General features: G+C 41.7%; 2 protein-coding genes across 2 annotated transcripts; both read right to left on the reverse strand.

The window, feature by feature from the left end:
• Window positions 1–19,763: 19,763 nt before the first annotated feature.
• cbx2 (chromobox homolog 2 (Drosophila Pc class)) lies at window positions 19,764–28,849 on the reverse strand. The gene is made up of 5 exons (XM_071528621.1): window positions 28,777–28,849; window positions 28,645–28,688; window positions 24,936–25,001; window positions 24,236–24,305; window positions 19,764–24,148 (listed from the first exon to the last, which is right to left on the reverse strand). The coding sequence occupies exons 1-5, from the start codon at window positions 28,846–28,848 to the stop codon at window positions 22,748–22,750; spliced, it is 1,653 nt and encodes a 550-aa protein (XP_071384722.1). The 5' UTR covers window position 28,849; the 3' UTR covers window positions 19,764–22,747.
• Window positions 28,850–31,267: 2,418 nt separating this feature from the next.
• On the reverse strand, window positions 31,268–36,207 carry LOC139651631 (ectonucleotide pyrophosphatase/phosphodiesterase family member 7-like). Its single transcript, XM_071528631.1, has 5 exons — window positions 35,973–36,207; window positions 35,386–35,531; window positions 34,365–34,994; window positions 32,324–32,558; window positions 31,268–31,392 (listed from the first exon to the last, which is right to left on the reverse strand). Exons 1-5 carry the CDS (start codon window positions 36,205–36,207, stop codon window positions 31,268–31,270), a joined length of 1,371 nt encoding a protein of 456 aa, XP_071384732.1.
• Between the last annotated feature and the right edge of the window lie 35,882 nt (window positions 36,208–72,089).

The raw sequence follows: 72,089 nt of genomic DNA on the forward strand, positions 1-72,089 counted from the left end.
TTAAACACACAAAGTAAATGGCCTTTGATGTGTGTGTTATTGCCCACCAGCAATGCACTTGGATCCTCAGTATTTGTCTGACGCTGATCCAGTTGTCTTTTCCGTGGCACTTTTTGTCCCGCGGTATAACGCTTGTGACTGTCAAGCTTTAGTTTACAAGCTCTGTGAATGTCCACCTATTTCAGGTTTTGTGTGTCATAGTCGGGTGTTAAAGCACCCAGAAGGATTACAGTGTCTAGTCGGTAACAGCTGGCGTGGAAACTATATTAGATAATAATAAACTCTAACTTCTGCTTTTAAAATATAAATCAGATGTGCTTCTTTATTCTATCACGTTTCAACCTGCTCTTGATAATGATTAGGCCACTATAATTTCAAGTAATAGCTGTCCTGTCAGCCATGGACAAACACATTAGTCTGATCACTATGTACAGTGTATTTCTATTTCCTTATGTATTCCACTCATCAGAGCCTTTCCAATGACATCTCAGCCCTTTTCCATGACTATTTTGCTCATAACACATTACAGAACATACTTTCCCAAATGTGACCATATTCACCCGTGTTCGCTTCATGTTATTCAGGGTATTCCAATTCAACCTCATATCTTTCTTTTCCCTCAATTTTTTTTGTGCTAGAGCACAGGGAAAGTGCTGACGCCGGTCAGATGATTTGTGTGTGGAGTAATAGGTGTTGACAGAGCGCTTGGTGCCTGCTAATACCAGCTGCAGACTGGAGGATGCAGGGCTGCTAATGCCCCTCGTCACTTTGGAGCTGGCTTTTACTGCTCAGCGCCTTCACACAGCATGGCGCACCGCTGTGGACTCGGCCTTCACTATCCACAGATCTCTGAAGTCTGAGATACACAACAATGTAATGCTTTTAGCCACTAGCAATCCATTAACTTAATGATCTCTTTAGGTATGGGCTCTTTTTATTGCTTTTCTACTCCCTCCCCCTTTACTTAATCAACTTGCTTTTTTTTTCCTACACAGATATTTTGAAGCCAAAACCTTGTTGCTGATTAAATTCTCCTACAGGGTTCAGATACTTTCCTGATCAAAGCAAAGTCTCCTTGTTACTTATGCCAACAATAACAAACACACAAGTCATTCATTTTTCATTCATAGCTGATAAAATTAGTTTTACTAAATTGACTGGCTCATTAATAGGCCAAAGGTAGCCTTTGTGGCTCCTCCATTAATAATGTCATTAAAAGGATCGGCACAAAAAAATCCTCTGATATTATGATCAGTTTTGGGTATTGTCAGAAAGCTCCCGATACAATTTAATTCAATACTTGGACCACAACTCTCTAATATTATGATACACATTGTGATTTCACGCTGTGATGAAAGCTGAAACATATCCCTTGATGTTCTCAGTCCTGGTAGGGGTCCACTAGTGGCCCAAAAAGAGCTTTGAGTGGTAAAAAGCCAGAAATCGATCACCAGATGAAACCCAAGGCCTGTCAGACTTTTAGCGCTCAAGGACTAATTCAAAGACGGATTTTCATTTTCAAGAATTTCATTTGGAAAGTCTGACATTAAACTCTAACTACTTTCCCCCACACATAAATATGACTGTTTTGATGTTAAAGTATGTTTTTGCCTGCAATGACCTAGAGCCATAAGGTGAATTATTACATTGTTTTTGTTTCATTACCGCTTGTAAGAGAGTACTATATGTTTGCAATAATATAGTTTATTTGTCTAAAGAAAAATGATATATAAACTTAGACTAAATTACAGTGATTTAACTTGTAGGACTTTAATTATGGCTTCAAAGTTCAAAGCTGCAAAATAACCTTCTTTAGGGAAAGGAATTTTATTGCTTTGATTTCATGTAATTTGCCTATTCAAATAAGAGCCAGGATTTTCTTTACATACCCAATAAATGAATGTTTATCTCCTGCCGTGATAATATCAGATGAACAGTAGAAACGTTTCTCCACTTGGTCTAGAACGTTGTGGACTGAGGAGGAGAGTATGCAACTTTGTCAAAGGAAATCTTCAAAGGATTCATACATTTCTGAAATGTTTTGGCTGTGATCAAAGTCTACGCTAATGTGGAATACACAGACAGATTCGACCATTTATCAAAACCAGCGAAGGAAACTTTTGAAATCACATATTCTGTTGCTATGTTGAGATTGTGGAGAGAAGATCTGCGTCAGTCCAGCGTTCACACATTGGAAAAGTGTGTTGATTTACTTTTGACTCTTCATAAATCGCTCTTGATTTGACCTGTTTTGTCTGATGTGGGTCTTTCACAGCCTGTCAGTGAGGAGAAGCCGAGTTTTAATGACCTGAGCGATGCCTCTGCACACATCTGTCACTATGGTCAAATATTAAAGAGTTACTTTCATTGACTATTCAAATGTCCAGCTGTGACAGTAGCAGAGGCCTCTGGGAAAACCTCCCTAAATGAAGGCAGGTGTTCTCCCCCAGTGGAGCAGAACAGTTGTGTGCATGCTTGTTCAGGCAGCTCAGATATGACACTGTCTCTGCTGTTGGGTTTAAAGTCTTATAACTCAATTTTTTTCCTTCCGAGTTTTTCTTTTTTTCTTACTTGAATCGAAAGTTTACATGATCGTGTATCTGTTGAGAAAGTGTCATAGCCCTTGGCCGTATGAATCTGTTAAAAACCCACTGTATGATTTAAAAAATGCATTTTTTTTTTTATTTTATTAATTTCTCGATAACTTTTTGTGGTAAATATGCATTTTTTCATTTGACAACAGCTCTGTGTTCTTGTTCATTGTTTATTGTTTATTTGGATCCCAATTAGTTGTTACCAAGGTAACAGCTACTCTTCCTGGGATCCACATTAAGAACATAAATGTATACACATGCTTTCATTTACATGCATACATTAATGTAATTATGTATTTCAGAGCTTGTTTGTCATCCTCTCTTTCTATATTTGTTGAGCTCCGTGTTCAAGATGCCCGTTTCCAATCAAAAAATGTATGTAACCCTGGGTCAAGGGACAAATTTGATCAGAGATATGTTCATTCATATCTACTCTTTTGGCAGTTATAATAGCAGGTGATGCTTGAGCTTGGGAGTTGAGAACCCTGTCTGACCATTGCAGGATTGAAAAATAGGGAACAAAAAACAGACTCAGCAGGCCAGTAATAAACCAAGTACAGAAAATAGGAGTGTCCTTAAATATGATGCAAAAAATGTCAGACACGCAATGCGTTTCAACCACAGGGGCTTGTTTGTTCTGATTACTATTGAGTTTTCCCTCCCTGCTTTCTGCCTCATGTGAGATGTACCACACTTGGTAAAACTGCTGTGTTTCAGTGTGTATCTATACTCAAAGTAAAACATTTTTAAGGATGCTCCACTTTTCAAAAGTATCAACCATTTTCTCCAGCCTGGAAAATCCTTTTTGTTAGGCAGGTTTTGATTTAATTTCACTGTTCAGTGCCTTTGTGTAAGCCATTAAAACAACATAACTGCTTGAAACCATGTCAACAGTCCACTTATATGTCCACTGGCATCATTGTATGGGCTAGATTGACTGTTTTATTTCCCTGGTTCATGCTTGTCAAACTCTCCTCTCTTTATGTGAGCATTGTAAAGGCACAGGAATCAGTGAGCACTGAACGTCAGAAAGGTTTCCCGTTGCACCGATAAGCTGCATATTGGTGTGGAGTCTTCCGAAAGGCAGACATGTCCTGTCAAAAGTTTTATTTGTTTGGTAAAGGATGCTGTTTGGCGTAGGGCCCAGTTCATTGTACTCTCCCACACATCAGATAATTGGAGGCTTTTGAAATATCCTCTCTGGCTGCTTATCCCTGTCCTGGTCACGGTGTTCAAAATGAGATGCATGGCAAGGTTGATGTTGATTTTTTAGCATTTTTGTCCACTGTAAATTCCTCTGACTTAGGTTTGATGACTTGTGGGGGTGATGCAGTGGTTTGATGTCCAAAGCTCATTAATCCAAACCTCATCTGGTATGCAAGGTCAGCTCTACTTTGATGTGCATGGGGTAGCATTGCCAAGTCTGAGTCGAGAGGGCACTGTTCGTTTACGAAAGATCAGGCACCGTAGCAACCCTGACAGATTTTGGCTTTTGTCCATCAACTACTGTGAGGATGAGGTCTGGTTTGTTAAAGGGGCCCCCTAGCTCACCAGCAATTGAAAGCACACACATGAACATTTCCTGAGAACCTCTGAATCAAATACAAATCATTTCCCATAATCGCAGTGTAACCGGAGGAAAGTATGGAACATTCATGTTTTCCTTAGGGAGCCACCAATCCAATGTTTTAAGACGAAAGCTTCATGATAAGACAAAATATATAAACTAAATATGAGCGCCTATTAGCCTTTCACTTCCCCAGAAGTTTACCTTTTTGAAACATTTACCATATCTATCTCTATGATAATATTATTTCTAATGTGTCCGTATTTCTATCACCCTTTGAACCACATACAACACATAACACACAGTGATTAACAATTAGTTTATTTTAGCTTGAGGGTAGTGTAGGGCAGTGCACGATCAAGCTCTGTTGAATAGCTCAAATCCTTTTTTGCATCTTTGGTTCAAGTTCCTTGGAAGCAGAGAGGAGTGGTTAGAAACAGCGTGTTTGTTATGTAAAATAAAGCAACAACAGCCCCCACTTTGCACCCAGCACAGGAATTCACTGCAATTAACTCTTCAGCGTCGCATGTAAATATGAACGTTTGGGGCTCTGTGGGCAGGCCGGCGCTCACTCAAACACAGGGATCCTGGGCCTTTGTTCTTCCAGGCCTTTGGCTGGCCGCCACACTGCCTCAGTTGGCGGCACCTAGCTATAATTTTCTCACAATGGCTGGCGTGTGAGCCGTCCATCATTCCTCGCCTGTGTCTCCCTGTTTCCCCCAGAGCACCCCCTCTTTCCCCCCTCCCTGGCACCTCTTGAGCCCCAAGCATATTCAAGTTTACCCGCTCCTGCGTGCATGCCAAGTCTTTGCAGAGAGCTATCATTCTGCCATCTTGCACAACCAAACAAGGCGCCCAAAGATATTTATTGATTCACTCTCAAACTGTGCTTTTACACTTGGCTTTACTTTGATCAAATGTGAAGTATCTAAAGAGATCATTTCTGGAAGTTTGTCATAAGTTTCTCTGTTGTATTGAAGAATCTTTGTAAACCATTTCCAGATCCACCTCTTTTTGATTTGGCCTCAGTCCTTACTTCGGAGAGCAATAACAAGACTGCTGCTTTATGAAGCTGATAATATTTCTGGGTGTCAAAATATCATTCAGTATTCAGATACCAACAACAAGGTATCAGACAAACTCACTGTGCATTTTATATCTTGTGTCATTAACAATATAAAACCTGTAAGTTATCTTGCAGGGTAAAATATGCAGGTGTCCATGGGATGCTTGCATGGTGCCCTTTTGCCTTGTAGACGAGTGATGGAAACCTGCATAGACATAGCAATTTGCTTAACTTTCAATTTTTTGACTCATGATCAGCAAATTCTTTCTAGAGCTGTAAAATCTCTTGAGGAGATTGTTTCACCAAATTATATTCTTCTGATTGCTATGTAATAATGGCCAGAATTAATATTCACAATCACACAATTCACAAAAACGATCCCTCAGTCCTTGAGGAGATTTTGAATAGTGTTCACCTTATCATTAGGAGTCTACAACTACAAAGTTAATGCAGTCATTTCCTAAAAAATAAATTAAAATAGATCTGTAAACAATCTTCAGAACTCTTCATACAATATGTTGGCTCCTGGTTGTGTTATACTTGGAATGATGCACTGAGGTGGCACATTGTGTTACCTCCGCCAAGGAGGTTATGTTTTCGGTGCCGTTTGTTTGTTTGATCGTCTGTTTGTCTGTTAGCAGGATTATGGAAAAACTACTGGCCCGATTTTCATGAAACTTCGTGGAAGGGTGTAGCATGGGCCAAGGAAGAACCCATTACATTTTGGAGCGGATCCGGATCCAACTCACGAACAAGCAATAATAGCACGAACCTTGGCGGAGGTTTGTGCTCTCCGAGTGCCCTTCTAGTTCGCTGATATTTTCCTACAGTATAGGTCGAAAGAAGCTGATAAGGACTGTGCATTTTAGATGAGAGTAGGTGAACGTATAGTCAAGAGAAAGTGGGTAAGGTCACTTTCCAGAGCATCACAGAATGTTATGTTTATATAAGAAGCAAATAGAGGTTCTGCAGTTGCGTCAGAAATATCATACAAAGGCGGAGGTCTCATTGGAGAATTAGCTCACCCAGCTGGCTGTTGACTAATTTATTTATTTGTTTATTTGACCTTTATTTAACCAGTTTGAGATTAAAAATCTCTTTTTCAAGGGCTATCTGCCCAAAACAGCAGCAACACAGACACATGACAGCACATAATAATGATACAATATAACACATTAACAAAGTATTAAATACAATATTTAAAGTAGTGAACAGAAAAGAGAGAGAAAAAGAGAAAAGCAAGGAGAGAGAGTGTGTGTGGGTGTGGTGGGGTGTGTGTGTATATTTTTGTGGGTGTGTGTGTGTGCGTGCGTGTGTGTGTGTGTGTGTGTGTGTGTGTGTGTGTCTGTGGAACAATTACAAGGCATGGGTATCATCATACTAAAAGCATTAACAATTTCCAGTAGATTCATCTTCCCTAGATCTGACAATTGCTTTAAACCCATTGAGAATCCAGTCAGCCCAGCCAGTTCCTTTCATTTCTTTCTGCAAGGTATTCCATACAGTGGACTGCATGGAATAATGGCTATTACAGCGGCCCAGAACAAGATATCTGAACAAGATATAAGTCATGGGTTTAGCCACAAGTGAGTAGTCTGATAATGTAGATTTGTTTCAAAATTTTTACTGTGATGTACCAAAGTAGCCCCCACTCTTCTAATTGTAGCTTGAGGTGTCAACTCAGTCAACGGCTTTGTTAGCTAGCTAGCCAATAAGCTAACTCCACAAAGCAATTAATGTTAACATTAATAATGTAACTTCTTCCACCTAATGTTAACTACTGTGCAAAATAGATGTTTAAACAACAAGCAATGGCAGTAAGCTGACCCGATACAATCGTTATTAATTATTTAAGCACAAAATGTATCAGATGTATCAGTGATAACATTAGTCAGAAACTGAACAGAAGGGTTGTCCGGCTTTCAAAACTCACTTTCTGACTGGTAGCCTACTCTGTGTCGTCCCACCACCTATCCACATTTCTAACTGCTCAACGATGGAGAACGGTGCTATGAGCGAGCGACCAGCGTTGCACAACATTTCGTTCTGAAGCCAAAAAAGCTAAAAGCAGTATTGCTATTACATTATTATGTATTGTGATATATTACCTCTTCAGCAGACATTTCTCTTGGATCTGCTCTAATTAGCTAGCTTACTCATCCCAGTAAATGTGACTTTTGACTTGTGAAATTGTTTGCGTCAATTACAGACCAGTGTACCTGAAGGGAATGAAAGGGGAGTTGGGTGGGGATTGAAGGATGATTTGTCAATTTTGCTATAATTCCTACTAGTTGCTGATAGAAATTGATAGGTGTCATAGAATACTTAATGCCTCTTTAAATCAAAACTGTCTTGGATTCTTGGAACACAGTTTATCCCCAATCCTCTTTGCTACCACAAAGAAATAGCTATACAGTCAAGCCTGTGCATTGTTATAGTTGGAACTGTTCTCAGCCTGCTTTTTCAATAGGGACCACATTTTTTCTTCTTGCATTGTAGATGTGAAGATGCTATTGAAACGTGGAGGGAACATGAATTGCAAACTGTACTCCACAGTTTACATGTTCCACCATTTTGGAGCCTGTCAAATTATTCTTCCCAGTGCTGTGATCAATAGCCAAGGACTGCACTCTGTGAGAGGAGAGAATGATGTTCTTTATATGACGAAGAGGGATTATGTTTGTTTATAGCTATTGGACCTTCTGATGTTCTGTCAAACAGACATGAAGCATGATTTACTGCACCAACAATCTTTATTTGGCAACCAAGCTTCACGGTCAGCTTTTTTGTTTGAGAGATGAGTCAACTGAGGTGTGACAGGGAGGTCTAATTTGAATCTTTGTGACAGATGTCTAAAACAGCAGGATGAAAATCTGTCATCATGGTCCTTCAGCATGATAGAGTCTTGACAGGCTCTGAATGTGTTTGAGGAACAGTCACAGAGAGGACAGAGGGTGGAGGTGTTTTTCTTCCGGGTTTTGGCCACCAATAAATATGAGTCTTTAACAAGTCTGGAGTTAACTCTTGGCATCCAGCTACATGCAGAGCCACTGCAGTTAATGGGTCCCAATCCAAGGTTTCCTAGAATGTCCTAAACTGGTGATTAACTGCCTTTCTCCTTGGTGAAGGGGCCTGAGATTAACCATTGGGTCTTAGGTGTCCACTCTGGTCTTTGGTTCTTGCTAGGTGGAAGCTGGACTTTTTTTGGACTTGGACTTGTTTGGCCAGAGGTCTGCCCATGACTTATGTCTTAATCTGTATCACTGAGTTCCTCATGTTAGGCCAGAGGCCCTGGGTAGGGTGGTTCAGGTAAGCTGCTGCTGTTCGGGCTGGCTGCTGATAAGTTGGCCTCTTTGCAGCCCGGAGATGAGAGGGAGTATGGCTTCTGGTTTGGGAATTGGAAGTACGTTTGACAGCTCCTGGGCAGGCTCAGCTGGACGGTCTCTTCTTTCTTCCTCTGAACATCGAACATCGCCTAGATAGACTCCAGTGCTTGTCCTAACAGGGTTCAACTGGTTTGACTTCTGGGAGCTTGTCAACCACAGGTGACCCACTCCCACTACCATCTCTACCACCCCTTTGTGGCGGCCAGCTTTCAGAAGTACAGGTTGATGTCAGCACCTCTGTACACCTTGTTGAGCTGGGAGGAAACTCAGCTAACTGCTACTTTGCTGGAGGAGCAGAGGGCAATGCTGCAACAGAGGGAGAAGATGGAAAAGAGGACGGTTGAAAGAGAAGAGTCTTAGGTTTCCATAAATTTCCACAGGGCATGCTAGGGCCTTGTCATGCTAAAACATCTCTTCCAAGGATATAGGGGCTGGGCAGAAAGTACAAGTATAGCTGTCGCTTTCACATGTGGTCGCAGAATGAGAAAAAGAAGATATTTGCAACAGCTTGCTTAACATGAACCACACCAAGACAAACTGAACAGACGTTATTTGTGTACACTGTGTGGAGGTTGTGGCTGCATTCACACTGGGCACTTAAGTCTGCTATTATTTGAAGATACCAGTGGTTTGCCAGTGTTGCTCTTTCAAGGCTACATAATGACTTGCAACTAAAAGATTAGCAAGAGAAAAAGTACTCCAGTACCAAAGACAGAGACAAAACCAACTTGATCATGATCCTAGGACAGGTGAGTTGCTGAGAACATTTTGTTCCATCACGGTGCTGCACAGGGGAGGGGAAGTAAGAATTGAGGGGGGGATAAGTATGTATATGTGACATAAGTATGTTTTCATTAGGGGACATGTGAAGCACTTATTAGCACTATGGACATGATTTTTAGGAGAAGTTTAGGAATCATACTAGCAAATTTACCATCTGCAAAGGCAAATTTCCCCTACTCCCCTACTAAATGAACTGATATGGGTCTCTCATATTTGGCATGCAGGATCTGCTACCAATCATTGTCCATAGATTCAGTTTCACTGTTTACAGGAAATTCCATAGTTATTGAGTTTTTTGCTCATCTCTATCATTTCTCTGCTGCTTCAGACCCACCTATAGGCTGTTTTTTAATGCATACCGTATGTCCCATATGTCTTCAAAGATGCATCATTTTCCACTGCTTCTAGGATCCCATTCAAATATTCCATTGACAGGCATGATCATCAATCCAATGCCATTTTCTATCAATATAAACTGAACAGTGTCTGTTTTATTTCCTTATTGAAAAAGCTTCCTTGATCTTTCAGGCAATAACTTTGATAACCAGCAGTGTTTGAATCCATGTGCTCAGCAGGAAAAAAAGTTTGTTTTGGAATTCATAACTGTAGACTTTCATTTGGCACATATTGTGAATCAGCCTAAAACCGCTTAACTAACCAGGATTTCCTGGGTGCAAAGACCAAGAATCACATAACCTTCCATTAAAGGGACCCTGTCCCGAATTATACATTGTGATGTAATGCAACGAGAAGTAGTCTATAGATAATGTAAAATAGAGGTTTGATGAAGTAAAAGTCAAAACCTGATCCTGACCTATTTTAAATTTATATGTGTCATGATGGACCTATTCATGATGCACTAATTCATTAGGCCCATACTTTTAATGCATTATTGAACAACAACATTCATTTTATTAGGCAGAATACAATGTGGATCCTATTTGTCATGTAGAGCAGTGCAAGTGGGAAAACCCTGTTAGCACTCACACTGGATAAAGATAACTCATAGGAGGAGGAACATTAAAAATGCCACAAAACAAAGTGACCTTCATGGCTCAAAACAATTTATTAGGGGAAGGTTTGTAGAGCACATATTTTCTTTTTCAGCTACGCTCTGCTTCACATGCATACACATTCACATCTGGGAGCTGTCCAGTGCAACCACAATGTTCTGCTCTTGGCCACTAAGCAACTCCACTGGAACCGTGCCTTGCTCAAGGACATCTCAATAGGAGTTGTGAGAAAGCGAAGAGAGCGCATATTTCCCTGCCCAGATTTTCCCCAATAGGTGTTGGGGATTCAAACTGACAACCTTCTGGTCACAAGTCCGCTTCCCCACCCTCTGGGTTAGCGCTGCAACTTACTGCAGCCTGACCAGGCGGAGAAGAAGAACGCTTATAAAAGAGAAGAGCAAGGGAAGTGGGGGGCAGGGGGTGGAAGGCTACAGATTTATCACCCAGCGCTGGAGTGGAAAGAAGTACCACTCTGAGTTTGAAGAGTGGGTTTTCACTTCAGTTTAATTCAGTGTGAAGTGTTTAAGACACAGCAGCGCGGGTTGGAGAGATAAATGGGAAATCCAGCCTTTTTCCCTCAAGACTGATATCTCTCTGTGTTTTGATCTATAATTAAGTTTCTCAGACATTGGCTACCAGGATATACCATAGTTAGTTGAGAGTTGTTGATAGCCTTCAGTAGTTTTTTGCTGTATATACAGCATGTGAGGTATTTCAGATTTCAGCAGATTGTTTTAGAAGGTTTTCGACCTCAAATATATGTCCAGATGTATATTTTATCCAGTAAAGCGTACTGTTCTCTTTTTGACATGACTGGAAATCATCGGCTTTGCATTTTCATTGAAGGAATTGACCCAATACTCAGCTGCATTTAAGAGGTCAATATTTCAGGGGATATGTGCCATCTAGTGGTACAAATCTGTGCAGATGTTTTCCACAGCTGCACTTGATATGCATCTCATTCACATCTCCCTCTGCCTGTCTCAGCGGTGATGGCTTCAGGATGCAAACAGCACACACTGGTGCGCTCTGTGTGTGAAAAGCACACATGCCAAAGTGTTTGGCGTGTGAACTAGGACTAATATTAGCATTGGACATTAGCTTAGCTATTATCTGATATATTTAGATGTTAGACAACTAACTCTGTAGAAACTATCTAACAAGTTCAAGATGGTTTGACAAGTGCAGAGGATGATATTTCCTCCAAATATTATATTAACCAGACATGAGGTTTTCTAGACACCTCACACTTACACATTGTTTTACTAATACTGTGTGTATTTGTGTGTGTGTGTGTGTGTGTGTGTGTGTATCATAGAACATTCCCTCGTTCTGGAGACTGATTTGCCAGTTGTTAGTCTTCTGTTAGCTCATATTTTTAAGAAACTTCGACTGAGACTGAGCATGTTTGATGAAAGCTGAATGACTTGGCCCTCACACTCTGAGGTCAGTGTGTCTGGTGTATTTGCAGATTAATGGCTGCTTTATTACGTTAGTATGTTAACATAAAGCGCTGCTTGCAGTCTGAGAATGAAAAGATGAGCTGCCGGAAAATGATTACACTGCAATTATATCAGCCACTTCCTTGCGACTCCTTACTGTCTAGCTGCCTGCCACCTGCTGCCAAGAAATGGATTGGTTTCACTGCTGCTCTAACAAGACTGTTAGACCAACAGCAGGAGGCCAAATAAACGAATGAAGACTGCATATAGGGGGATAGAAATAGATAAATGTTGTCAAACTACAGTATGTCTGCGAGAGGATATTCTCTTCACCCAATTATAGCTGGAAACCTGGCAGGAGTTTGGGGAAATTCTCATTATCCCAGCCCAGGTAGAAAGACAGGCAGTGAGCAGCCAGTTGACTCTCACCAGTCCCACCATCAGAAACTGTCAAAAGTTCTCACACATGACAGGACACCGTCAAACAGAGAATGTTCTGTAGCCCCGGAGGGCAGAAGTAAAACCCAGGGGGTAATAAAAGCAGGGCAGACCATGTTGGTCCTGTAAACGTAATCTGCAAAGTGTTAATTACAACCTGGCGCCTCTGTGAAGCTGTGTGTGCTGGAAGTCAGCGAAGTCGTCAGTGGCGTCCTGATCTCCCTTCCTAAACAACGCGGCTCGAGCCATGGCGACAGCCTTGGAAACGAGATTTTCTCTCCGCTGGGGATCCTGTTTGAATAGCCCGCTTTAAACAAATTCAGACCGAGTCAGATGCTGTGTTTGTGTTACCCTTTCTCCTCTGGGGCGGGGGTGCAGCCGGAGACCCTGTGTTGTTTACTGTCATTCATGGCGGGGGAATGGTTTTAGTGTGTTTACCGCACGCAAACTTCTCGTGGACGACACTCAAAGAAAATGCTCTAAAGTTGCATTATGGCCCACCCAGCAATGAGAAGCCATGGTCGTCTTCTTCCTAGTCTGTTACTGATCATTTTCATACATCAGCTATCAGCTCAACCATCTAATCTTCCAGAGTATTTTAAGCAGTGTTAATGTGCTCATTAGGGCTTTGAGAAAATGAATCCCCTCTGTTTGGTCAGTGGTAGTTCACTGTTCACCAGGACATCTTTCTCTGTTTCTGTTTCTGTCTCTCTAGCCCCAGAGGACAGGGTTCAGTCAATGGGCCCCTCTTTTAGATTTTGTTATTTTGTTATTTTGTAGTGGCCTCCAAAGGTTGATGGATGGCTCCTCTACAGGTCTCCCTAAGGAGCAAACCCTCTATCTACACATTAATCTACCGCTGTGAGACAGACACGCTTGTTTAGCCAGCACAAAGCCCAGTAAGCTGTTGTCTCTGAGAAAAAGCTGGCCGTCTCCAGAGCCACTGGAGGCTGCGATGGCTGGAGCCAGAGTAATGACCTGTGAAATTCACCGATAGAGATGTCCTGTTGCACACAGGTCCGCCGGCACCGGCCCTTGTTCCCGGCCCACCGCTGATTTATCGGTGCAGGCCTCTCCCGGTGCCATTGGCTTTGTGGGGTTTTATGTGCGTTGGCCAAAGGATCCCAGTTTGAGGAGAAATAATTCAGAATTTTGTCTCTGTCCGAGCATGAAAAGTTCAGCAGAAATAGCAGTTGCTAGCTTTACCTGTGTTTTGTAGTTCCACCTCAGCACCTTGACGTTGAATTGTTGAAGATGATCCAACTCATCAACTTGACATTAAATTAAGCAGTTTGAACTGCTTATCAGTTTGAAATCATTAAAAAGCTGTTTTAGATTGTTTTTGCTGAATTATTTGATTAATTTATCTACCACTGTTTATCCCCATTCCTTGGGGTGTATCATAGCAATGCCTTCAAATATTTAGACTGCTGTGTCCTGTGAAATTGTCAATATTTCCTCTCCTTCTCAATCTGATTAGGATGTGAGGCTGAGATTCAAAGGAGAGGAGGCTTTGAAGCTGGTAAGGAGAGTAGCTATGTCTTCCCCAGAGCAGATTATAGACAGATCTGAAGGGCAAACTTCCCACTGGCACCTTCTGTCTGTGCTTTAATTAGATACAGTTTAACTTTGTCAACTCGGTTTCACAGCGGAGGGAGATCCCTCCCTGTGGCTGTTAAGAAACTCCTCATTGTGAAAGAAAGGGGTTTCCATGTCAAAACTGCTCTAGTGGAGTAAGATAAAATTTCAGCCTCTTTGTCTTACTCCCTTATTGTGACATCACATCATTTTACCTCTGTTTTACTTTCTCCTACTTTCTCTTTCTGCCAGTTAATCAATCAAAGTAGGCCTATTATATCTGCTTTATTATCTATCTATAAACACGTTTCCATTGATTTCAAGATTGGGCAAAAACATGTTAGATATCCCAACTCTTATGTAAAACTGCAGAAACTTTGTAAAAAAAAAAAACTTGATTTGCAAAATAATATCTCTAAATCTTTAACTGGGAATGTAAACCAAGTTAATTTTATGATTATAGGTGATTACAGGGGACAGCCCCAGGGTTCAATTCCCAGGTTCTACCAAGGAGATTTCTATTATTAGCAAAAGTTTGTTCTTATTTAACCATGGCCAAAGCCTTTCCCGAACCTTAACCAAGTAGTTGCCTAAACCTAACTGTAACCTTAACCCACACCTTAAATACAGTTTTGGTTTCCTGACCTTAACCTTAACCAAAGTTATTTTACTTATCTAAACTTTGCCACAAAATCCAATTTGGAACGTAATCTTCACATATTTTGTGTCCACAACGACAGACAGTGGTCTGCAGCTACAAAGTTTTGAGCATGCAAATCATGTATTTTTGCTGCTTTGATATAGCCTTTTATAACATTATGTCATTTAAAAAGTTAACATCACTAGCTGGCAAGCGCAAATTAGGTAGCATTAATCGAAATTAAACAGAAAAAAACTCATGAAATTAATTTCAAGCTTACCATCCACCTCAATTATGGATGCAACTGTTCTCCAAGCATCATTTTTGAGACATTTAGTCTTTCAAATAAACATTGTAGAGAGCTGCGAAGCTTTAAACCTCTGTCATCAACTTATCATCCATTTCGCACTTGCCCAACAGAACTATTGCCCATGAAACAATATCATTAGGGAAACAAGGAAGTGCGGAAATTTGATTGGCTGTTGAGGGTTGATAAACGTGAAGGCCAGCTTTTCTCAGCCGACAAGCTTGTTGACCGTCCACACATCAACCGAGTTTCCCCGGTCGCTCAGCTCTACAGGAAACAAATGGATTTCCAGTGACTTGCTGATCATGTTGCTCGAGGTTTGAACGCACGGTTAGGGCGTGCCAAGAAAACATTCCCCAAGCCATTACACCGCCAAGCGCAAATCATGCCTTGGCCATTTTAACATTTAGTCGAACAGTAACCGAACCTTTCGACCCTGTCTGCCTGCTTTATTTATACGTGACTCACTGTCTGGAGGAGCGAACTGTTTGTGTAAACAGGGAAGTGTACCTAATGAAGTGGCTCTGGGGTGAGGCATTGACTGACAAAGGAATTTTAAAACGCCAAAATGTACTTTTCTGCATCTTGTTACTGTTATAGTTTTTACTTGAAGGTGGCACCTTGAGAACTCACATTCAACTCACATAGATGGAAATGGGGATACATAATTGTAACCTGAGGATTGTATTTGCAGAATTTACACATCTAATTTTGGATTGGTGATTCATCCCTTTATTTATCCCTTTATGTTAGTAATTTTGCAGTGTTTTGTCATTGATTTAACTCCATATGCTATGTGTGTGACTTTAAGCTACAAATGACTTCTTGTTTTACTGGTAGCGTGGCTCATACATTTCTCTCTCACATGTCTTACAGGTAGCTGAGCGGCAATTGAAAAAGTGTTTATGGAGCCAAGATGACATCAGATACCGTGACTAATCAATATGTTTTCTCTCTGCCTGCTTGCCCTTCAGGTGTCCGTGAATGCCGAGGAGGGAGGGGGGCTCATCTGGTGTAATAAAAGTAAGCTTGGAGGAAAATGTGACAGATGTGGAGGCCTGTGCCAGCTAGAAAAGCGAGAGTGGGACTGTCAGACATGTCGACTCCGGCATAGTGATGGATGGAGAGTGAGGTAAGACGGATGACATCGTCTGTCTGAGGCTGTGTTGTCATAGCGGAGGACTGCCGCTTGTCTTAACCTCTCAATATCAGAGAGCAAACTGAAGTTTGTTTACACTGCTCCAGTGGAGTGATTTAGAAAGAGGCCGAGGGAGATGTGGGTGAAGAAGGTATGCTTGCTGGAGGGTCGGATCGAGTTTCTAAACAATCCCTTTGAAATCGAGTAGCAACCATCCCAGGCGTTTTAAACTCAACCAGCCCTGTTTGGTTGTAATCCTCAAGGTAAAGGCGAGTCCAAACAAAACAAAAATACAAACATACAATGCAAAGTATCTCTTAAAAATAAAATATTTGTCTAAAATATCATGGTATTGGCCTTCAAAAACCCATATCGGTCGACCCCTAGCCTGGATTATGGCCAATGATGGAGTGGTAAATAAAAAGGTGGGTAAACTAAGACCTCCAGCTGGCAATCATAAGGCAAACATCCACAAATATAAACAAAAAATAATTCTATTTTCTGAAATGTATGTTTTTTCTCTTAAAATACCCTATTCTCATATAACTTACATCAGTTTGATACGACTTACTAGAACTTTACGTCATGAAGATTTATGTTTGCCTAAAAAGCTGGGAAAACTCTTTTCCGCAAATAAAAAGGCGGGTAAACCGAGTTTAGGTGGAGTTTACCCTCCACTGTTACATCATATCCAGTGTATTTTTAACGTCGCATCTTGCAAAAGTATATTTCTGGCTTTAAAACAAAGGCCAGGGTTCAGCAAAGAGATGGATGATTTACTGTATCTTGTGTTACTGAAACAATAACCTGCCGTGGACAAAGGAAAAAAAAAAAAACGTCCCTGGAGATTAACTTGCTGTAGAGTCTCCAAAACAACATGATTTGGGAAGGGTGTTATTGCGATGTAAGATGGATTGGAGTCTGGCTTATTTTGCCCGGAGTCAGGTGTGGGGCGGGAGGGTTGGGGTTTGGGGTTGGTGGGCATTGGGGGGGTGGAGGGCTGGGATAGGGGGGTTGGTAGACTCATTTCCAACCCGGCCTGAAGTCAGGGGTGGGTGGGGGTGTGGTGTGTGTGTGTGTGTGTGTGTTGGGGGGTAGGGGGGGGGGATTACACTGTCACACTGTTCATACTGTTTATGCATACCAGGCCACTGTGAGTGCCTCTTTGTCGCGTAAGTGTTTACTTGAATTTATTTTGGGAGAATTCCACATGACTGGGACGGGGATCTCTATAAATTATGGAATCGAGTGCTTTGTGTAATGATAACTTCTGTCAGTTAGTCATTCTCTGTGACAGTGTTTTTAAGAGTGTGTAAATACAGGGGTGGTGAGAGAAAGGGGCGTCTGTGTTGAAAGGTGCTGGGGACAGAGGGGCTGGGGGGCGTTGGAGACGGCCTAGTGCATAGTCTCCTCGACAGAAAAATAACAATGCTTTAAAATCAACTTCTTACGCCACTTTCCTTACTTTCACACATTTTCTAAATACTGGATGAACAAAATATGTGTTGAATTGAGACTTGCCTATTTATGGCCAGTAGGGATGGGAAAATATGCTTCTCTCACAATACGATTCAATACGCGATATGGGGTTCACCATTCAATACACCCACAATAAGATGTAATAAATAAAAGTTCAGTGACGACAAAGTCTGACTGTGCAGAATTATGTTTATATCTGAGCCACAAATCTTTCTAGCGATGGCATTGGCTTGCTAGAATGTAAACAGCAATTAAAAAATGTCATTAAAAAGTGCAAATAGTATAATTTCAATGAAGAGCTTGTGAAATTGTGATGGACAAGCCATCTGATTTGTGATTACTCTACTACCAGTCAAATGTTTGGACACACTATTTTCCACATTTTTTAATAATCGTAAAGACAAAAACTGTAATAACACAAATAGAATTATGCAGTGACCAAAAAAGTGTTAAACAAATCAAAACTATCTTATATTTTAGATTCTTTAAAGCAGCCGCCCTTTGCCTTGATGGAAAGGCAAAGGCTTTGGAAAGAAATTCATACATAGGCATCAACATCGAGAAATTTCAAGCATTTAAGCATAAGCCTTTAGATCGAAATGGCTTTAAGAGAATGAAAAACATAGTAGATTCAATCAGATGTGTCCAAACTTTTGACTGGTAGAATAAAATAGTAGTAGTAGTAGTAGTAAAAGCGAGTAAAATGTCCACGATATGCATTACCACATTTTTGTATTGTGATATATTGAATTTCGATATATTGTCCCATGCCTAATCGTCCGGTATGGCAAAAGAAAGTCCGGTCCCATGTGAAAGATGTGAAAGATAGCAGGGCAACTTAACTACCGGCCCTCTCAGCGGAGGCTGACCACCGCTGACGTCCCGCAGACTAAAACCCGAGCCACTTTTATGCATTCCCCCCATGATGTACGACCCATAAAGCCGCCATAACCCCTGATATACTGGCTTGTGTGTCGCCGTGGCCCCGTGTAAAGCAACTCTCCGAGAAGAGCGCCTCGATCTGACCTCTCCGTCCATATCTGCAGTGGAACAGAGAACACAGCACTTTGCTTATCAGTCACGGCTGCGGGTCGTACCACGCTGCCCGCGGGTCAAGTGTGACACTAGCCACCGAGGCGTAATACAACAGAATAGCCGGTGCCGGAGACTGGCTGGAAGTGAGTGGAAGTTGTCTTCACGGTGAAAGAGTCAGACAGGCCGGCTGTATTGTCTACTGTCCTGTCAGAGGGCCATTCTGTTGTTATTGAAAGATTATTCGATTAGAGCGGCTAAGTGCCAAATCAAAAGCTAAATTATTCTGTGGTCGCCTCCAGTTCAGAGCTGCACTGTTGTCTCAGTGGAAATACTCAGCGATACCACGAGTTTGTGGGTTAGAAAAATAAGTTAGTGCTGAGCCAACAATACCCAAACACATCTTACGGATCCGAGAGGCCCCGAGGCAAATCAAACTGAACAAATGGCTGAAATTCAGTCAGTGGCCGTATACTGAAATAATGTTGGCATGTCAAGAGAGGCATATATAGGTTTTTCCAGTGTTATCAAGATCATCAGATGAGAGTGTGGTGGACGTTGGCGCTATTGTGAAAGTGGAAACAGGAGACATGCAAATTCCTCTTGGCAAGTGCCTGAAATTAGAAACTGGGGTCACAGGTAACACAAATGTTTGAGCCATGGGTGAAAGAAAGATCAAGCGAATGTGCAATCACTTACTCTTTATAGATTTCATTCATTCAAGATTTTTGTTTTTCCATTATGTAGGGAATACTCTTGCACTGGCAATTCTTCCTGTGTGAGAAAGTCAGGAAATTGTCACTGTGTGTTTTCTGCATATTATAAGATACAGCATTGATTTTCAGGATTTCTCTCCTAAGTGTATAAACAGACAGAAAATGCACCTACAGGGAATTAAAAATTAAGGAGGCACTCTGAGTGTGTTTATCTTCAAATACAACACTACCATCTAGTGGCTCATGAGTACATGTATTAATGAGATCTAGTTATGGGCCTTGGGGCAGATGTACCTAACAGATAGCCTCATTGATTGGGCTGCTTATGTCCAATTTCTCCCTTAATTGGACTTGTAAGAATTGCCAGTGAGGTTAAACATTGATTAGCAATGAAACTGAATGAATACTCAGGCCAGAAACTGCATCAGAGAAAATGACTGGTCAAATCCAGAGGCAAAATCTCATTAAGCGTTGCTGATTTTCTGATAGCGATAATAAAAACTGTGCATCTGTCATCTGCGTGAGCTATCACCGAGTTTACTGCCAACATGCTCAATGCAACAACAAAAAAAACGACACCAAGACTAAAGGAAGTACTATTTATTACAGTTAATTTTATGAGAAGTGGCACAATACAGGGATTGATGACACTACCCGACCCTGAAAGGCTCTTCATTTGAAATAAATAGATTGTAAAGAGAACAACATTCCATCGAGATGGTTAGTATATCAAAAGAGAAATATAAGACCACAAGTGATAACACATGTTTATGCCATTACCCATTTCTTTCTTTACACCGACTGAGAAATGCAGTTACAATAAAAATAAAAAAAAAACTTTCATATCAACACGTTGCATTACCCCATAGCCTTTTACATGGTGGTGAGAAATGACATTTTGATTGAGCTGGAAATAAAACCTTTTACCATTGCCAGATGCATTCCTTTGACCTATGAAGACAAATATATTCAGGAGCGCCATTGACAGGAGGGAGCCAAATGCTTCACACTGACATTTTTCACCTGTTCAACGTAATAAAAGCCCTTGTACTCCTTTCTTCAACATCTGGTCCTGAATGTAAACCACTTCCATGACCTGAATCTAAATCAGTCTTATTCTTTCAATACGTCTCAATCAAACATTTGCCAGTTCTATTGCATTTGTAATAAGTCTTCACAGCAGGGTTTTGGCTTTCAAAACAATATTGAGAAGAAAAATTAAAAATGTTACCATCTCCATGCTATGCTCTAGTGTCGTCCTTTACCGAACAACTTGAAATCCTAGCTTTCTTTGGGGTAATGCCTTTGTGTTTAGTCTTTGAGAGAAAGAAAGGCACAGTCTGCAGAGCAGGATTAGACAGAAGAGTTCAGTTGAAGTGCTTTGTTGCTGAACTCCTCTCGAGGGAGTAGAAAGTAGCACACATTGTTGTGGTTTCTTTTCCGTTACATCAGATAAAGACTTTTTTTTCTGGGGAGTGGGTGGGGTGGGGTGTGGGGTGGGGGTGCAGCTGAACCGATGCAGGCAAGTGAAATGAGATGTCTACAGCTGCAACTGACAATGAAAAAACAAAAAAGTCCTGGCATTTCAATACTATGTACTTTGAACACCAGTAGCTACAGTCAGAATGAAATCTGGTGTTTTGCGGTCAGGGACAAACAATGCAGAGCAGTTCATTGTCGGGGCTTCCTCCCAACCCTTCTCATGCTGGTGAAATTCAAAGCAGTCGTCCTCAGCGCTCACAAAGACACAAAGAGGTCCGGTCATGGGAAGCTCTGGCAGAGGGAGGGAGGAGCCACGTCAGGTATACTGTCCATCATCATCCTGCCATGTCAACACTGGCACTTATTCACTGGTTTTGTCCGTAATAATTACGAATACGAGAGGAATACAGTTGCCGGTGAATACCCTGTTGAGGGGGGGTGGGGTGGGGAAGTACAGAACTGATGGGATGGCAGAAGAGCAAACCTCGGCCAGAACCAAGTGTTATCTGAGCGCTGGGGAAGAACAGAGATACTGTATCTCACTCCCCCACGCTTCAGCCTGTTTGGGAAAACGGCACTGATAGACTGGCTGCACAGAGGAATGAAACTTCTTTTCGAGCGATGAGATAACAGTGTGCACAATTCAACACCGCGTGAAGCTCAGAGCCCGTTGTAATGCTGTAATTACAGTTTTACCATTACAAAAAAAACAAAAAAAAAACATAAAGCTGTTGTCTGCTGCTTGAGCTGTTTGCTGGTACGAGCAAAAGTTGATATAGCAAAAGAGTCCGATACATTTAGAGCTATATAAAAATCAACTGTATGGACACAGTGATGGTATACCCTGGAGGAACCATCACCTAACCTATTCTTTAAAAGAAATGAATATAAAATGTGCAGCAAAGGGTGGATACAACAGAGAGGTAGCTAATTTATAAAAACGTTTAAAAAATAAACATTACTATTGCCTGAATAAAACTAAAAATTACAAATGACCAATAACTGGTTTACATTAGCTATTGATTGATATGCATTTACAACATTGACTCGTTAATAATAAAACAAAATCTGCTACCCATAAAAGCTACCACTCTTGCTCATGCCTACCCTTTAATAATTTCTTACTTATGACATTCCTCATCCATTTCATCTGCCTATTTTGAGTGTTACTATATAACAAAGCAGATAAGTCTCATCAATAGAGCAACACAGAAGAGAATTTGAATGTTAACATTTAACAGATTCAGCAAACCTACATCCAGTGGCAGTAGAATTGGGGCAGCGGAGTCAGATTATTTCTCTGCTATAAGATAGTGAAATTTGCATTTCTGATTAAAAGATGAATATGAGGCAGAAGTACTGCCAGCGACTGATTCAAAACATTTGAGAAGAGTAGTTGTGTCGGCCAATACAACCCCATTTAATTCACTACCTAAAGTATTTTTTTTCCCCCCAGGACACTTGCACACAAAAACTACTTAGTTATTGAGCCATTACCACCACAAGACTCTTGATATCTTCCTTTGAGATTCTCTGGTAAGTCCTAAACACAGCCTCTTGCAGCCTCTGGGATTTCAACTCTAAGATTTACAAATGCCTGACTCACTGACAGACTTAATGTGGAGGCCATCCACCAACCAAAAAAAACACTGGCCATCCTTCACTATTGCTCAGGGAATACAAAGTCATGTCAGCATTGGAACTATTCCAATGCTATTCCTGGTATTGCTATTTAACTTAATAGGAAATTCCAAATGAGGAACCACACTGCTGAAGTGATCGATAGTTGGGAAATTCTTACTTAATATATGGGGGAAAGACCACAACTGCCATTTCTCTAACATTTTCTAAACATAAGCAAATAAATAATCAGAATCAATAACTGACAGTTTGTACTTTGTCTCATTTATCACATTTTTAATCTAAAAAAATATTTTTACAGAAAAAGAGCAAATTCACCTTGTCCTGATACTTTTTCCAGTAATTCACCAGCCACTGGCTTATCTATGTAGTTCCTTCAGTATCCAAATCAATGCCCCCTCTCTTGACTTCAGAGCCCATTTGGTGGGCAGTGTGTTGCGTCCAGTCAATAGTTGCGGATGCTGAAGAAGCCCACACTGGTTGGCGACTCCTTGACTGTGACAGTAACCAGGTTAGCAGTGACGTCTGTGACAAACACGTGTTCAATCAGACTGCGTGTGGGCTTCCAGTCCTGGTTGGTCTGGACTGAGATGGAAAGGTCCTGACCGTTGCCTGGGTAGGAAGAATCCTGGTCAGAGTCTGAGCTGCTCTCCTCTTCACCCGTGCTCATCTCATTCATTTTGGCTTGCTTGCCATCTTTGGAGGCAGATCTCTCCCGCTTGCCCTGGACCTCTGTGGCAGATTTCTGCACAGCACTCTTCTCGAGCCTGCCTTGGGCCCTGGTGGTCTGCCTGTCCCCGGTGGCACCCGTTTCAGTTGTCTCTTTGACCTTGTCTGCTCCAGGCTGGCTCTTTCTGGGCTGCTGTCCTCCAGGGGCAGCTAGACTCTGAGCGGGATTATACTCTTGACACTGCCCAACAGTCGTTTTCCGCGCTGGGTTTGTGGCACTTCGCAGGCCCGACGCTGGAACGGTGCCATTTCCCGGAGCATCTTTGCTCTGCGCCGACTTGTTCCCACTCTGAAGGTTGAGAGGCTGAAGACCAGAGGCTGGTTTTGTGGGGCCGTTCTGAGTGGGAAAGGAGGCAGCTGCTTTAGTATTGGGTATCCGCTGTAGTGATGTTGACACAGGGGCCTCTGGTTTCTTTTGTCCACTGGGAGAGCTTAGTGTATGCTGAGTGGTTCCTTGATGGGGGTGTTTGGAAGTATTCAAATTCAACGCTGCTACCCCTTTTGATTTACTAGCAGTTGCTTTCAAATCCAGACCTGTCCCACTGCTGATATTGGAGATGGACAATTTACCCTCAGTGGCACTCCTGCTTTGGCTGGATTTGTTCAGGGAGGGAGAGGCAGGCGGAACTGACCTTCCAGATCCCGCAGAGCTCATGGAGTTTTTAACAGCCCCACCTTGGGCAAGAGAGCTCCTGTTCTGGCCACCCACCGAATCTCTGGCTGAACCCCGATGGAACCCCATGAAGGTAAAGCTGGCTGGGTGAACAGGTTTCTTGATCGCTCCTTGAAGATCTGCAGAGTTATCTTTGGCGACAGTCTTTAGGATCTTCCGAGGGCCCTTGTTCTGTTGAAGTTCCTTTACCTCGGGGAGCAGGGGTTTCCTGGTCCGTTTCTTCGGGGGCTCTTGTTTGGCCACAACTATCTGTGCCTTCTTCTGAGGGACCGGGTGAAGCTCTCGTGTTCGGACACTTGGATTTGCCTGTTTAACGCGGTCGTCATGGTCGTCATCGTCATCAGATGAGGATGAAGAGGAGGAACATGAAGATGATGAATCGGATGATGACGATGACGAGCCAGAGGAAGAGCTGCTTGACTTCGAAGCTTCAGGCACATTCTCCTAAATTAAGACAAAGAAAGTATTAAATATTGTCAACAAAAAATGAAAACCCACAGAGGATGACATTTCCTTTTGAATATTACTTACTACTACTTTCCGTGGTCTTCCTCTTGGCCTTTTCCCCCTCTTACGCATCAGAAGCTCCTTTTCTTGCTCTCTAAAAAAAGAAAAAAGAAAAAACGTTCAGCTGAGGAATGGTGTTTAGGAATTGTGAAATAGTAATATTCACTAGCTGATGGAGTAGTACCAATTTATATGGGAAAAAGAATGAGGCAATGATTTAAGATTAAGGTTATGCATGGTTCCGCATTTTCCCATTTCAAAATATCATACTAGGCCTTAATTTCTTGAATGAATTAAGATTTTGGTGTTCAATGTGATTTATACTTAAAAGTGTCCGGGCCAACTATGACTGCGAACTACTCTTAGTAAATACAACTATATCGTAATATGTGAAATATCTCTAGGTTCACAACTACATCTAATGTGTAGTCATGTGTTTCAGGACTGCAAAAATAGTATTTTTCCAGATCTTCCTGGCATATTCTGACATCTGATCTTCCTAGCCATAACCCTGGTTTTAGCTAGAAAAGTTTAGCTTGAGTAAGTCCACAAATCCTGGGAACATGCTGAGTTTAGCACAAGAATGCATAGGTCACATGCATACATTCTTTAACAGGCTGGATGATATTCAGTTTACATCTGCTGGAGTGTTACATTGGGGATTTTTAAGTTACAGGATAGGTTACTCAGTGGGGTGTGAATGTCTCAACAAAGAGAAACTCACTTCTTGTGGAAAGCAGCCAACAGTCTTGGGTCAAGGATGTTTTCTTGGGGCTCCCAGCTATTGTGTCTGAAATAAATTGACATTAGAAGAGTCACAAATTACAATATTCATCAAAATAAATAAATAAGGTGCATGGCAAGATGAAAGTTGCCCTGCAGCCCAAACAGTAAGCCCAAATTTAGAACCTCTCAACACAGAGTTCATACATCAACTGCTTTGGGAACAGAGGACCTCTTGTCCTACAAGCCATGAACATACTGTAGGTAGCCTATACCCACTCTATACCCTTTTCCTGAGGGAAGGGCCTTAGTAGATTGGCTGAGAAAGATCATCCAAGTTAGCGGAGGCTTTCTCAAAACATGGCAAACACTCAAATCTGTTATATAACACTATTAATTTAGAGGATATATTCTTGTAATTACCCTTTGCTTTTCACAAGCACAATACAGCAACTCGATATGAAGGATCAGTAAAGAAACAGTGAAATCTCTTGTCACTACTGTCAGTGATATCTTGACGATGAGTTCAATTTCCTTAGCAAGACAATTGATTGATCTTCAAGAAAAGACATTCACACCATGAAAGGCGCTAACCCCAAACCTCTCACAGTATATTTTCACTTCCCATTTGCCAACACTTAAGTACTACTTCACATTCAAGGCCACTTATTTATCAGTAATGAAGTTACATCTTCAGTGATAGCCTTGTTTTGTATTCCCCTCGTCACTGTCCTCCACAGACGCTCTATGGAAACATCAGTCAAATGTGACAGAGGCAGCATTGGCAAAAGTCACAGAACAGTGTAGCACTGTTTCTATTTTTAAGTTATGTTATCTTTGACACAAAGTACTTTAGATATATACAGGTTAGTTATTTGTTTGACAAATGGAACTATTTAAAATGGAGTACATTAGATAATTTTTCAGCCATCCAGGTAATGGGATCCTTTGATATTAGCCTATTGACAATAGGCACACCCACACACCCACATAATTGAATAATATAATAATCACAATTTGAGACTAACAGAATGAAAGGTGGGGCATTCAAAGAAGTTTATTTTCCTACACCACAGTTGAGCAGTTCAGTGAATACATTTTTGTATCACATGTTTATGGGCATAGAAAAATCAAGTCGTCTGCTACGGTCTGGCCCTACGTCTCAAATCTTTTAACTCCCGGTGAGCCAGAGTACAGCCTGAGATCCTCAGACAGCGCACTGCTGGTCTGGTCTTTCTGAAGTCTAGAGTTAATATTAGAGAGAGAGAAAAAAATAAAAGAAAGACTGGGGTTTTGCTGTCCACAACTGCAGGCTTTGGAAAAAACTGTCTGAGGAGCTTATGCTGGCAAAAATGTCTTCTTTTGAATTACTTCTAAAACACACTATTTGTTTTTATCTATTTTACTTTTTTTTTATTTGATTTGAACTCAAGTCCCCTATGCTTTAAGGAGGCTAGTATATTATTCCATAACTGCATCTTTACGCATCCCTGATAAGTGCCAACAAATTTTTTTTATACCCTCTTTTCAGAAGCTGTCTGATTTCAGCAGTGGTCCATTATGAGACAAATGTCAACTATTACATGTTAAATGATTAAGCCATACATGCCTGATCTGTTCATGTAAAGTCTTTCATTTTTCCAATATGGAATGTAGAGAAATGTCACCAGGCAATCAATCAAGTACAGAATTCCTGAAATTTTGTTTTGACACCGATGAAGCCAAAAGAAACATTGCTGTTAGACTGTCGCTTTGAAATGGAACTAGTCAAATCTTTCAGGGCAAGAGTCAGAGGTGACATTCGTACAGTGATATTTGTAGTGGTATGGTTAACAGCATGCAGCTCAATAATTCTGTCTGCTTAACCATTTCAGACATTTCTTAATATTAGGTCCACCACTTCTACACATGACTACATGTTGTACTCCACCATACTGAATAGTCGTTTTGAAGGAAAAGCCAGATGGCCTTGCAACGTTACAGCTTTGGTGTGTTCATCACATCAGTTTACACAGATTAAACCCATAGGTTTTGGACAGGGAATGTTTTGTAAGTCATTTGCAAAGAGCTTATTTCTGCAGTGATGTACTGATTGGGGCAGTGGGAGAGGGAGGTGGGTAAAAAAGTGTTTATCATACTGGGAAATCGATTGAAAAAAACAAAACAGTTTAATTGGGGTTCCTCCTGGTCATAGAGTTAATGAAATATCAGGGAATTTTGAGATGTGTACTCCGAACAGGGGGAGTCGGGGTATTTTACAAATGTGTCACTTTACAGGAATATAGCAGAGTGTATTTTACAACTTGCTTCACACATTCGTTGTGATAGATGGTTTTCAGCCCATCTGTAGTGGAAACCAGACTGTTCACTCCTTTAGAAAAAACAACATTAACAAACCAGGAAGGAAGAACATGTTTAGATCATGGAAGTGCTCGGGTTTATTTATGGGAAGTCGTGGAAAAAATTATGGGATGTTATATCAGGGCCACAGTGGGAACCTTGTTAATTGGCAAAAAAGAAAATTGGTGAGCTACTGATAGCGTAGTATTAGTTAGAATTGTCTTTATGATAGTAAAAAAAAATAACTTGGTTTTACTGTTGCTTCTGTTTGGCACCTGTGCAGTGGGACAAAGTCTGATGTGATTATATCAGATATTGCTGAATTACTGTTGTATCCCATTTCATTTATGTGGCTGGATGCATAAACCAGATCTGAAAACATATCTTTCTAGATTAGTAAACTTGCTTGCTGTCTTCTCTGCACTCTTATAAAAAAAAAAATGTCAAAAACACACAATAAAAAATTTGGAAGATAACAGAAACTTTTGTTTCAGCGCAGAAAAAAAGAAAAGAAAACCATACTGTTTTGGTTTGTTTTGTTGCGAGAGTTGAACAGACCTGTATTTATACCTATGTACAATGACCTTTCTCCTCACCACTTGTTGTTGAATAGCCTATTCTGATCACCAATCACCAGTGAAATATCAACCCCCACCCCTTCCCTTCCCTTCCCTACACACACACACACACACATACATACAAAGGATGTGGTCCTAACAGAAAGCCATAGGGCTGGCCCATACAACTGTGAGGCTGGCAGGCAACTGTGTGCATTGATGGAGGATTATAGCAACAATGTAGAATGAATAGAAAGGGCAAGTGACAAGAAAACGTTGAAGGCTGAGGCGAGTCTAATAGTGAACAGCCTAAATACAGAATGAGACTGGTTGGATGCTAATAATTTTAAGTTATTGAAAATCACTTAGTATAGAGTATAAATCAACGGTTAAATGGTCCTCGCAGATTTAACTGAATAAGCTGTTTTCTCCGTCTCCTTAATTTTTCACACACAGCCAGACTGCAAGTATTCAAATTTGTTCCACATCGTAGTTAGTTTAATTAGCAGAGGTGTGGAAAGCCAGAGGGATCGCGCTAACGGAAATACACATGGATTCATCTGATTTGGCTTTCGGCTAACTTCCAAAATTTGAGGTGTAATGAACAAAAGAAAGCCAACGTAAGGGCAGAATATGTTTAACTGTATTCAAATAAATTGGCGTACAAAAGCGAAACGTGTTTAAATTGTGTGATTGTTGGAGGACTCGCTGCTTTTTGTAGACAAAACGAAACGCTAGCCGTTTTATTAGAAGCAACAAGCGACACGTTGTTGTTGTTTTCATTGTTTGAGGCTCAGCACCACTTGTACTTACTTGGATGACCATCCCCTCCACTTCACAAGAAACTCCAACTTTCCCTAAAAGAACATTAAAAGAGGGAAACGTTTGTAAACGGCGGCCAGAAAAATGTCGATACAAATCAGAAAAATGTTTTACAACTCTGACCTTTCTTAATCGTTTGTTTAGGATGCATTCAGCATCAAAAACCTGCTCTCCTACGGCGCTCAGTTCCTCCATGTCTGCCTTCGCCCGGACTAAAAAGCCTTTTATGAGAAGAATAGAGCTGCGTCGAGCTACTCAGAGTTAGCTAGGAGGAGACCGGAAGTACATTATTTTGCCTTCAAAATAAAATCATTTTCTTTGCAGCGGGATCACTGGTCTCCCAGCATCTCCGTTGAGAACTGGCTGTGTACAAATAATTGATAAATATATAATCACATACTATGGAGGAATATTCAAGACACATTGAAATAATAATTAATGATATAATGAAATAATTACACGTATACACAAATATTTGTATTGTTATAATACATAATTAAATATATAAATAAACAATTAAAAAAGCCTTTCTTTATCTATTCCAATAATTAATTTATTTAAGTGTCATGATGTGGTATGTACAATGAAATATATAGGCCTGTACATATATGCAACTTCATCCTCTTTTGACATTCCTACTGATTCAACTGAGCACTCTGTGCTGTGTGGCATGAAAATTCATGAAACAGCCTCTTGTATTAAGCTAGTTGCTTCCCAGAGTAACTCGGGGCAAAGTTTGGAAGCCATCACTTTACAGTTAGCTATTAGCTTTTATTCCAACCAATTCAACCAATCATTCAGCTGTCTAACTTTGATGGATGAAGTTATTTCATTGTAAGTGCCACACTTCCAACACTGAAATAAATAGATGAGTGGATGAATAATTAAATAATGTAGCTATAATTAACTGATTTATAAATGTATTTATTTGACAATGCATTTATTAATTACATTTTTTATTTTGACATACATATATTTATTTATGCTTACATTTCACAAGTTATCCCTAGTCTCTACTCACTGAGAAGTCAGCTCAGTTAACCTGAACAAACTGTTGTTTTTTGGTTTTGTTAGCTAGCTAACTAGGCAAAGAAATAAGCCTAATATTTGTTTTAACATGTAAATATTAGTCATGATTAATACTAGCTACTAGCTATGTAACCTTAGCTATTGTGCAAATCAGTGTTGACAAAATAGTGATAGTTAGCTGACCAGATACTATGATTAGCTAGCCAACACACTGACATTATGCAAACACAAAACCAATCAGACGTTATCAGTGATGAAATTATAACTCTCCAGTAGCCTAACAAACAGCACAGAAATTAATCACGTCTATTCAAAACTCTTGAGACTGTGAGTCATAAGTTGGTGTAGAAATACGATTAGCGGTTCTCAGCCAGTAGGCTAAAAGCTGTGGACCTTCAATATGGCCGCCAGGGGGCGAATTACATCACCCTCTATACTGAAAAAAAAACTGATACCACGCGTTCATCAATAACAGTTTTATTTTGAAAGTTATGACCGGAAATTGTATTGTTATTCACCCGAGCTTGACGCTGGTAGGCATAGAGAGGCGGGCGGACTGGGAATGTGCTTATAAAGTATGTCCCTTGGCAGCCACCGTCCTCAGCCCGAGTACAAGGTCTAATTGTTACAGTTATGTCTTTAGTAAATATCTCGGGGTTTTTTTAACCAAATGCCAAAAATACTGGAGGAGATATCAATGTACAGTAGGCTACAGTCATAGCAGAATCAGTATCATCTCTCAAATCACCTAAAACTAATCTTTAGACTTAGTTTTATGTAATGTATGCTATTATTTTGTACTATTTGATTGTAACATTTACATTGCATTGTATTGTTATTGCACCTGTTGTTTCATAATACTTACACAACATATTACAGTATGCTTACACTAAAAATGTCACTCACTCACTCACTCACTCACTCATTCAGCATCAAGTACCTGTAATTAAACAAAATAAAGTGCTAATCTAAGGTAAACTCAGTCAGAGCGGTACAAAAATTGAGTTATTTGGTTTATATCCCATTGAACCAGTAAAGTTGTTTTATTAATTTTATTCTCTCCCCCGATTTCCTCAGTTTGTATCCTCCATTGAGAATCATTTTTAGGTTGTATAGAAAAGAACAAGCTCCAACAGGGTTTTGCACAAACTCTCAGACGCATTTCCCCACATGGAGGAACGCAGCTGCGATAAGAAGATTTTAAGAGGTAGCCAGAAGGAACGCCATGCGAGGCAGTTGCTTCTCCATGTCAGATTGAAGCGTTGAGGTTTCTTTGTGGTGATGATGATCAAAGGGAAGTTTGTTTAGTCTTTTCCTTTTCAGAGGGAAGTGCTGAATCCCCTGATCTGAAACACAGAAAAGCAGATACAGAAATTCATGTACAACTGTAAGAAAAATCTAATTCATGTCTCTTTGCTAATGCCACTTTTATATTGATAGGCCAGCATAGTTATTTTGAAATATACTGACTCTGACTCTGACTCTGACACAATAATCACATTACAAGATGTGATTATTTCTTATCAGTGTTTATGGGTAAATACCAATTTAAATCGTTGAAAACTAGCAAGTGAGGAACATGGCATTACCTTCTTTTCGCTTTCCTCTTCTTGTGTATGTTGACGGACACCACCGCTATAAAGACCACAACAAGAAATCCAACCACTACAGCCAATCCAGTGAAGACATTCTTTGGGACGTTCACATCACCTGAAACAACAGTTATAAAAACACATTTACATACCAGGGTGGAGTCAGTATTGGTTTCTGAAGGCTGATACTGATATTTTTAGATTGAATCTGCCAACAGCTGACATGTGCTGACATTCAATATCTTTAAAGTAAATTTTCTTTCAAAACAAAAAACAGGATAATACTACTACTGGTTTTACTACTACTACTTCTAGCACTACTACTACTACTACCACTACTACTACTACTGCTACTACTACTACTACTACTACTACTACTGCTACTACTACTACTACTACTACTACTACTACTACTACTACTACTTCTTCTAGCACTACTACTTCTACTACTACAACTCATACTACTAGTACTACAGCCACTACTACTACCACGATTACTACTGCTACTACTACTACTACTACTACTACTATTAATGATAATAAAACATATTGATGCATACTTGTGTGGAATCTGATCAAAATGTCGCATCAGAATCAATTCAGGTTAAGGGTTTATTCAATAAATATGTAATCAATCAAACTAAGCATACCCATCATATCAGAGGTGGGTGACAGTGACTGGGCAATATCTAATTTTTAATAAAAGGCCAGTATCTGCCCCATATATCAGCTAACTGATAGGTGTAATTCTATTAAATCCACTTCGGCTGTATATATTACAACTATGTAATACCACAAAGTCAGTGTCAGATCTTTACACCTCCTCCTCTAAAATCTGTCCAAACAGCGAGGCTCTTCAGCGGGCGACATCCTTTCTGCTGTCTCGTTTTAACCTACAAATACTACATGTGATTTCCTGTGGCATCACTGGACGTACGTGAAGTCGGAGATGATGGATGAACGGCCTAGTAATGAAGGAGCAGGTGTTGGAGTGACACACTTTCGGGGCCAGCAGGGAGAGCGGAGTCATTAGCCGGATATAAACTCACCCTGGGTTGCGGTGGCAGAGGCCAGCATGTGTTTGGTGGCGTTCAGGTGGCCGTCGTTGATCTCCGGCCGGATGCCCAGGATGTGGCACATCAGCGGGTAGATGTTCACCGTCTCGAAGGGCCCCACCTCCAGGTTCTTCTGAAACGCCGGGCCCACCGCCCTGAAGAAGGGCTTCATGTCCATCTCCTGGTTGTCGAAGCCGTGCTCGCCCTTGTGGAACTGAACCGGCAGATACTGCGGCGGAGGGAAGGATGACATAGCTTGCATGACCCAGTTTCATCGTAAAGTTAGATTTAAGTTAGATTGTAACTTTTGTTGAGGCGGTGGCTTTAGTAACAGGGCAACATCAACCCAGTGTAGAGCTGACTGTCATCCTGGCGTACTCCAATTCAGACAGCAGAGGGAGGTATTGACCAGCTGAAAGAAGGGGTTTCCATACTCTTAAAATCAAGGCCTTTTTTCTGTCTCCATTGTGTGGCCCTTGTTAAACTACCAAGTAAAGAAAGACATTTAACATCTGCGGTTGAATGTGATTTTGTCGTAGAGCATTTTTACCCATCACTGTAACTGCCATTTTCCTGAAATATACATTGTAACAGATAAATCCCATCACTTTGCAGCAGAAATTACATTCAAGCATCAAACTTTATATTATCATGCTTAACTGTATTTATTACAGATATCAGAATGTAGAGTGGTCAATAACTAACGTGCTTATCCGCGTCTGTGATCAGACTGGGAGAAGTTTCAAACTAAGTGGCCATAAACAGCGATAACACAGAGGCAGTTAGGGCAGGCGTGATGCAGGCCGGTCTTAACCTAGACTGGGGTCTCTAGCTAACCCATTTCATCTGTGGTTGCACAGAACTGATTATTCTCTCCACATTCAGGGTTTCAAGACATTTATCATTTCAGTAATTTACTCTCTAAACTAAGTTATGATTTGATAGCTCTCAGTATTGAGTGATACAGCGCTTTCAGTTGCAAAGTTACTGCACAGTGGAGTGACTAAGTGAGTGGAGCCAAATGTAAATGCTAATTTTGAATTTTGAGGCATGAATAGCTTCATGAAGCATTTGAGAGCTCTGCATGTCATCAGCCAGGCCTGGATTATCCTGGGGATGTGCAAATGCACTTGATTAAAATTGTAATGTACTAAGATTAGAATTTAACTCCTTGTTTCCGGTCCAAAAGATTCCATTTTCTCCATTGCCTACAAGCAAAATGAAGTTGGTAATTCTTTTCTGGAGTCCATCAAAATAAGGCAAGGCATCAGGATATTGTTAGGATATAAAGGCCGACATATAAGCATAATCTATCTTGATTTTTTTAAGAGCAGCTAATGGTTCATTATCATGTGAATTACAGGCAATTGTTAATCAGTTACTACTATTACAGCATGAAATTTGAGTCTGTCTTCTCAATAGCACAGTAACCTACTTATGTTTTCTTATTTCGCATTGGTTTTAACGCCTTTACCTTCACACATTGCCGGCCCCAACCCGCAGCAAGAGGTAACTGTTTGAAAAATTTGAACTTCAATACCCAGAAATTGTAAAGCGATGTCAGTAAACTGCACACAGCAGGCTCATGTTTACTATCCCAGCCGGTCTGTGATGCTTTATACCAAAGGAAACCAACGAGACGAGAGAGGAAAAGATCTAACGTCGGTGAGTCCAGCTTTCTCTGGACGGAGCGCTGCTCACTGCTGTTCAGGAGACAGTTTGCAATTCATGCCTAAGTTTCCAGTCATCATTTCATGAGGGAACTTCATGTGGTAAAAGATTTCCAGCCAGTTGCCATACCCGACACCAGAATATTCATTTGGGCAAACAGGGCGAATCTACAGGATCTCAGTTAGTGGGGATAGGACGCTCTTTCTGCTGCAGCCCCACTTTGTGATTTAGGCCGATAAAACAGGTGCATCTTTACATAAAATTCTTGCCTATTGCAGCTTTAAGGGTCTCTGTGAGGACAACAACACATATTTTCTGCAAGTGAAGCATCAATAGAAAATTCGATTCCATCTCTATTACCCACCCCATTGATTACATATCCAGGGTCGGCCCACAGGACGATGGGAAGGATACGGGCATTTTTGGCGAAGTGGAGGCGCTCTGGCATCTCCTCCTTCTTGTAGACATGCAGGTGGGGATGGGCCCCCTTCAAAGCATTGTAAACCTTGTCCAGCCTGCCCGGCTTGGGCAGCAGCATCCCGGAGGGTCCGAAGTCCACCAGATGGAAGGACAGGTCACGGAAGGAGAAGCCGGGGATCTTGGACAGGGTGATCTCTTTCACCAGGCCGTCGCGGTACACGTTGCTCATGCCGTGGTCCGCCGTGACGATGATGTTCAGGCGGCCGGTCAGCCCGTGTCGTTCGGCCGAGCTGCGGATGTAGCCCACAGTTCTGTCGACCTGCTTGACCATCTCCCGTCGCTCTGGGGAGTCGGGGCCGTATTTGTGGCCTGTGCTGTCTGGCTCGCCAAAGTACATAGACACAAAGTCCAGATCCTGGTCTCTGAACCAGCCCATCACCTTGTCTGTGTTCTCTCGCCAAGCTGTCTCGTTCTTGTAGTTGTAAAACCGCGGCTCCACATCCCTCACCATAGCAACCTCTCCCTGGTAACTGGAAGCTGTGCCAGGAAAGTGAAGAGAGCCAGCTTTCAGGCCCTGGAAGGGTAGGAAAAAAAGAGTAACGTGAGGTCACACAGACATGAGACACATAAATATGACACATGCTCTTACATGGCTACATGCATGCTTAGGGTTCTCCCCCCTCATACTGTTAGTGTACACACACGCAAGGCAAATAACTACTTGCTGGAAGTTCATTTATTTACTTTGACCCACAGCTGAACTTTCGGGCAATATTGCAGCAGCTGCCAGTTGCACGCAGTTGTTGATATACTACACATCCAGAGCTGTGAGCTCATTGGTGCTACAACTGCAGTCATTTAGCTGAAATCAGCCAGCAGGCATTAGTACAGGGAAATGGCTGCTAGCGGTGTAAACAGAAAGACAGTCTCTCATAGTGATAAGATGAAAATTGTTCTGCACAGACCTGTCTCTGTGCTGTGATCCAGATAGGCAGAGAGCCATTGTCCCACCACTCATTCACAAACTGAGTCTGATAGTAAGGCTTCTTCTCGAAAGTGGCTGTGTTGAACCACATGTTGTGGATTACCCCGTGATTCTCAATGTAGCGCCCTACGGAAAAGAATCACTGTCAGTCTGCATGCACTCATTATTCATAGTGTGACACATTCACATTAAAAATTCTATCAACTTTACAGGCTGAGTGGCATGACGCTTTTGGACAAGGTCTTAACACCAACATTGGAGATTAGAGGAATTTAATTTCAAGGAAGTTAAATTTCTTTTAACTGGCACTGATGATTTGAGAGTCAAAATAAGAAAAGGAGCGGGGAATTCTTCCCTCAGTCATCCAAGCATAATCATCTTACTCAGCTATAAAAGCCGTTGGACCCTGGGACATTCAATTACAGCTAATTCCCTTTTCCTGTGGCTTTTTCAATCCTTGCAAAATAAACTCAGAGTGGTTTCCTATTCAGTAATGACCGCCATGATATGCACATCCTCTGCCGACTCGCCGCACTGCCGGGCCCCTTGTAGAAACAAACGCTTTACCTGTCAAGAGGGTGAAGTGTGAGGGACTGGTGATGGTGAGGTAAGGCGGGGTGACGTATCGGGCCTTGACCCCGTCCCTGGCCATGGTGTCCAGGTTCGGCGTGTGCACATCGCGATCGTAGTCCCACCGGAATCCATCGAAGGAGATCAGCAGCACCTTCTGCCTGGGCTCGACTACTGGTGCTCCCAGGGTGAACGAGGCCCAGAGGAGGCAGAGACTTACCGTCCACAGCATGGCGAATTTTGGCACTTCACAGGGATCTTCACTGATTCTATCCTCCGGCTCACAGCGTCTCAATTACAGTACAGGAGGACCCGCCCCTTGGCATCTCACATGAGCCCCCCCCCCCCGAACAAACACCGGCTGAGCAAAGTTTCTTCAACTTATCTTATCTTGTAGATTGGGCTGACTTATTTATCTCAGCACATTTCTGCACGCGGCTCGATTATGTTTATGAGTCATTTTTACGGCTGGGAGCTGAGTTCACAGTGGATTCCCCTCCCTCCCTCCCTCTCCTGTTTCGCTATTGAAGGCTGGCAGTAAAGTAGATTCATCTGTCTTGGCATCTCGGCTGTTTGTTTCGCCCTAACTCTTGGTCGACGCTGTCTTTCTGTTTGTCTGCCTGCCCGCCCGTCTGTGTGTCGCAGGTTTCCGTGAATCATTGACGAAGGGGAGTGACACTTTGATGGGTTTCACCTTGAGTTTGGATGGGACATGATCGATCTGACACCTGGAAAATGAAGGTGAAAATGAGAGTATATATCTCTTCATCAGCCTGCAGTGGTCTCTTGGGGAGAGAACACCCTAATAGACATATTCATTTTAATAATGTGTATTTTAGCCCCAGGATACAGTTAAAATATCCTTTAGATTCTACATTGATTTCTTTTTTTCAGCACTGGCCATGACTCTGGACAAACCATTCAGCGTGAACCTCTGTCTCCTCGTCTCAGCTCAGATCATACTCAGTGTTCTTGTCCAGACATTACATATCACTGCGTTGTGATGTAACCTTATCAACGTCCATCAGATTGCTAGACAAGCTAACACTTCAATTTTTTTCCTCTTTGTGTGTGTCCTTGGCAGAGGTTCAAGGGAAATGTCTAATCTTCATGGAGATAAGGGATAACATTCATCAGCTTTCATTTACCTCATTCATATTCATGAGCTTTCTCATATTAACTCCATCCGCTAGTCCAGTGTCAGCAAGATTTGGAGGAGTGTTTTGGACTGTTGAGACCGAGTGAGAGTCTCAGATCTCAGCTATGAGAACTTTATCAAACACACACACGCTGAACTTGAGGGGCAAGCAAACTTTATCTGACCCTCTCGATTCTGCACATAATTTCCACAGGGATTCTCACATTTTCTTGAAGAAGAAAAAAGTGAGGGTTTTGCCTTTAGCACTCCCTGCTGCCTGTGCACCACCACTGCACTTCACATTCCCCACACTGCAATCCTGGCTGAAGTACAAGCTTATATAACAACTTGAGAGAGAGAGAGAGAGAGAGAGAGCTTGAAGAGCATGTATCTAATTTTTGTTCATATGAAAAATTGATATGCATGTGAAGAACATAGCGGATCTTGAAGTCTTTGCGTTAAGAAGAACATAGCAGATCTTGAAGTCTTTGCTTTAAGAAGAACATAGCTGATCTTAAAGTCTTTGCTTTATGATATATCTTTGGTTTCTGACGCAGTGTCATTTCCTCTAATTTTAGTTCCAATTTCATGATATCTTTGGACCCTTGTGTAATCACACAATACTACTATACTACTATATAGCATGAAGTTTACATATTAAAAAGTAGGTTTGGCTTCATTTGAACATCAGTAAAATGGCTGTGAGATTTTGAAAGATTTTGTGCATTTATGCTACAAACTGCTGAATCTGTTTCACATTGCAGCCTCAACAAGTTTTTAATCTGCCCGGCTGAATAACAATAAAACACAGCTGAACAAACTTGGAGAGTAAACCTGTGCAGTTTCTGGCAGTGGAAATGCAAGTAGGTGTTTCAGTGCTGCATGACTGGATGTAGTGATTTATTGAAATCTTTACACAATAGAACTAAATGCCACCAGTGTGTAAATCATGCTTCTCAATAGTTTACTGTGTTTTTTTTTTTTTACATCCATCATCATAAATACAGTATTCCATTTAAAATATGTGCAAGCAGGAAACTGTTCATCAATCACAGCAATTTCAAATGTGGAGATAAGCAGATGTGTTGTCATGAACTGTCTTCTCATGTCTTCTCATGAACAAGTATACACTCTACCGTTTGAGATTCACCAAGGCCAAAGAACACACACAAATGTTTCCTGTTGCTGTTCCTATTGCTGATAAAAGCGGAGTGAGATTTTAGAAATATTTGTTTTTTTTGACATCTCATTTCATCCAGACTTTGAAAGTGCTGTAGTTGAGGAAAGCATTGTTCTGTGATGATGAGCCCACAGAAGAGCGTTGTTTATTGATCTCTCCCTGTTCATCATCACATTTTTAGAGATATTTCAGTGCTTAAAAGCCCGATTCATAATCGCAGCATGGTGCCCCCTGTTGAAACACTGTCTTCCCGCCATCGGCTTTGTTTATGTAATGATTTACCAGATTGAAGACATTTTTACTGTGTGAAGTTTTGTTGCAAAGACTGACAGTATGTGATAACTGAATGTGAGCATTTTCATATTTGTTTGTGGCTGTAAAAGATTTGCTTACATTTGTAAATTTTGTAAACACTGAAGTAAAACAGTTTTTTGTGTTTTGAGATATAATGGGTTGCAAAAGCTCCAAAATTAACATATGTGAATGCAGCCAAAAATTAGAGGTTAAAATAAACTCTGAACTGTAATGTGATCACCTCCGAGTTCGGATGACACGCTGTTTCTCTCCTGCTGCGACTGGCAGTAGATCATCGCGCCACTGTGCCGAGAACTCAATCAATGTGTTTTGAATTGTGAGCAACCAAACTTTTTAATGCATGAATGGATTATTAGCAGGTTACATGCAGGTCTGAGTTAAAACTGGCGAGGCGATGAACACAGCTTTCATCAAGGTGGCCACTGACATTTGGCATATTCACAGAGAACAAATTAGACAGCAGGTTGAATTCTGTGCAGTAGTCAATTATCAAACCACAGGAAAACTCCACTGTAGGTAAGTGCACTGTATTTTCACATACACATTTTACTAAATAAAGGGAATAAATACCTTTCTTTGACACTTCAACAATTGGACTCCATGCTACGTGAATGTGTTCTTAATAAGAGTCCATCCAACACCCTAAATGTTCATTGAAATGGCAATTTAGTTCATTGAAGAAACCCAGTATCACTGTATTTTATTGGCAAAAAATGTCAGAGGTCAAACAAGGCTGAACGTAAAATATTGATCAAAACCCATTACTACCTAAATATAGTCTGAGTAATATAAGATACAAAGTGAAATGAGTATTGACAGTCAGTGGCAGTGACATGAGCTAGTGTATGAATTAATCAAAGGGTGAGTGTACTTTTGTACTCTGGATTTTTCTTTGATTTTTAATCCCTTACCTTCACATTTTGTAACAAACATTTTGCATATGGCTATATACACATATACCCCCCCTCCTCCGCCCTCCCTCCTAGACATTTTGCGGTGTTGTGACGGGGAGTGATCCACAGCGGACCGGCCCTACGGTTACTGACAGCCTCTCTTATGGAGCTGTCTTGTCAGGGAAATAGACCAAATTTCACCAGAGGGAATGGACGGGGAGGGGGACGCGAGCTCCCGTTGCAGCAGAATAATGGCTGCGGCGCTGCGAGGAGGAGAGGACTCTTTCACACCTGTCAAACACCCATGCTGAAACTGAAGAATGCTGCGGAGGGGTTTTTGCGAACGTGCGTGTGAATCTGGGTGTGTACGGTAGAGCCGGGGCCCCCGAGACAGCAGAGTCACGGCGTCCTGTAAACCGCCTGTGACAACACAGCGCTCGGGGCAGCACCCAGGGCCACGAGTTCACCAGGAAGGCGAACATGTGCTTTTTTTTTTATTTATTTATTTATTTTTTTTATTCGAATCTGTCATGCATGTCCAATGTTGTCATCGCTGGCTAGGGGGTATCGCTACCGATCTAAGGGTTGAATGTCCATGTCAGCGCTTCATCAATCTGAATTTATGCTCAAACCGAAAAGACTACAGTGACCTTCTCTGTCTGGCTATGCCCTCGCGCAAAGCCTATAGGTGAATGCCGCGCCCGTTATCAATGTCTCTTGACGTTGATTTGATAACAATGAGATTAACATTTAGAGAGGGTGTCAGTCAGTTCCACCCGAATGGCACGGTGTATGTAATATATTGTATTAACATTGAACAGCAGGAATTTGACAGCGGATATGCCCACAATAGCTATTCCTCTAGCAGCCCGCTACCATGTAATTACTTTCAGCTTTCAATCCCACCCGTGTCCTAAATCTTACATTTGCTTGCCTGTGATATATGAACTTCTCGATACACTAATCTCTCTTTAACATGATCTTCCCAGTAAATATTGCTGTTCTCTTTATGGCTTACCTGGGATTACATGCTTGCAGAGATTGTGTCACAAGCAGTGATGTTGTGGTAAATTGAAATGTGGGTAAACTATGAAGTCGAGTTGCTGATCATCAAAAGGCTCCACCAATACAAACAAAAATCAATTATGCTTTAAGAGAAGTGTTGTCAGTCAGTAGCCAGTTTACTACTTCTTACTATGATTTAAACCATGAATTTATGTCATAAAGATAGGTGCGTAAACTGAGTTCAGGTGGGTTTAGCCTCCACTACATCCCTAGTCACAAGCCTATTAGTTAGCAGGTATGATATGAGTGTCTATTAGGCTTCGACTAATATGAAGGAATATCTTGATATCTTGAATATGAATGTCTTGAATGACCATTTTCATGCCAAAAAAACAAGGTTTCAAGTGTTTCCTGTCAGTATTCCTGTCAGAGTGGAAAACAGCATTTAGACCATCATGTGACACTAAATCTCTCCATTGAAACCCAGACTAATGAAATTATTTTAGGGTTAGCAGCTCTTTAAGTCAGGGTGACCTACCCCACCTCTTCACTGGTGGTTCAATGGAAACTCTGGGATACATCAGACCTGTAAATGAAGAGTTAAGTCACAAAAATAATTGAACAATTAAATATAAATGTAAAATGTGCAAAGAAAACCCTTATAGCAGGTTTTACAGACTGTTTCAATGTAGCTGTGATCAGCCTCCATCATATCGGTGGTGGTAGTAAATATCGGCCTGATTTGTCTAAAAACCTAGTGTGTACGTGTGTACTGTGGGAGTGTGTGTGTGTGTGTGTAAGAGAGAGAGAGGGGATGCGGGTGAGATAGGATGAGTAAGAGCTAGGAGCAAAGTGGAGGAGGCTCAGGCTTGTGGAGGCAGCTAGGCTGATTTGCGGCTTCATTCCAGCGCGTGGGCCCTTTCAGGCTCTGTTGCCTGTAACAGGTTGACGTGATAAACTCTGCAGCAGAGCCAGTCAGATGTGGCATGGTGGAGGCGCCCTCCTCCTCGCTCCTCTCCCCTTGGCCCGGTGTCTCATTGTGGCGCTGGGGGGCTCCGGCATGCTGGCATTACACTTTCACAAGGCAGTAATTGATTTCTTTAATTTGCTTCAAGAGAAGCCCTTGTCAGCCAACCAGGCAGCCATTTTTCAGGCCACTTTAATTAAATGCCAGGTCTTTAGGTGTGATATGAAATTCGTTTGGCTCCTCTGATCTTCTACTCCACAGACAATTCATTAACATTTTCGTTTCTGCCTTTATGCTTTACACAAAGCTTCAAAAAGGAGCTCATCGGTGACATTTTGGTTTCTGCACCATATATTCAATCATTTATTTAAGTGCATTTAAACTATTAAGATTAAGTGCAGTATGGCTGTTTCACTTGAGATAATACAGTCTCTATAGAGCCTGAAGAGAATGAAAGCGCAGGCCTCCAGTTGTGTGTCTCTATTATTGGAAGCACTGTTATTTATTGTAACTGTTTCACATTACTAAAATATACCTGAATTCTGAGAACTTAATAACTGACTTTCACTGTATGGCTTATTTCTACTGTTAGGTTTCAGATGATCTGTATCACTCGAAATGCCACGGTCCGCTGGCTTCATCTTGATGGCCTCAGTCTCTCTCACAACAATCTAAACTGTTAATCTCATTAGACAGGCCTACAGTTTGATGGGTGGTTTAGTTTAAAAAGCATCAAATCCTTTTTAAGTCTCATATATCAGATGAAACAACACAGGGCAGGCGTAGCCTCGGTGTAAAGCAGTTAAACCGTTTATTTCAGCCATAATAGCAGGGCAGCAGGCACACCTCCCTAATAATATCCTGATGCCTCCCCACTCGTTCTGACTCAGAGATCTTCTGAAATGCCCCTCTCCACTCATCCTCTCAAAATGGCCTTCCTCTCATGGAGATGAACAGCAGCTGCCTCTTCCTACCTCCCACCATACATCAACACATCAGCGCTACTCTGCCTGCCTGCCTTCAAAGACCAGAAAATACACTCGCTAAACCAAAAGAGGAGCCCGCTCCAGGTTCTAACCTTCATCTGTAAACCTCTCCGTTCTCTTAAGATTTTGTGTAAATCTGTAACTGTTTTGTAAATGCTGGAGCTAAATCTTGTAGCGCATTTTGTGCGAGTGGATTCACCTATTCCCCCCGCCTGAGACGCCCTTGAATTGCCGGTATGAATTTCTAAAGATCCAAATCAATCAGTCAAGCCAGTCAAAAAAAGAAATATGTTTTGCTGAAGACAGAAATAAGTGCACCTTTTCCCATCTCACCCTGCCTCTCCATCTCTAGCACCATTAGTAGTAAATATTACTGCTGCAGACATGGGTGCAGAATTACTAAAAATACTGACTTTATTACATCTTTATCTCATTGCGCATTTTGATTTCAACATGACTCAAGTAAGGAAACAAAGTGGCTGAGCATGCACATCTAGAGTTCAGGCTCTCACCATTAGACAAAGAGGAGATTTCTGTGTACTGAGCCAGAAATAGCAAATAAATACCTCTCAGCACCACAGAGGTCGCCAGTTTGCAGGAATAGGAAGCCAGGGTTAAAAAAAGATTTTGACGTAAACATGTTGGTTTCTGAGAAATTGAAGGACTGTGAGGCGTGCAGGGTATGGCTTTATTACAAATAGGTTTAAAGAAAGGTTTCATCTTGAAATAGCGTGGGATGCATTGTAAATGGGACATTAAAAGGAATCCCACATCGATTTCCCCTTCCAAATGCTGCATAACAGGAGTCATTTTGACAAAGTAGCCGTGTGATTATTTTTTATTTCCATTTGAAAGCAATTAGCTGAAAGGTCCTTCCCTTGAGTTTCTGTGGCAGAATGTGTGGAATGACTCAGGATAATTGCTGTGAAATGAACAGAGTGCCAAGTTGAGAGAAGCACGAAAACCGCAAGGGTTCCCTCTCCATGGAAACGCCCTCTGCCTTTGTCAGTGCACCAGGAAATTAGGCAGCGAGCGATAACGGGGCTTGAATGAGTAACAAATGCAGGGGGGCGAGTGATATTTACTCCATTTCAAGCCATTACAGAAATTGAGTGTTTCCCCATGTCTCACGCTGTGCTTACTGAGTGCCGGGTACAGGAGGAGGAGGGTCATTAAACATGGCAGCCGCCAGCGACGTGCCGGAGAAACTGGTTGAACAGCACGGCGTTCGCACCACCGATGGGCAGGACGGATATAATGAAGCCCAGCGCTGTCACTGTATGGCAACAACTGATGTTACTGATGCCTGAAAGGAGGACAAGGTGTTAGACAACAGACGAGACTGAGACAGAGTTTTCAGCTCATCTCATGTATCTTTGCCACAAGCTGCCTTCTCAGCTCCTGCCCTAATTGCTGCCTTGCTTGGAGGCAGCTCTCCCTTGGTATGCCTTTCATGCCTCCCATAATTACGTCAGCCGGAAAGAAACGTGATTGTTATTGTCATTACTCTCGTTAGTAATTAAGCAGCTATTGACTCCTTCCCTACATTCAGTCTGTTTGATTAGGCCTGAGGTCTGGAGATATGGATTAGTCTCTCACAATGTTACAGGCGCGGCTGTCGAACGCTAGACACAGTCGCTCATTGGCTGGGAGCCAGCCGCACAGATATAGAAGTAGGAAGAAGAGGGTGAAGAAGAGGAAGCCGCAGCTTTTATTTCTGTCAGAGAGGAAGACAACCTTCAGCCTGCGCTCGGCATGGAGACGGCGAAACGAGGGGAGTCTCCCCCCCCCCCCCTACCTTCACGCCGCGTCCCCATCAGTGACACGGCGCCGCTCACTTTCCCAGAGGTGGAACTCATGGAGATTAGCGAGGCGGAGATGTCAAGAACCTGCAGAACGAATACTCAGCCAGAGGTGGTGGAGGTTCAGGCTGGGCGTTGGTGGAGCAGAGAGAAGGGAGGAGACGAGTGGGGGCAGAGGGTGGGCGGAAAATAAATTAATCCATCAAGAAATAATCTGCAACATTTTCATAAAAGTTAATGTCTGTTTTTGTCTCTATTGCAGATTGATATAACACAGCAGTGATTCAATATATATATATATCCAGTTCGTGAAAGCGTGTACATTTGCTGTTTTAATCACCCAGTGTCTGGTAGCTCTTTCCCAGGAAAAGTCTTCTGGCTGGAAACTCAAACTTCATCAATGAGAAAGACGTCACAGTCAGTGTTCACTCTGTCTGAACTGTCTGAGTAAACTCACAAACCCTTTGAACATAACTCACTGTGAGTGACACTGATTGTACGTACTGTACCTGCCACCGGTCCGCCCCCTTAGATCAAAATAGCTCACACAGGTTATTCAAAGAATCAAATTACATTCATAATTGCACTTGGATTGTTTCTTTTATTAGCATATGCTGCATCTAGGCCATTCACAAAGAAAAGAGAAATATATATGTAACTGTCCAGTGTGCTGCTTAGAGTGAACATAGATGACAGTCCTGGCCACACTGTTCGATTGCCAAGTGATCTCTGGGAAATGTAGTGCAAAAACACCACAGCATGGACCGCTTGGCACCGAAGATGTCGCCAAAATCAAAGAAACACGGGCCTTGCAGATTACCACTTTAAAACATCAGGGATTCCCTCCCTTTGGGAAAGTGGCAGAGGAAGAGAGAATAATAGTCCGGGAATAGAAGGGGGGACTTCAGTAATCGTCCAGGAGTGACAAGGACCCAAAAGCAATTCCTGACTGAGCACTAATCCTCACTTTTTTTTTTTTTTTTTTTTTTTCTCGGGACGCACAGAGAGTGAGATAAGCCTGGAGGTTAATGCAGAGGCGTCTCTCCTCTGTCCTCCTCGGTGACAGCCCCTGACAGGCGGACCCCAGCAGCACGCCTTGTTTATGTTAATGCGGGCGGCCCGGGCCAGCTCCCACACTGAGCGCCGCAGATAGAGACGTCAGAGGCTCGTCAGAGTGGCACAGCAACCTCTCGCCGGGCTGCCCAGGATCTCTGCATTCACAGATGGTGGGGGGGCATGCTGGGATTGCCACCCCTCTACTACCCCGCCCCCCCCCCCCCCCCCCTTCCCTCACCCCACCCAGTCATCTGTGGATGGTTCATCTACCTCTCCACGCTTGGTTTGGCCCACAAATGACGTCTTTGAAAGGAGAGGGGAAGGTTCTGCTTTTAATGTATGCGTCTTTGAGGATATGTATATTTTTATGTGAATCTCTCTCTGTCTATGTATTTTTTATTTTGATATGGCCGTGATGTGATGGAATTACAGTTTGAATCTTTCTTTGCATAACATGACAGTCACAATCAAAACCAATTAAAAACCAATCAAAAACCAATCAAAACCAATGCCAATTTGACTTTTATTTCCTGTGCATGTATTGGCATATCCATAAAATATTACTTTTGCATTTTCAACTTGGATATGTAGAGTCAAATTTCATAATAAAAAAATATTTGCAAATCTTCATCATCATGCAACTGCAAACTCGATCAAGGCAGAGCAGAGGCAAATATTAAATATCCCATAACAAATATACAATGTTATTTGAGCAGGTGATAGCACAGTTTTTAATTTACAATTGACTAGCCAAATAAAATAAAGGCTTTTTAAGAGATATAGCGAAAGAAAGAGAGAGCCGAGTGCTTCAGCTCTCTCTTTCTTTCCACATGATTACCATAGGACTCTTTTTTTTATCCACCCAACCCCACAATCTTTAACATTAAAAGCTAAACAGCATTCCAGCCTCCTATCTTTTTTTTCCATACAGTATTTTTATGTCGATATCTAACCTGAATCATCCGCAGCCCGGGAAAACATTGCACCAGCTGATGCGGCTGCCCAGTATCAGCACCGAGCATACTTTTCATTTTGTGCTGTCTCCTTGTTTATCTGGTTGCTACTCTGAGGTATCATTCTCATCATATGCCTTGTCTCTCACTGATGAATGGTTGCGCCTTGGTGACCTGGCCTCCCCTTGTTTGTGTCAGTGTGATGTAGGGCTGACCCGTGGAGGTGGGAGCAAGGTGGGGACATGGAGACAGATGAAGGGTCAGAGATGTGTGCTGAGAAGCTTCTCCTCTGGGTCTCCTTCACCCCCGCGCGTTCGACCCGCGCCAGCCTTTCATTCTAATCTGATGATAATGATATTTGCTCAGGACGACCTCTGCTTGCACAGTGTAATTACCCCCCCAGCTTTCTATGATCTCAGCTATTGGAAATCGATGGGCCATAAGAGGACCCCATCAGAGCTTATTATTATCACTGCTCGCTTTTTGTTACGGCGCGATCAGATTTAATATGTTGTTGAGTTTTTTACTGCATGTTTTCCCCCCTCTTTCTTACGTCAGCTATTGTAGTTAACCAAGTGTCTAAACCAAGTGGCTACTGTTCCAATATGCACTGAAATTTCAAGGGAAAATCGTGGTGCTTGCTTGATTTCCTAAATCTTTGGGAAAACCAGTAGATCTTCACATCACACTTTCTTAAAGTATATTTCAGATTTTTTGTTTGTTTTCTCTGTGCATAGTTGTCCTTTTTGAGGACAAAGTTGTAACCTCTCGGGAGTCTCGTGAGTTGATCCCACTGCGAGAAACATCTGGACCGTCCAATCACAGTTTTGGAGGCTGATCCAAAGGGGGCGATGTAAGCACGATGCAACGCACAAGAAACGTAAACAACAATGGCGGCGATGGAGTATGGCAGCCTCAATACTTCCATGGGCAGCCTTGGCTGCGTTGATGAAGCCATATCTTCTGTTATTTTAGAATTTGAGGGTGTGAATGCATTTAAAGAAGAAATAACTAGAGTGAAGGCCTACCTTTTTATTGGAGGAGAAGATGCTTTTGCTCTTCTTCCTATCAGATTCAGCTAGTTCTGTGTTGGTGAGCTCCTATTATTTTTCTTGTTGATGTTGGCGTGTGTGTGTGTGTGTGTATGTGGGTGTGTGTGTGCATGTGTGTGTGTGTGTGTGTGAGTGTGTGTGTGAAAGATAGAGAGGGAGAGAGCATTTGTTATTGCTTTACTTTTGTTTTTCGAGAGGGGGGCATGCAATGTGGATGCCATGCACCTCAAGATTCACCTCCTCTGAGACTAAAATAATTTCAAGGCCTAAGCAGGTTGCCTCGGCTCTTCTTGATTTTTGTCATCTGTGTGATGTTATCATCCGCAACTAAAATGTTGGGAATTATTGGAAATTGTGGATGTACATTTGATATACTTGGGTCTGATACTTTAAGCTGTTATATTGGTCAGCTTCACAGACTAAACAGGTGGTGAGCTTGAAACTGGCACTAAGCTCGTTTTCACTTGTTTTATATAATATACTGAGATTAGCTTTGTTATTTAAGCATGCATCATGTTTTTTTCTTTGTTATGTGACACTCCCTGAAGTATCAGCTCTATGGAGCATTTAGTGCTCAGTGCACAGCACAGCAGCTCCTGTGGATATTGTCAAGAGCGTTATTTTGTCCCCTTAATGACACCTTTGGCTTCGTAGTACTCAGCAGTTCCACGCTTATCCATGCGTTTGTGAGTGGATGTCTATTTAAATCAACTAGGTGCATCTGCTCTGGATGACTCCCTCCATTAGATACTCATCCAGGGTTAAGGACCCTCTGAAACAGACGGTGCTGGCCGTCAGGTGACCCTGCCTCGGCTCTGCCTTGATTGAGACACTTCAGCCGAGGCCTTGCCGCTGCAATCTTTTGAACGCCTCCTGCAGACAGAGCTTTCTGCTACTGCCAAGGGCACGTGTGCATTGATCTGGACATCATTGCCACTAGCTCAGCCTTATGAAAACCCAAACTTGTTATTTCAAGAGTAAACAATGTCTTTGCAGTGACCTTCGCCTCTTGTTTCTCCACTATCTGCTATTGTCAGTGTTGTCAAAGAGATAAGAGGATCACAGGTGAGGTTTCATCAATGGGGGTTAAAGGGCAGATTTGAGACCTACTTTTTGGACAATAAGGATGAGCATGGCTACACACAGGACTTTCTTTCCCTACATTGAGCCTGGTTCATTCTATAGAGTCCTTGAAGCCATATTTCTTTTAAGCAGGTCATAGTGTGAGTTGTATGTTTTAAGTCATACCATCACCTAGACAGCTCCTTTGAGCAGCCATTTCCTTTTATTGACCCCTGTAAAGTGCCTTGCTCCTTACACATCTAGGGGTCGTCATGTTTACGAGGTAAAGGAACCTAATAACACTGCAATCAGCATTTACTGAAACCGGCGCGTTTGAGGGATTTCACAATGGAAGCCAGATTGAAACACGGCAGCAAATGCGCAGCAAGGCGTCTGACCTCGGAGCAACAGCCAGGGTAACTAAGGTCACAAGTCAGATTTTGATGGAGCAAACATGGAGGAAGAAATATGAAAAGGATTAAAGCTGAAGGGGAAGGGTCAAAGGAGGAAGGAGAGAGGGATTGGAGGTGGTCGGTGGCAACATGGATTGGTTGTGAAAATGTATTTTTAGCCCAGGACAGAAAAGGTGACAAAGAGGAGAGGTGGAAGTGATCGATATGTTTGTGCAAAGGGCAGAGGACTGCCGAGACACAACAGTGGAAGTCATGAGTGAAGCAGTCCCTCAAGGGGACGGGGGGCTCGGCCGGCGTGGAGAGGGAGGAGAGAGACACAACAAATGAGGAAATGGTAAAGGAAACATGGCTGATGAGCGGAGGAGGGGTCGGGGCCGGCTGCTGCTTAGGAGATGCTTGTTGTGACAGGAAATATTTGTTATGGACAAAGTCTCGGCCAGTATGACATTGCAGCAAACTGAGGCCTCCAGTTTCCAGGAGCTGACAAAATGCGAAGGAATGCATTGGCAGGGAATAGGTGGAGAATTTCCCTTTGTTTCATTTTTTTTTTTTAAAGAGAGAAGTGGAATCGAGCAACAATATTTTTGCTTACCTAAACGTTTTTCAGCTGCCAGCGACTTCACGTAATGAGAGAAATGAGAATCAAAAAGAGAGAGAATAAATTGGTTGGCACTCCAAGATAGCGCCTAAAACTGTGCAAAGCCTTTCCATATCTCCTAAGGCATCTGACGCTTTAGATCCCATTGTTCTTGCCCTAGCATTCATATTGCCATGCAGTAAATAGGCTTTACTGGGGTAAAGAACCGGCGTTTGAGCTGCACCAAAGATGTGGTTGACATATGGATACCAAACTCACTTTGGGCATGACCAATGCTTCAACTTCAACTCCTTTTACAGTGATGGATAAGAGAGGAATAAAGGTTCAGAAAAATACAAAATGGTGACAATATAGCCCAGGACTATATCAACATTCAACAAACTTTGCTGACCTTACACCTGATTAATTCATTTATTTTTGTATATATTCAGAAATATAACAAAGTGGGTTTTTTTTATAATTGACATGCCTTACACACACTTAATTAAGTTGCCTGTTACGTAACCTTTTGATGTAAAATGTGAATTTTGCAAGTGTGGAAGCTGGATTTCGGTCTCCTTCAGCCTGAAAACTATACTGCAAATGAAAAGCATACATTCAGACGCCTTCAGCTGCTGTTTGGCATTGAAGTGTTCATTAATCGTTCCCTGTTGGAATAGACTGGAACAATAAAGAACAACAACTGCTCCGACAATTCATCCCAATGGGCATCTTCAGATCCATCTAACACAGAATATCATTGTCTCTAACCTTGACTGTTTGCTTTGAAAAAGTTGTATTTCGTGTCATCTGTTCCTCGTGTCTCACCTTTGAAAGGGGCTTATGTGTCAGATACAGAGAGTGTTACAGATACAGTATGTGTGACATTCCACAATGTCTGAAAACTTACTGTGTAAATACTGAGTGGGTGAGTACCGAATCCTTGCAAATTGAAAGTAGGAATTGGAAGTCCTTGAATTATCTCAAGAATGATAAAATAAAGATGGCTTTGCAGTGTTGAAATATTGGTTACCATTTAGAATACACTTTCTTGAATCTCATGTTGAAAGAAGAGCTCAAGGGGCTCTCCGATACAAACAGCAGAAACTGCAAAGTACTCTGCCTGCCTGGGAAAAAAGAGTTTTGCTCTAGTTTGGAAAGCGATTCACACAGACGCGATATATGAGGGACATTTGGGGACAGAGGGAGTCCTGAGGGTTTCACAGGAGGAAATAATTGATAATAAGTAAATAATACCATGCATCTGTACGCATTGCCAGTTAAATCGCACACTCTGAGCACACAGCACAGAGTAGTAAAAGATATTGTTTTGACCACAGAGTTTAGGGCAATGATATTTGTTTAGATTGCTATTACTATGTGTTTGCATGTGAAGTTGTTGGCAGGCAAGCTAACTAGTTAGCATTAGATTTCTCCCAGTTCACTGCTCAAACCTCTACACAATAGGATAACAACTTTAACTTTTTCTGCCCTCTACAAAACAACTGAGTGGGTTTCTTATGTGTGTGGTCTACTAGCTAGTCTAACAGATTGGACCTACAAATGTCTGTCTCGCTGTCAGTGAATGTTACGGAGTCTGGCAGAGGCCACCCTGTTGGGAAAAAAATGTAATTTGTGGAATTAATTTGTGTGCACAACATGCTATTGCACGCTCACAAAATATAAAATGTGTGCTGAAGTCGCATAGAAAAACAAAACAGAAGTTAGAGCCAGTGCAGCTAATCCTTTATAAAGTGTGTAACATCCCTCCGGTCTGCATGTTGACAACAGTAGAGCCCATTAGTTATCGATATCCTTGTTAGTTGTATCTAGCAATAATGTCTTGCATCACAATGATAACTTACCCCCTGAGTGTTTTACCGAAAGCAAAACTTAATTAATGAACCTGTATCCATTGTACCTTATCAAAAGCCAGATTCAGATGAATACATCTTTGTTCCACAAAATATCAGACTAATTAATCTTAATAAATTGCTGCAGTCAACCAAATTTAACTAATCGTGGCAAGTGACTAAAATCACCATTTGAAACTGAATAATCAACGTTGAGCACACAAGAAAAACTCTGTGCACATTATATAAATAATATATAAAATATAAACCAAATAACAAGGTCTCATGGCCTCTGTGTGGTAAATTGTGGCCTTGACGTTGGTTTTTCTTCCTGTGGCTGCTCCCAGGCTCCACATGCAACAGTTCAGCTGCACCTGACTCTTTCTGCAACGACAAACAAGCCGATTGTGAACAACATCGGCACAACCTTTCTCTAGTTGTTGAAAATGACTAGATTTTCCAACAACTGGTTTCTTATGCTTGTGCTGTCAATGTATGGTTATTGTATACCGTGGACCTTGGTCTCTACTATACTCTGTATGCCACCATACTAATACTGGGTAGGTACCAGCTTCTAGCTCAATGTCAACCGGCTACCAAAGTGACATCCGCCTCCAGGTTGGACGTGTTGCATTCTGAGATGCTTTTCTGCTCACCACAGCTGTAAAGAGGTTATCTGAGTTACTGTCGCCTTTCTGTCAGCTCCAACCAGTCTGGTCATTCAGCCCGTCTGGCACCAACAACCACGCCACGGTCAAAGTCAGTGAGATCACATTTTTTCCCCGTTCTGATGTTTGATGTGAACATTAACTGAAGCTGCTGACCTGTATCTGCATGATCTTATGCATTGCACTGCTGCCACACGATTGGCTGAATGGATAATTGCATGAATAAGCAGGTGTACAGGTGTTTCTAATAAAGTGCTTTGTGAGTGTATATATGTGTGTGTGTGTGTGTATTTGTCCGTGAATGTGAGCGTGTGCGTGCATGCGTGTATTTCTCTCAGCTGTGACTGGTTAAATGATTTCTTGAAGGGCTATAGACCGGTCATTTCATTTTGGCACCTAATAACAGTCAGGTCACACCGTGCCCCGGCTGATCCTCTTTGATATGGTCCTTGCACTTGCCCAAGCCCTCTTTCACAGGTGCCAATCATTATAATCAAGCCTCCCCGCCCCCACCCTAACCCCTCCGGCCCTCGGTGGTTTCGCAGCAGAGTTGTGTTGAGGAAGAGGAGAGTTTAATCTGACCCCTGTTCTGGCAAAGGGGCAGTGCGGAACAGGATCCAGCACCTTGCGGTTTTGGACTACCTACATTCCGGCACCTATTTGCGTGGACCCGGCACCTGGTGGCATGAAACGTTTTTTGTTTTTTTTTGTCTGCCATGTAATACTCCCAATAGTTGAATCTTCTTTCCTTTCCCCTCCCTTCCAAAAACCTGTCTCATTTCCATATGAAGACAGGTAATTACCCTATTAGAAAGTAACAACAAGCGCATAGTAATCACTTCACACATGAGTGAGCTGCTCTGCAGAGTGTGTTATGGTAAACTTCAGACAGCGTCATGGCTAAAAGTTGAATTTGCTGTCCATATGTCCGCTGTGTGGACTATTTTGGAAAATTAGACAAGGTAAGCATGATTTTTTTTTTTGTAAACGTGTTAGCATATTCTGTAATCTATTAGGTCTCTGCTGGGACAATCAAAATTCATATTTGCATAGATGACTGCGAAACAGAAATTTTTTGGTGTGTGGACCTGTAAGTCCCACAGTTAAATATGCGGGCAATTGCGCATGTTATGTTGAGTGTCCAGAAATGGACACGTTTTATTGCATTATTCACTGACATTGTTTCCTACATTCAAAATTGATATCCTATGAAAGTATTTGTATTGAATATTGATGCGTAACTACTCGAACCAGAATGTCTCTGGTAAATGGTTGAAGCCATTGCAGTTTCCTTTATGTATGATTAGGATGTCTCATAGTAACCTATGTGGGCATTTTGTGCACAGTGCAGTTATATCTTTAGTCTACTACTTGAAGGGCAGGTTTGTAAAAATTAGCATTATGTAGCCTATGCAATAATCAAATATTGTTATAGGTCCCCAGTAGTCAGAGCTCTAAGGTCATATAGTCGGTTATTTAGTAATGTTTAGGCTGTTAGGTCTACAGTAAGCTGTATGGCTGTACTGAGCACCACCGTGCCTCCAATGCGCTTGTTGTCTTGAAATGTTCCAGAACCTTTTCCCTCCACACCAACTCACGGGAACACCGACCCCTTGGTGTTCCGGGACCTCATCATTTACAAATTAAGCACTGCAAAGGGGCCATATTCTTTGACCCTCGCTCAAGCCTGGTGGCAATCGTATTCCTTAGCAGAACATCCTTCAAAATTCATTACATTCACATGAGAACGATCCAAAGGTGCTAAAACACTGGCAGTGACTGCACCCATCGTTAAATAACACTGTTTTTAACCTTTATTCATGGAAAGTCAACTGCCGTGCCTGCTCTGTTTTTTCCTGCTTCACATTCACACTTATTGTGTGTTCATGTGCCGGTGGGAAGGTCCGACATTTGGGACTTCCAGGTCGGCTGCAGAACAGCGTTGCATTCATGTGCTATTTAGAGGCTGGTAGAAGCTGTCAATCATCTTGTTTGTTTATGTTAATTACACTAATATCTCAAAATGAATAAGGTAATGATTAATTGATGTTAAAATGCATGTAGCACCTTTGCATGTTGTTTTCTAGTAGTTGTTGCTTCCACAGAAACCTTTGTTCTTGTTGTTTTCAGTTTGTGTTGTTTTCAGTCTTCTGTTCTCGCCTGTTCACGCCGCCGTAGTTTCAGCAGAGGCTGGAGCTGTAAAAGATGTCGTGGTAGCAAGGCCTGAACCTGTGTTTTGGCCCTAATCTGTAATTGCATCCAGGGAAGGAGGAACAGTCTCTCTGACGCGACTGGCCATGGAGCGCAAGGCCAGAACTGCCGTGCCAAGCCAGAGCGATGGAGAGATTGAGCAGGGAGAGCAAACAGAGATAAAAACGGATAAAAAAGAGAAAAGCAAACGGATTGACTTTGGTAAGAGGTCACTTTTGAAAGTCCTCCCGAGTGATTGTTCCAAAGTACCATTTTTTTCTCAGTTCAGGACACCCCAGAGATGTGAAGTGTAAGGTTATAGTATGGCCCACTGCTCTATATTAATGGTGACTTTGGCTCACCTAATACGGATTCTCAGGGTTATAGCCCCCGGGTGCCTGCTGAGCAGAATGTGAATGCAAAAAGAGCCGATCCCTCTCCCCATCCCCTCGCTGGTCACCAGGGCCCCACCAGCCCTCGCTCAAGGTTACAGCCCATACAGCCTGGCAGCAATGAAGCCATCAGCACTGATTTTAAATGATAACCTGGACTGGCCACCACTTAACGTGCTCCCTTTCCCCTTTCACTCTTTCTTTAAACTCTTGATTATCCTCTTTTCAAGTTGAGATTGTAATGCATGATCAGAGGGGAGACTGAACGGGGAGGACACGTTTCTCCTTGAGTCGGTCGTCGGAGTTCCTGCTGGGAGAAAAAAAAGGAAAGGTTATGATGAAGGGCCTGCTTCTTAAGCCCTGAGCTATGCACAGGATGTTTTTGTATTTCAGTGTGTTTTAGTGTGAACCAAGTGTGGGTTTAAACAATTTGCTATGCTAAACTGCTGCACAAGAAGCCTCTGGAAAAGTCTTACACACTGTGCGTATGTTTTCCAAGGAAACTACATGGCTAGCAGTTGCCGTACTGTAATTATACCATTAGATATCCTACTGCAGAAAAAGCCCCCTGCCTGCTGCTGTCAAATGATAGCTCCAGCGGACACTGACACTTTCCTGTGTTACTCCCTTCTCATTGCTCATGTAGATTCTGCTAATGCTCACTTGACGAGTAAAAATGTTATTCTAATGATGGTCGAGGGAGCAGGGTTTTGCAGGTAGTTGTTATGGAAACTGCAGCTGCAGCTTAACTGTATGATAAGCCTCCTCTCTCTTACCTCTCCCCCCCATCTTCTCTTCCTTTTCGATCCAGTGAACACAGCATGTTGGAGTCATTACCAGAGTACAAATGGTTAAGGACAGAGCCCAGACATGGGGGACAGCATTCTTGGAGATGTTGGGGGGATGTGTGTACAAACTGTGTTGTGTGTTGGTAATCAGTGATATTGAGTATGAGCCATAATTGTGACTAGATATAGGAGACATTTTTGAAAGCCTTATTGGCAATTTGAGTGAATTGCATATTTCTATTCAGATTGGTATTCAGTTTATTCATTATTATTATTATTATTAGTAGTAGTAGTAGTAGTAGCAGTAGCAGTAGTAGTAGTAATGGTAGTAGTAGCACTAGTAGTAGCAATACTATAGTAGTAGTAGTAGGAGCACTACTAGTAGTAGAAATACTACTAGTAGTAATAGCAGTAGTAGTAGGAGGAGGAGGAGGAGTAGCAGCATTATCAAATTAAGTTAAATGTAGAACAACTTAAAAGAAAAAAACATGAATTGCATCGTAAACACAATTTTGTTATATCAAGTCATTTAAAACATGATAATACTGACTAATACAGACTTTGTTAGTTTGGGCTCAGTGTCCTATGAGTCTTTCTGATTATGTTATTAATTGCATGAAATGGAAATGCTATTATTAATGAAGGCATAATCATGGGATGCTGGAATTCTGGCAAGCCTCCCTCACCATATTCATAAAGCCATGCTAATAATGTCAAAGAGCTATAGTAGGAATCTATTTGTATTTTCAGTTTTGAGCTTGAACACAAGCAATTCAATTAGTCAGTCATGGGAGCCTTTTTATCAATAAGTGCCCTTAAGATACCTGTGTGTCTTTTGAACCGAACCACTCACATTCATATTACTAAAAACTGAGGGTCTTTCATTCAACAGATTTCTAACTCAGAAAAGGATTTACAAAAGCCTGAAGGCCAACAAAATGTAATTACTGTGGAAAAATGTGGATATTTCGTTATGATATGTCGTTCTGTTTTGCTTCCAACGTGGCCAATGATAAGATGCTCAACTCGTATCTATTAATTTAAATTCACCTTGTTATGGCAACTGTATGGCAAATTAAATCCATCTGAGAACACAAAGATCACTCAGGGTTATAGCCAGCAGCATCAGTGCGACTCGATGTCTAACAAGTTCCTCCATTTCCTCCGAGTCTCTGTCTTAACTGAACTTCCACAAACTTCAGCTGAAAGTGCGATGATGTCAGTAATGATCTCCAAGTAAACCCAGCTAAAATAGCACAGTGACCTCATTATTGTTTCCATAGTTACAGAATGGTAGGGTTACTGTTCCTATCTATAGCGCCATTCGCTTCACACAAAATACTGCATTTTTACAGATGATTGTGGTGAACAGTAAAATTGCAAAAACAGCTCATGATAATCTGATCTATAAGGATTATTGCATAATAAACCACTTTTCTTTGCAGCTGGATGCTAGTGTGCTCAGAAGCACAATGCTGAAATGCCCAAATCATGATCAAATTCTCTAACATTCCTTTTATTGTTTTGATGAATTAGCTTAGCTTGTTCTGTGGTAAATGACAGTGTAGTGCTGCTGATAATGGTTCAAATCAGTCTTTTGTGTTTTGTTTATCAAAGATTATCGCCACTTAAATTGCACAAACAATGATATCAATTCCAGACCCTGAAACTGCTTCAATGCCACCCACCCACCTATTGCACTTTCTGTGCCAGGGTAAGCATCACACACTTAACTCAACCAGCTGGCTTTGTCAGGCAGGGATCCAAAACATAGATGTATTTTTACCAGGTTATATCACCGTGCATGAGTTGACTAAAATAAAATTAAACTTATTTAATGATGGAAGACTTCACTGTATTGCAGGCTTTAACGTTTAGACAGAAAGGCAACTGTGCAGTCTTTCTATGTCGTAAAAGGTAAGATTATATTCTTGCAACTGGGAGATGGGGATTCAATTCCTCAGTGATACTATACTTTTCTTTTTTTCCCTTAATGTTTTTTTGGAAACTGTTCCTTTTAAGTGATTTACTGCAAAACTTTAGAAATTAAAGCTGCTCAAGGTTAGATTTTTCTGTAAAAATCTATCGGTCTTATCAGCCTAAATCACAAAATAGGGCTGCAACAGAGAAGAGAGTCCCATCCCACCTAACTGAGACACCATAGATTCATCCTGTTTGCCCAGATGAAATTCTGTATGGACACTTCTCAGGCCAAAGGAAGTGACGAATCAAGAAAATACAAACTGTCTCCTGAACAGCAGTGATCAGCGCTCCGTCCAGAGAAAGCTGGACTCACCAACATTAGATCTTTTCCTCTCTCGTCTCTTTGGTTTCCTTTGATATGAAGCATCACAGACCGGCTGGTAAACATGAGCGAGCTGTGTGCAGTTTACTGACGTCAAGTCACATGATTTCTGGGTATTTACGTCCTTAAAGCTACAATATGCAACTTTTCTCCTTGAGACAGGAAGTGTATTGCCGTTCCTGCCCTCCTCCCCCTCAGTTGGTCAAGTTCCCGCCCCAACACTTGTCGCTCATCTTGATGAGCTGTCTACCTTGAAACAGTGTCTAGCCTGAGGCGGAGGGAACCGAGATCTGTAAAGCCTCCAGAAGCAGATGGCAAACACAGGCAAAATCAAAACAATGCTGATGTTCATTTGGTCCACATGTTTAGCTTTGCTGTTCTTTTCGTACCGCTTTCCTGTTGTTGTTGCTATGACTTTTCTATGCTTGTCAGCCACAACCCATCTCACTGCTGGCCACACCCATATGACACATCCACAGCAAATGGCATACACCCAAAAATGTCCCAAATATGATTGGAAAGCCAATTTCAGGCATTAGGCTTGAACACACGGGGTCACAGACAGACACTAATAATGTCAAATATATCCTATTTATGTATTGTTAGTCTAATGTTAGTTAAAAAAAAATGCATGTTGTAGCTTTAAATTTCAAACAGTTACCTCTTGCTGCCATTTGGGGCCACCCATGTGCAAAATTGCCTAGTGCAGCTTTAACCTAAAAAAACAGTCTTGGTAGCGATTAATTAGTACTTTGCTGTCAGTGCTCATCTTAGTGATCGGAGCCCCTGGTTAAGCACAAGTGCATGCCTTCTGTTCTGGCAGTGTGGCCATTTGTCTCTCATCCACAGACTGTTTGCCCTCTCTCTTCTCTGTTGTTTGTTTTCAAGACATGAAGGCAGGGAATGATTAAAAAAAAAAAAAAAATCAGCCATGCAGTCTCAAGCAATCTTTAAGGTATTTGGTGTAAAATTGTGTTGAACTGAAAGGGATTTTTGAAGGCTGATACCAATATTATTATATTGTTGGATAGGAGGTGACGATGGCTTAAACTTTGTGCGAATATTCAATATCTTTAAACTTGACCATTTTCCAAACAATTCCTTTAGCCATTTACCAAAAAAACAAAAACAAACAAACAAACTTTATAAACAAAATTTACAAGTATTCAGTGTTTCCCCCAGAATTGTATTCTTGTCAGGGTGGAAAAGCCTCTGAAACAGCATTTAGACCATCAGGAGGCACTAAGACTCTCCATTGAAAGCCAGACTAATGAAATTGTTTTAGGTTGTTAGCAGCTCTTCAAGGCAGAGCGAGGCAGGTTTCACTGCAGGTTTTACAGACTGAAACCCCTGAAGCGGTTGAATTAAATCCTCCCACACCCTCCCACACTGGAATGATTTCTCTGATAGAATAATAATAATGAGAATAATAATAATGAGAATAATAATAATAATAATAATAATAATAATAGAAACATATTCAGCAGATGTGGTCATATCAGTCATAACACTGACTGGCTGATATCCAATTTTTGAGAAAGGCAACCCAATATATTGGTCCGTCTAACTCTAGTAAATACAAAAACAGGAGCAATTAAGGATCTTTGTGGTGATTAATGGTGCAGCTGGATCATGAGAATACATAGATAAGACATTCATTTGAGTGGGCATGTGGACGTTATGCTCCATATTGAGACTCAAGTTAAGATTTGTCCAAAGAGTGTTCATGTCCATGTTTTGGGTTTTTAGACCTCATGTTAAGATTTGTCCAATGAGAGGCATTTTGGCCTCTGATGCTTCAGGACAGTCTCGTTTTTATGGGGTATAGGAGGACTCCATCTTAGAGACTCAAATTGAACGCTCCGACCACGCATTGTTGAACCGAGAGTTCAGCTGCAGACAGGTGCTCCTGAATATTCATTGGCAGTGAGCCCTCACTGATTCTAATCACTGTCAATATGTGCACACTTTGCAACTGTCAACTATTCAGAAAACAAAATATGCCCCTGCCCCAACTGCTTATGAAAATTTATGATGCAGGTAGAAAATGGAGAGTCCTCGCTATTTAACCGAGCTTTTGCACTGAGCCTGAACAATGGAAACGTTTTCAGATGATGTGGGGGGAGAAAAAAACTGACGTGCCTCAGAGATGCTGGGTGTGGCTTCACATCATAGTTAATCCTTGCAAATGTGTCCCTCTCCTGCCCACCTTGTTTAAAAAACACTTCCATCTCCATCAAGTTAATTGCACCCATCCAATATGAGAAACACATCTGTACTGTATACTTATCCAAGGCGTTTCCCAAACTAGTGAGGTATGAGAAGAATATACACATACACATACATTACTATATATTAACTAATATATCAGTTTGCCAATTTTGCCCTTTTAATAAAAACTGGATATCAGCTATTGAATGTTGCCCCCCACCAATGTGATGGATATGGGAATATGATTTAACTCAACAGCCTCACTAAAACCTGCAGTAAACCTGCCTCACCCTGCTTTAATGAGCTGCGAACACACCTAAAATAATATATGGGTTTCAATGGAGAGTTTTAGCATCACACACCCTGCCAATAATAAAATTGTGGGGGAAACACTGAATCCTTGTGATTTTGTGTGATTTTTGGGCATGAAATGGTCAAATTTTAAACAAAAATTAAATACTGGCGCAAAAAATTGTCTATACAAAAATTGAGTATCAGCCTTCAAAAATCCACATCTGTCGAACTGTAACTACTGCTGCTCGCCTCTCTCTTGGACCGAGTTTGTTTGAAGCCACGTCAAGGAAAATTTCTCAAGATCTCAAGAGGCCTTTTGTGTTTGGAGGGATCGGAGCTTTTGTCAGAAACGGCTGGTTCAAACAACGTCCCTCAGCCGGCTGGCGCAGCGCTAAACCTTGGCCACCGCTGAACTGGGATGAGGAATATGAGGTCAGAGCCAATGCCATTGCCAGGGCTGACTGAGTCATTTTACACTCTGTCATCACTCTTATCACACTTTTACCCCCTCTTTCACTCTATCTTGATTGGTCACTCCTCTCCGGAACACGTCTGCACCCTAGAGGCTTTATCTGCGATTCCTTATCACCCCCAACTCTGCCTATCTCTCACTGCTCTTCCCCCTCTCTCTCTCTCTGTCTTTCTCTCTCTGTCTCTCTCTCTTTCTCTCTCTGTCTCGCTCTCACTCACTGCTCCTCTCTCGCTCTCCCCCTCTATCTGTATCTCTATGTCATATTTGTCCTTCTCTATCTCCTGTAATAGAAGTGAAATTATATGTTGAAAGTAAACAGTGTCGAGGTAAAATAGATGTATGATTCACCCTGGCCCTCTCCAGGAATACACATCTACCTAACTTAATTATATTATTCCGTCTTGGGTAAATTTAGTATCATATTTTCTAGTTTTATCCTATAATCTTCGAGATGAACTTATCACTACAGCACATCAGTGTAAATGGTCGGACTTTACACTTTGCACAATGTCAGCTAGGCTTGACGCAAATGATATTTTCAAAGTCAGTCAAATTCACAGCGGAAGCACATTTATGCAAGATGTAGTGGAAGTCAATTTAAATTCTCTGTGATTGTGCCTTACTGTTAAAAGTAGAAAGGCTGAGAATTTGGTGCACAGCCTTTGGAGCTGTTTGCCCTTGGCAATTCTTTCATCTTCGGATTTTATATGAGTCAAACAGTGTTTGGTAAATTTGACTGGGGCACATCAAGTAGCTGGAGTTCCCTGTGCTAATATTGACCTGGAGGAGTGGGTGAACAGGAACGTGTAGGACATGAAGATCCCTCTGAGATGGGAAAAAGACACGCAGTGAAAATTGTTAAAGGACAAGTGTGTTTGATGTGTGTCCTGTGTCATTCTTGCCTTGAAAGTTATCGGTAGGCCACCCAAGACTGTTTTTGGCATCTTATTTTCATAACTAAGATATTTGTTAGCTTTTTTTTGTGCTGATTCAACACTACCTTAGGCTTTTACATTTACATTTTTCCCCCCAGAATTAAGCTGACGCTCTTATCCAGAGCAATTTCCAGTGTATCTGACAGTGCACCTTAAGCACTAGAGAGAAAAGTTTTACTTTTTCTGAGAAGTTGCTCCATTGTGCTTTAGTGCAGTGTGTTATTAGGGGAAGAAGGAGAAGAGGCACCTGAGCTTGCATGAATATTAGTTATCCATAGATGATGCTGCTTGCTACTATGTTAATACATTGATTTCTATCTGAATTTGTAAATTATTATGTTGCATTATTGTTTTGCAGTTGCTACTTTTCTTATTCTTATTCTTCTTATTTGCAGTAATCATAATCAGACTGGTAACATTGCAAATTAAATTAAAGCCAGGCTATAATGTTTACTCAAAACAGTATAGGAAGCTAGTTCATGGATATAGGAACATTCACTTCGCACAGAACTGGAAATAAACCTTCAAATTGTGAAATAAATTGCTGAGATGGTGAGTGGTGCTTTTTTCCACTGACTGGTCATATTTTCCTGAGGATAGTGATCACTTGTTGTTGTCCTTGTTGTGCGGAAAAGGTATCTGCCGGCCAAGGACCGTCTCAATGGTGAAGATGATGCAGAGGTTTTTCGCTGGAGCAGGAGGAGGGATGGGAGGCTGGAATTACAATACAATGATGCCTCTAGTGATGTATAGATTTGGACCAGTGGTAGTTATGTTGGTTGTATCCAGTTGTGATTGGTTATGATGTTGAGCTTCATCGGTTGCTGCAGGAGGAATATCTGCAGTTGAGCAACAGTCAGTATGCTTTTCCATTATGCTTTTCTGCGGAGAGATAGTGAGGTGGTTACTGATTATGCTCCTGCTGATATTTCCTTACCATATATATTCATATTGTAAAGTAGTAAGTACTCATTCTGAATACACCATCCCAGTTTGCCTTTTCTCTGTGTGCTTTTATTTGGTATTACATGGCTTCGTTTCAGTTCTGATTGTTTATGTTTCTATGGTTACAGTTCTGCTACAGTGTAGCCATGGATGCTAGCTACAGACGTCTTTATGTTTGCAGTCCTACTGAACTATTTTTTGGCAGAAGCTTGTAAATTACTGTAGCTGTAATAAAATAATTTTAAATACATATTTCATATTTTAATCAGAATTTCACTTTGCATTGGGGTCTTGATTCACCCAGTTGGGGCTTATTTTGCAATAATGACTGGCTCGCTGTATCCCTTACTTATTCAAGGGGAGACAGACAGGATGTCTCTTGTATTTTTATTTCTCTTTATTATTATTCCTTCCTGCTATCTGAGGTGGGGAGTTGTTTGAGGAGGAACAAAGTGTTGCTACATTGGCCATGAATTCAAAGGTGCCAGTAATAATTGTGTCTCTCAAAGCCCTTCCAGTTCTGTCAGGGAGCTTTTCACCAGTCGTCAGTCTTTTCTCCCTCACACCACATAGGGTAATATCTGCTGGGAGTCCAATAAACGTGTGTGCACCCCACTGAGAATGGCCATGCGCATCAGTGTGTGTGTATGTGTGCATGTGTGTGTGTGACCCCCCCAAACCCCAGGCTTCCCCATTGCTGCCACTCCCATTCATCCAGCAGCACTTTTTCCTACCAGTGGGATGCTGGCCCTGAACATATTCTCATACTCTTTGATCGTAATTTATTTTCGGAAATAGCTTGAAGTCCTAGGACTCGGAGTTTAGTGAAGTTTTGGTTATCGTGGTTATAGATCTCGAGACTGCCCTCATTTCCCTGTTTATCTGTTTATTCTGGCCAGAATGACTTATTGTTATTTCTCGACTTGTCTAATGGAACTGCATTATCAAGGCTCTGTTTTTATGAGATAATGCCGGGGAAGACACTGTTTAAGGTCTGGCATGGCCTACAAGATGTCAGATTACCACAAGAAAAGGCACTGGAAATAAAAGCACAGGCTGTCCTGCCATTACATACCATTGCGTATAACATTGTGCGATATCAAAGTTATCAACATATTACAGTCTTGACTATGTTAAAATCCAATACATGGCCTTTTTGTGTGCAGTGAAAATCACCATCACCTTATCCATAAATAAAGCAAGTGAAGGCATTGTACAAAAAAAGAGCCGTCCGGTTCCCAGCGAGCCCCATTCCATTTTTTCCAGAGGCGAGTCACAGCTTACATCGTCTTATGTTTGCTCCGCGTTGTCATTCTCAGCACATTTCATAATGGATGAACATATTTCCTTCGTATACAGGAAAGCCCTGATAATGAGAGTTATCGTTCTTTAGAATTTGCACCACTGATGATAATGGACTTCATTATGTCCCTCTTCCAGTAAGCTGTCACCCTGAACAAATTTAAATTAGCCAGCCCAGAACAGATCTTACACCAAGATTATTTCCATTCAAGGCACCATTTGGAGCCGTTCTGATTCCCTTTAATACGGCGCTTTTCACTCCAGCAAGCAGCAGCCCTGTTTATTTGACTGTCACAACATTATAAATTACTGGCAGCTTTCTAAGCAATGACAAGAGGGGAGAAAAGTCACCTACAGCCAGCCATGGCTAAGGGAATGAGGTGGTGTGAAGGCTGCTGGCTCACTGGCTCTGAACAGGGCAAGGTGGGGTCTTGGGCAAGAGACCCTGAGGGAACCATGTGGTGGAAACCATACTGTGACTCATTCAATAAACTTAATTAATGATATTTTATACATAATGAGGGTCGTTGTCCCTTGTGGTGTTCTCTTAGGTTGAGTTCATGGGGAGACAGCAGTTTTGCCGTGACTGCAGGGACCAGAAACAAAACAAGGGTTATAGCACGTCAGGTTGAGTTAAGGTCATTTGACTTTGTCTTTTTGGACCGCAAATTTTCCTTGATATGAGCCTCTAGTATATTGTTCAACTTGTTATACACATATAACAATAACAAGGATTGCTGTATATGAAGTGCCTATATTAAGAATTCAAATTAATATAATGACGTTGCTTTTTCTTGGATGCTTTCTTGGAAACACAAGCTTTTTGCAGGGCACTGATGATATAGCATAAAGGATGATATAGGATTCTCCAAAAGAAAAACATGTTTCAGAAAAAAAACATGACCACAACTCACTGAAATTTTGCCTGGAATTGTTGTTTTCTCATAAATTGTATCCCAGCGTAATATCTTTAAACATATATATATATATATATATATATATATATTAGCAGATTAGCAGATTTATTACTTTGAACTTGAAATAAGATCAAGCCTTTATTTGAATTTTAGAGATGCAATTGAGATAACCTAGCACAGAAAACATTGATCTATTTGTTGCTGTTGATGACAAGAAAAGCCCTCCAGCAGAATTTGTCTGTACTTCTCAGTTTACCTATTTTTAAGCTAGAATTACCATGTTAGACAAATTTATTGCTACAAGTTACTTAATAAACAGAACCTGGCAACTCTTCAGTGACAGCTTCATAACTGGCCAGCTCCAACTTTACTATGCCAACAATATCAGTGGCAATATCCCACCTTTTTGTTTGGATATGCACATCCACTAAATGGTGAGACATGTTTATCACTATTTACAGACATCTTTGAAATAAATTCAGGCTGATATTTGTGTTTATGTGTTTATGAGGTGTATCTATCAATATGCCAGCTAGTTTGCAGTAGATTGCATGTAAGCTAGCGAGCTGGCAGTGTCAGTTGACTAAAGGTTGTCATTGTTTGGTTGAAAATAATTATTTGAGGCTTGCAACAGTAAGACAAAGGCTATGGTATGCTTCTCTGTTATCATGCACGTTATATGTTAATCTCCACTGGTACCTTGCACGACTATAGAGCTAGTGTGTTGTCTTGTTTTTATTTAAACTCCAAATTTTAAAATGGCAACATGTGGCTCTGTCAATCCAGACTGCTAACTGAGAATCTCACGCTTAAATGGATGTTATTTTTGTGGTCAGTCAAAATATTTTTCAATATGTTGCGAGACTTAAATGTGTGGCATGTAGCATTTTAACATTGATAAATCATTACCACCTTCATTCTGAGACATTAGTTTAATCACTGTAAACAAATAAGATCCTCAGTGAGAAGATTGACAGCTGTTACCGGCCTCTACCACCACCGCATTTTACATTGTGTGCCATGACATTGGTTTTGGCGGAATATGTACTGAATTGCTTTATGGCACAAAACAGGAAGGGGGCGCTGTTCTCCCAGCACAAAAAGAGCTAAATATTTTAGATTTTACCAAGTCAGATGGTGTTCTCACAAAGGCCGATGGAAAAATTAAACAAAATCAACATGTTTATCCTCATCAGTAAAGTGAAAAATTTATGTGGTCTTAATTTTTAGAAACACCAGCGCTAACAATACACCTGGCATGAGATAGAGGCTACCAATCGCCTCCACCATGGTCTCATTTGTTTATAGTAATTATACCATGGTATCACAATTAATGTGACAATGATATATTGATGTTTAAAAATGGTACATGCAGGACCTTTTAAGGATATTAGCTGTGCAGCCATTCACAGCTGCTTTGGAGTCTAGAAGGTTATTCCTCCCTAGCAGCTGAATGGACGGGCTCAAAGAGATGTGAATCGTAAGTGTAAAATGGCCAATCACCGAGAACAATGGCATAGAACAACCATAGAAATGACACATTGAGCTTCTCTGAAAGATTTGTGATTCTTTTTCCTCAGGTTAACCACTTCTTTCTGTAGTATGAAGCCCCTGTAAGAGATGTTGTTTTATACACTAAAATTATGCAAAAATTCAGCTTCTCTTCTGTGTGCTGTGGGCCTGATAGTCAGATTGGCTGCCAGTCGGTGCCTCTGGTTAGCATGTTTTCAGTTGTATTGACTGATGGTGAAACTCCAGGCTGGCTTCCCTGGAAAGGTGTAATAAGCAGACCCGGTGAGGCTGCAGCATCTGCATTAACACCTTGCTTGTACTGTCTCCCAGGGCCCAGGAGCCGAGGACAGTGCCTTCCCTTCACACCTCGTTACTCCTGTTCCCTCCCTTGACCTTTCCCTGCAGGCAAACACGCACCCCAGGAGACAGCAGGCCAATCAGCACCCCTGCTCCATCCAACCCCACCCCTCGCAACCCCTCCCGTTTCCCTCGTTCCCCTTTTCCTCTGCCCAAATACACTGTGGCTGCAGCTGTCATAGACTCCGCTGCTGAGTGGTATCATTGTCGCCAGCACCCATCATTGTCCTCCACTCCATCAGCCAACGCTGTTTACTTTTAGGTGATTTTTGCTTTGAATCGCTCCAGCGGAATCTGATGTGACCTTGAAGAGACGTCTGTGTCTTTTCAGACCCGAGGAGGAAGGAGAACGCTCTTTGAAAGTCTTGTCTTTCATGTCACTAATAGACGAGAGGCTGTGTGAATGACGTTTTTTTTTGACCAGTCATTACAAAGGTTGGGATGGGCTTGAATGCATCAAGCCTTGGAGAGGGAAAATGGAGTCCTCCAGGTGAATGGAAAACGGGCCCTCGGGCAAGGTTGCGCGGTTTGTGTTTGATGCTCCTGGCTTGACACGGGGAGCTCACCTTGACTGGGTCATTTATTCAGACGCACACTGAGTCGCCTGGCATGGGGAGACGGAGAGACTCAGAACAATTACATTTAGCCTTCATGGGGCTATGATGCCAGGGCAGAAAGAACTCCCTGTATATTAAATTTGGCGATGGCCTGTCTTAGTTTCAGTGGTGATCCGAAACGTTTTTTTTTGTTTTTTTTGCCATGTAGGAAAGTTAATATTAAAAATGATTGTGCTCTCAACTTGCTATTAATTAATTCTCAAATCATGTTCCTCCTCAAAGCAAATCTGAATTTGTTTAATACTGTAATTAATCCCTATTTTTTCACTTCTGCATACATTTGCACTGATGTCAGATTAATGACTCTGATGTCATTGTATGTGCATATATTGTCGTTGTATGTACATATATATGAATGTATGTATATGTTTTAGTGTGGGATGGGAATATATATTTGTGGGGAAGGTGTTAGTGTTGTATATGTATGAATGTAAGAAACGGGCTTTTAACCAAAGTCAGATTCCTTGTATGTGTTGCATACTGTGGCCAGTAAAGCCTGATTCTGATTCTGAATAAAAATACCAGCTTATTTACAGTCAGCACCTGTTCCCCCACACGTTTCAGAACAAAAAAACAAACCCTCTCCTATAGTAAGTGGAGGGAGGCGTGAGAAACATGTAAATGAGGCAGAAGCACCGGCTAGATGGCGTTGCCCTCATCCCTTAGCCCTTCCACCTTCTGAACAAACCGTCCCAACCTGACCTAGGACGTCTGCAAGTCTCACACCATAGATGAGCTGCAAACTGCAGAGTGGCGAGTCAGAGCGCAGAAAAACCCTGTTAATTGGTCCAGTCTGGCTGGCCCCTGTCAGAGGAGGCCTTTCATGGCCTTTTCATGGGTTTCTCCTGGGAGAACTGAGGAGGCTGCCTGTAATGAGGCACCGTACCTGGTTGCAGAGGGGGGAATCAGGAGGGTCACTCGTGGGCAATTAGGGAGAAATAATGAGAGCTTTCTCTTTCTCTCTGTCTCTCTCTCTGTTTCTCCCCCCCTCCTCCTCCTGTTTCCTGCGAGGACGGGGGTTCATCAGGTAACTTTTTAGGGGGATCCCGTGAGAGGCAGCTCTAAGCAAGGAGTGGCACTGCAAGAAGAGAACCAGAGTATCTTATCAGCCAGGATAGGTCTTCGACGAACGCGCACGACATCAGCATTCACTACACATGCACAGCACAATCAACAGTGGCAGCAAGCAAAGACTGCAGACTTGAAAAGACGATGTCGAAATGCATGTCTATGACACCAGTCATCCTGAGGGATCCTGAAGCGACTGACTTGGTATGTTTATGATCTGAGATGAATCTATATGCAACTTCAAGCTATCATAACAGACCTGTTGTCAGTGCCCAGGGGCTAAGATGAGACGCTATGGTTTGAACTTGTGTACAGTTCTCCATTATACAGGACTAGTTTTCCCATCACTCCTGGGACTGGGGTTTTTCATGCAGCTGGTGTTAGCTACCGCAGCTCCTTCCTGGCTGCTTCTGTCTGGAGACAGATTTCCACTTCTCTGACAGAGATTGATGCGCCGCCTGTCCCCCGCTGTAATAGCACTCAATATCCACTGCACTTAATATCCAAATGGCACCAAATCAAAATCGCCGTCAGTCTGACACTGGGGTGAGACACCTCGGCTAAGTGATGCACCTTATTTACATGCACAGAGCCAATTCATTTTTTAGGGGTTGAAAGGTGATTAAGCATTTACATGCAGGTAAGTGCCTCATCTGTGTGAAATTGTCCACACACCTCAAGAATAATGGAGAAGTATTTGAATCTTAATAGCAATGGTTGGAGTTCTTATATGTTGGAAAGAGCCAGAGAAGTAGATTAAAAGAAGCTTCAAAATAAAAAGAAATTGTACAGAGCACCGAATTGAAAAGAACTACTTAAAGATCAGATTTATTGTGTATTGTGACTAATGGGAACATGGTAAAAAGAACTAGTGTAAATAATTTGTTTTGCCAGTTTAGTTGTGCATGTGGTAAAAGACTGAACTTCCTTCCATTTGTGCCGTCCAAATGGTCTGCATTACATCAAACTCTGAGTCCCAGAAACTAAAATCATTGGCAGGCTGGTCCTCCCACTACCTTCTACTTTAATGATAATCACAGAACCCCTTTGTTTTCTCTCCACGCTGCTTTAGTATTGCTTTAGTCTTGCTTTTGTCTTGCTTTTGTCTTGCTTTTGTCTTGCCTTAGCCTTTAATCTTGCTTTTGCCGCTTTAGCCTCGTGTTGAAAAGTCCCATTGCATGCGTTTGTTTTTGCAGAAGACTCATGATGGACTTGAGGCTATATTGGGCTGATATGCTACTGATGCCATTTCCTTGGACAGGTCGGAGTTTATAAAGGCACAGGCCAGTGCTGAACACTGTCCCTTGCGTTCAGTTTTCTCTGTTTAGTAGTGCGACAACACTGATGACACGACCGATTTGGGTGAGGATCCAGAACTTGTGTTGGATCTCGCTGTTTTGCCTTGGAGAAAAGACCATAAACGTTATAGCAGTAGTGGAAGTCCCTCCCTGGTAAAAGCTCCATCTGTGCACATGGGGAACAGAATGTGTGTGAGGCAGTAAAAAATGAATGTGAGGATTGTGTGATGGCCCAGGGAGTCTGTTACGCTGATAGAAAATGTAAAGTGCTATAGTCATGGATGTAATGCAGAATGATTGTCTGTCTCCCCTGTTTATTTGCCAGTGTAAGGGCTGTAATGGAGACAAATGCCCGTCTGAGCCCGTGAGCCTGCTGCTCTGGCAATCTAACTCCTAGGTATATGTGGCTGTTGAGGCAGCCAATGCCGAGAGGCCTGTGTGAGGCCGGGGGAAAGGTCCTCGGGTGACGAGCCTGGGTTTTATGCCTTAATGACTCCTTGTTACTCTCATAGCTGTTTCCCAATTGCCACCAGCACTTCCACCCCCTGCGTCCATTAGATGCGGGGAACATGGATCAATATGTGATGCAATTTCCCTGGGGAATGAACAAGGCTTCTTTAGGGTGGCTGGCCCACTCTCTATCTCTCTCTCTCCCCCTTTCCTCCCCATCTCTCCTCTCCCTGTGTTTCCCTCCTCCCTTTCCTCTTTTTTTTTACATTATATCCTGAGTGAATATCAGGTAGGTGTTACAAAGACAAAAGCATTTTTTACTCATTCGTTGATCTAAGTGAAGTAAAATTCAATGAAGACAGGAAGCATTCTGTTGCAGCAGCTAAAACAGAAACCTGTCACCCAGGTCTTTCTACAGCAGGAGAGGAATGAGTCATCACCAGTCCAACACCCACCCAATAGCGCGGCTGGCACTCAGCATGCCAGCAACATCATTTGCCTTACAAGGGATGTTGCCCGGCTATTATCTTTGAACAATGAGACACAGTTTGCTAGTATTAGATTTCTCAAAGGTCAACATCATTTTGCCATTGGAGTAAAGTGTTGTTTTCATAATGGATGCTCACCAGATGATGTACAGACACAACACAGCCCATACAGTCTCAGTGCATTAAAACACAGCAAAGCATAGTTATTTCAGTTTTGCGTCATGTTATTTTACTACATTATTCTAAAGTTGTGTTTTCCATTTGGCTGCTGTGGAAGCCATTAATAATTAAAGTGATGTTGAGGCGCAAAGGCTGTTAAAAGATGCTTTTCATGTACCCGGACCTCTTTACTTGGTGATGTGTCAAGGCTCCACATGTATTGCTGACTTGTGTTTCCATGACAACAACTTTTTTTGTTACTCTAGTTCTAATTTTGAATATCACAGTCTGGGGACAGGGCTTCGACCACGATGAGCATCATGATAATTAAAGAAATGTACCAATGTTATTGAATCTTGACTCATCTCTGTCACTTCTTCAGACCCACCTAGAATATTAACCCTCCACACGCTGACCGAAATCCAGTATGCCCTCAGCTTTCCTGGGATTTTGCATGGAATTGTTGTTTTCTCAACAATTCTATTGGAATATCTTAAAAATATCGAAAAGTGTCATTCACTTGTTTTATTATTTTTGAAACGCTAGATGCTGTACTGCAGTTTGAATTCAAAATCAAGCCATGTAAAGGTTAGAGAAACGGGTTGGACACTGGTTTGCATCTCTGGACCAAACCAAAATTCTGGTCACGGATATATAAGTTGACTATGTTTAGCTGTTTTGAATTATCACTCATGATTTCCATTTTAAGATTGCAGTTTGTTTTGTGGAAGCCTTGTAACGATGTGAGTTATGCGGTGCTGCATTTGAAAGTTCCCATGCTATATTTGCAGCTCTTCTCAAGGTTAATTGTTTCAGGAGAACAGATTGTAAATGCAAAAGCCAATGTTTACAAGGCAATGCTATTTTTCTCCAGTCCACACTGTCATGGGTCAGTGATTTTCATATTTTCTGCGGACTTTAGGTATTGTAGTTAGCATCCTGTAGCAGTTGAGAGATGTGCATGGTGCAGCGGGTGATCAGAAAGTCTTAAATTGGCCCAGAGAGAGCACAGCTGTCAGAGAAAAACCACAACACTGAAGAAAAGAAATGGAAAATGCCGTCCCCTGCTGAGTGAATGAATACAAGAGTTTCTCTGTGAACTTCTGGTCATACTGTTTGCAGCACAGCATCAGCAAAAAGCACTTTAACAGTCTACAGGTTTCTAAAGGGCATAATAAAATAGGAAGGGTTATTCATTCCAAAATGCCTAGGTAATGGTGAGGTAGGTGCAGCGAGTCTGAAAGGAGGAGGAATCCCTCTCATAACAAAATATGTGAAAGCAAAGGGAAACAACACTTAACATCTCCACTAGTCCCATTGTTAAATTTGTGCAAGTTGAATATTTCTGACCCAGCAGAAGCGAGTCTCTCTGTCGACCCTTCTATGCGGCTCTTCCCGGACGTTTTAGGCCTCGCCCTTGATGTTGTCTTCTAATCAACACACAATGTTACATTCGGCGCGGCTCTTCCACTGGCCTCGGCCCTGTATTTGTGT

The sequence above is a fragment of the Centroberyx affinis genome, unplaced genomic scaffold (assembly GCF_046629955.1).
Source record: "Centroberyx affinis isolate AG114_WGS23_722 - 3 ecotype Tasmania unplaced genomic scaffold, CSIRO-AGI_Caff_v1 ptg001691l_1, whole genome shotgun sequence".
NCBI lineage: Eukaryota > Metazoa > Chordata > Actinopteri > Beryciformes > Berycidae > Centroberyx > Centroberyx affinis.

What these genes read in the sequence shown, in the direction of transcription:
- LOC139651631 (XM_071528631.1), bottom strand. Translation starts at nt 36,207, where the DNA reads ATGCTGTGGACGGTAAGTCTCTGCCTCCTCTGGGCCTCGTTCACCCTG. An exon ending in GGATCACAGCACAGAGACAG is followed by an intron (nt 34,995 to 35,385) that starts GTCTGTGCAGAA and finishes CTACCCTTCCAG; the next exon opens with GGCCTGAAAGCTGGCTCTCT. An exon ending in CTCTGCCACCGCAACCCAGG is followed by an intron (nt 31,393 to 32,323) that starts GTGAGTTTATAT and finishes CTGTTGTTTCAG; the next exon opens with GTGATGTGAACGTCCCAAAG.
- cbx2 (XM_071528621.1), bottom strand. Translation starts at nt 28,848, where the DNA reads ATGGAGGAACTGAGCGCCGTAGGAGAGCAGGTTTTTGATGCTGAATGC. An exon ending in TGGAGGGGATGGTCATCCAA is followed by an intron (nt 25,002 to 28,644) that starts GTAAGTACAAGT and finishes AATTTATTTCAG; the next exon opens with ACACAATAGCTGGGAGCCCC. An exon ending in TTGGCTGCTTTCCACAAGAA is followed by an intron (nt 24,306 to 24,935) that starts GTGAGTTTCTCT and finishes TTCTTTTTTTAG; the next exon opens with AGAGCAAGAAAAGGAGCTTC.